At 34.2% G+C, this 72,089-nt stretch overlaps 3 protein-coding genes, 2 non-coding genes and 1 pseudogene across 5 annotated transcripts; 2 read left to right on the top strand and 4 right to left on the bottom strand.

Moving 5' to 3' along the window:
- Positions 1-12,855: 12,855 nt before the first annotated feature.
- Positions 12,856-17,626, bottom strand: LOC149494556 (uncharacterized). The gene is made up of 9 exons (XM_089724028.1): positions 16,876-17,626; positions 16,247-16,833; positions 15,892-16,003; positions 15,569-15,769; positions 15,314-15,412; positions 14,739-15,070; positions 14,266-14,480; positions 13,733-14,004; positions 12,856-12,929 (listed from the first exon to the last, which is right to left on the bottom strand). Exons 1-9 carry the CDS (start codon positions 17,624-17,626, stop codon positions 12,856-12,858), a joined length of 2,643 nt encoding a protein of 880 aa, XP_089580154.1.
- On the top strand, positions 17,538-17,644 carry LOC119369988 (small nucleolar RNA R71). The gene has a single exon (XR_005177531.2). It is a non-coding gene; the product is annotated as a small nucleolar RNA R71 (small nucleolar RNA).
- Positions 17,645-32,386: 14,742 nt separating this feature from the next.
- On the bottom strand, positions 32,387-32,492 carry LOC149494555 (small nucleolar RNA R71). Its single transcript, XR_016321914.1, has one exon. It is a non-coding gene; the product is annotated as a small nucleolar RNA R71 (small nucleolar RNA).
- A 13,035-nt stretch (positions 32,493-45,527) lies between these two features.
- LOC105644331 (DUF538 family protein, putative (Protein of unknown function, DUF538)) lies at positions 45,528-48,591 on the top strand. Its single transcript, XM_020683303.2, has 2 exons — positions 45,528-46,174; positions 48,226-48,591. Exon 1 carries the CDS (start codon positions 45,661-45,663, stop codon positions 46,171-46,173), a length of 513 nt encoding a protein of 170 aa, XP_020538962.1. The 5' UTR covers positions 45,528-45,660; the 3' UTR covers position 46,174; positions 48,226-48,591.
- LOC119370680 (uncharacterized) lies at positions 47,238-51,270 on the bottom strand (annotated as a pseudogene).
- A 4,371-nt stretch (positions 51,271-55,641) lies between these two features.
- LOC149494554 (uncharacterized) lies at positions 55,642-56,502 on the bottom strand. The gene has a single exon (XM_089724021.1). The coding sequence runs from the start codon at positions 56,500-56,502 to the stop codon at positions 55,642-55,644; it is 861 nt and encodes a 286-aa protein (XP_089580147.1).
- Positions 56,503-72,089: the final 15,587 nt, after the last annotated feature.

The raw sequence follows: 72,089 nt of genomic DNA, 5'->3' as shown, positions 1-72,089 counted from the left end.
CTACAGGTGTCCATTGATGACTACAATGAGGTATGCCAGCTGTACGAAGCAGCGCGGCTCAAATTGGCAGTGGCGAGGCTCTCAAATGAGCATGTACCTATAAGTACAAATAACACAAGTAAAGTATGCAATGTTTATGCCATGTATACATGAAATGAATATACTGATATTTATGAATGTTTGTAAAGAGCTAGCATGGTGCCTCCTACTGGCCAAGGTCATGGGACACAGCGTAGCGAGCATGCTGGTGGTGAAGCCGGGCGCAAGCCTGTAGTCATTAAAGAGGCTGAGGAGACCAGCAGTGATGACTCAGAGGAGACAGCTTCCAACATGTCCTGAGTTGGCTGCCCTAGTCTATTTCTCTTGTCTTCCCTTTTCTTATTTGCTTTCTGTACTCTGGAAAAGTTAAGCAACGACATGTGAGTTTATAAGGAATAATAATTATTGCACACACATCCATTCATACGAATGTGAAAATATGTCAATTCAGTCTTCCGACTAGTTATATGGTCATGTAGACAGTCACACAATTGGCATAACAACAACACTCACAAGTATTAACACGTTCACATAATCACATCACGTGGAAATTGGCCTGTGGCGTCACCAAAACTCCCGATGAGCCGTCCGCCCACATGGCCCATCCTCTCATGACGTGTGCACTAGGGAGCCGATCCCCCATACATGGCCGACCCGTCTAATCCTCACTTGACCAGCCCTCTCATTTCTTTTACACCCCCTTTTCTTTTCCACACCAACAGGAGGCCACCCTGTGGTTTTCCAAATCATCGATACCATATCATCAGGTATCACCCATATCATATCATCAGGAGCACATGGGGGTGCCGATCTCCCCATACCTGGCTGGCAGTCAAATTCCATATTTTCATCATTTCCAAGACCGTCCTCACAAACCCATAGTGACCCACTTCATTCTAATTCCACCCAAACAAAGCATAGCAATGCCACAACACAAATAATTAAATATTGTAATTACATGGCAGCATATCAAGTAATTAAATATCATAATGCTAGTGCACAATTAGACATTCATATTGAAATAGAAATAATTATAGGAGTATTAATTAATAATATAATATAGTAATTGATTTTAGGAAAATAAATAAATAAATAAATAATGATAAGAATAAATAAAAATAAAACTTTATTTTAAATATATCAAGTTAAAGAATTAATCTAAATAAATGTATTAACTTAATTTTTAAATATGACTAACCTAGATTCTATCGAAATTTCGGCAGAACCTTCCCTAAAAATTCGATTACTCCGCAATTCAATAGCAAATTCTCAAAGCCCATCCATCGGGCAATTTGCAACAACTAAACCCATCCGCCATAACCATATTCATCAATCATTCATCACACACATATATACGCACTTAATAATTCCAAACCAATTAATTTACAAATTATATTAACCTCCGAGCATGTTCCAATGATATTATTAATTGTTTTATAAGTAATTACCAAATAACTAAGCAATTTATCAATAAAACTGGTTTCGACAAGTTAAATACGGCTACTCTCATTTGATAATTTCTAGACTTCTAATCATTAAGAAACTTCTCATTACGCCTTTACTTCTTCATCCTTACTCTAGGTATAAACCTCATTTACTTATGCATTTATTAAAAATTCTATACTAGCCACGAAGAACCAATCTCGTTAAAGCTTTCACCCCTTAGAAATCCTAAATTCTAACTTAAACTCATAGCCTAGCATATATAATATCTATATCTTACTTAGCTGTCTAAGCCTTAGGTTATAACTCCTAACAATATTTATTAAAATTCCTAAGTTAACTTACATAAATATTAGCTAAGAATTCTCATTTCAATATCAAATCTTCTAGTTATAATTAAAATTCATGTAATAGGTTTGGCAATATTCAAAATTAATTTTCATCTTACCATATGCCACTAACTAATTCCTAGTAAGAATTAGATTTGATTTGATTAATTATTATTTATTCGAATTCAATTTAATCAATTGTTAGTTTTATATTTGGAATTTATGCTAAAATGGGAAAATAGGTCTTACTGCATGCCATTTGAGAATCAGGCAACGATTCCATGATCAACACGGGGAGGTGAGGATTCTACCTCTTGGGACCCGTCGGCCGGTCGCCGGACTGCCGCCGCTTACCGTCGTCCACGGTGGTTGGAAAATTGCACCTCGCCAGTACTTCATGAGGCTTGCACCATTCTATTCGGAATTTCATGGGGAACTCTGATTTAATGTCCGTTCGTCAAGTCAGTGGCCTATTTAGCCGGAACAAGCGCCGTCAGCTGCTTAGTGCCACCATCAATGGTGCTTTCACCATCTGAGTCCTACATTGGAACTGAAGGAGGGAAAACACGCATGAGACCAAGAGGAGTCGATTGGAGGTCTCCTCGCTGGCTGTGTTTGCTAAAAATGGCGAGAATCATCGGAAAATGTCATCACATGGCGTCGTATGGCTCCTGTCGCGATCTCTCTCGTTTCAGGCTCTGTTTCCACAAAACAACGCCACAAATGGCTTCCTCTTATTGTGTTCTCCGATTTAGAGTTATGGCTGGCCGGATTTTGTGGCCAGAGGCTGGAGATTGAAGGAGAGGTGGAGAAGAACGGACTAGAGAAGAAGAAGAAGAAGAAGAAGAAGAAGAAGAAGAGAAAAAGAAAGGAGAAGGGCGATTCTAGAGAATTCTAAGCCATTCCGATTTGATTCGAACCGGTTTGGTCCAAATCAGCTATTCGACTCGGTTCCGCTTGGTTTATGGGTCTTTCACCTGATTTTCAAAAAATTCCAACTTGTTAACAGGTCCAATTGATTTTTTTTAATTGATTTGATATTTAACATTTAGTAATTCTTTAGAAGCTTAGAAAAATCTCGTTTAAGAATTGCAATACTATACTTTGGGCTTGGGCCCAACTCGCGAATTTGGACGCGGACAAGATACACAGTATTTGTAACCCACGCAGTCAAAATTTCTGATTTTTGATTTAATAAAAATTCAAAAGTTTCAAAAATAAAATTACGAGGTGTTTCAAGCTAGCTGTCAATCTGTACTCTCATTTCTTACTATAAAAGCCCATAATACACCTACATGGTTCAAAAGCTCTCTCTTCTCATTCCAGATGAAGTCTTCACTCAAAAACTTCCCAAACTCTTTATTTCTTCTCTATTCCCCATGGATCGGTCCTTGGCATCTGCTTTTGAAGCATTGTTCCATAGTTTTAGCTGTGAGGATTGGGATTTGCTGAAGCCATTCGAGCTCAATGGGCTAAGCTACTATAGGAACATTCGGGTTCAAATCAAATTGCTGCAATGGTTGATCAATCATTTTGATCCTTCGGACAACTTATTTGGCCATAACAACTTCGAGAATCGTTCATTATTCAAGGAATTCAACATCATTTCTGAGAGAATACTCGTGGTGGAGGAAGTTCTTGCGATGCCTTGGCTAGCTATAGACCCTGCCTTTTTTCGGTTTCTCAGCTTAAGAGATTCCATCTTATGACTTTGGAGCTGATGTCGTGCACCTGCGACCGCTTGTAGATCATGCATTAAGTATGGATTGCACTAGCTCGTACTGCGTTCACTTGTCTATTTCTGCTTTCTTAGCCAGTACTTGCAACTCAGTGGCATTGACGACTACGGAAGCCTTAGACTGGTGCCCATTATTGAGCAGATGGCTAGGCGTTGCATGCCTTTTCCACTTATTCTGGTTGAAACATTTACTTAGCTGGGAGAGAATGCTCGGGACCCTAGCTCGGAACTTGGTCCGATGGGGAGTCCACTTCTTTTGTAGATAAATGCATTGTTCTTCTTGCTTTTTATTTTCTTCTTATTTGTTTCATATGCTCTAACTTTTGCTTAAGCCACCCTTGTGGGTTTTCGACTTAACGAGCTTTAATTTTTACTTAAGCCGCCCTTGTGGGTTTTCAACTTAACGAGCTTTATATTCATTTCGTTTTTATTTTTTTAATGCATTTGCAGTTGTGGGCTTTTGAGAAGCTTCAAGTGATGGATCCACCATCAGACTATCTGGGATTTGATTATAGGCCGTGAGTCTATGTCCAACGTCAACACCGTCTAACTGGTGAGACTGTTGAAGACTGGACTGCTATTTTTCAGGACCTCACCTTCAAGGGAGTCAGATGGACTTGCCCCTAGTGGTGCATAGAACGAGTCACAGTTTCTTCTTACGTGGTCTGTGTGCCCCTGTGTGGCCTGACCATGGCAGTGGTTTATGATTTATTAATTTAAATAAATAAATATAATTGATTGAATTGAAAATCCTATCACTATATGTATTATAATTTATTTATTTAAATAAATAAATAGGCACACATATATTTTAGTTATAATTTATTTATTTAAAAGGTTTAAATAAATAATTATAATTTATTTATTTATAACCAAGGGTTTTTATATAAGGTTTAAGATATAGTCTAACCTGGGGTTATTGCTCATAGCCACAAAACTAAAATAGAGCATAAGATAGCTAGCACCACCATACACTCTAACCTCTTAACTCTCTAAAATTGTTTTAGAGTTTTTCGATTGTCCATTCGTGTGGATACTACTAGAGGCCGGACACTTGGACGGCTTGTGGTTTGTGATAACCTAGTCGCGTAGATCAAAGTTTCGAAGAATCTGCAAAAGAAGTATTCTTCTAAACAATTTTATTACTTTAATCGTTTAAACGGATCCCTGTTGGTATAATTATTTTGTTATAATTATCTTATTCCGCTGCATATTAATGATATTGAAATCCAACAAAAACAATATTAAAAATACTACAAAAAAATAATCCTATCACATAACAAAACCACTAACTTGAACTGACGTAATCCCAACAAAATATAAAAAGTCATCCTCCTCATACCTAACTTCAATTACTCTCAGCAATGTCCAAAATACCACAATTAACCCATTATTTTGTCTTGTGCACAATATAATCACTAATACGAACAACATCACCATACACATCAAATAAATACAAACCAATATCTTTAAATGCCCAATCTCAGAAGTTAAACGCTCTTGCTTTCCCCAATTGCTATGCATCTCATTCTGCAACTTCAAGATCTCTTCCTTCAACTCAATGGGTATGCTCCTTTGCCTCAAGCACACTCGATGTTTTCTCTTCTTTGACACGGATCAATCGATTTTGCCTTGCACCAGTCAAGAAAAGATCCACATTCATTGTCATACAATAATAGTATAATCTATTTTTGTTCTTTGTAGTTTTAGAAATCTTAATCCCAGCTTTTTTCCAGCACTTGTAATAAGAATTTATATATCTTCTTCCTGCCATTACATTATTTGTGGCGCTAGGAAACACAGATGAAGAAGACATGATGTAAACCTTGCAACCCACAAAACCCTAGCCCCTTTTATGTTTTTCTTCCTTCTCTAACTTATATGCATTGGAGATTTTTGTTTTATTCAAGATTTTATATTAAGTAGGTATCCCAATATACAATAAAGAATATTATTGTGATTTTGTATTGTGTCTCTCACATCTATCTCTTGCTTTTACAGTGGAGTTAACCGCAAAAATGAAAGAAATTGGATGGAAGGACCAACTAGTCTAACGGGGGTAAATTTCATGGACTAGTAATTAATATTATAAAAATGCAATGATGAATTAGTTAATTTGGTCAAATGTCATGAACTACATAATAATTTTCTCTAGATGTAATAGACAATTAGTTTCATTTATTAAAACAGTTTTGAATATCAAATAAGTACATAATTTATATTAGAAGCTTAAGAAACCTATTATTATTATTTAGAATTTTTTGAGCACCACTAGGTATCATTGCCTAGCGCATTTTTTAATCAAGCGCAAGTAGAGAACAATAGCAGTGTTGCTAGTATGTGGCCAATGATATGTAGCGAGACCAGAGTTACACTTGTTTAGGATAGATATTTTTGTATTTTGGAATTAGATTATTAAGTGATTCGTTACTATGGCATGTAACAATTTTCAAAGAAATTCTTACTCGTTTTTTTCTTTCTTCTTTTTCTTTTTTTTTTTTTTTTTAACTTACTTGGTTCTCAAATTTGACTCTTAATCATGGAAATGACTCCAATAACTAGGCATGGACACGGTTCCGGAACCGGCGGTTCCGGTTCCAAATTTTTTCGAACCGGAACCGAACCGAAAATTTTAGGTTCTGGTTCCGGTTCCTTAACGGTTTCAAAACTGACGGTTCCGATCGGTTTTTCGGCGAATCGCATAATTTTAAATTTTAAATTTTAAAGACCAGTTTTCAAAATTTAAAAAATTTGTGAAAGTTATTTCTTAAAAAAAAGACACCTGAAAAAATTAAAAAATGCTTTAATTAAATTTATTTTTTTTAAAGACTTGAACTTAATTATTTTTTTTTTAAAAAGTCTTCAACTGAATTTATTTTTTGTTTAAAAAAGTTTGAACATAATTTTTTTAAAAAAAAAGGGGCTTGAACTTAATTTTTTTTTTTTTTATACATATCCTCTTGGGGTTTAGAGGAATCAAAGCCCACATAGTTAAGTTGGCAACAAAATTTCAAAAAAAAAAAATTTAAAAGGTTCAAACGGCTAGAATCGCCGGTTCGAACCGACGGTTCTAACCGGCCGGAAAACCGGCGGTTCCAACAATACTGAAACCGGAACCAAACCGAAAATATTCGGTTCTAGTTCTGGTTTGGACCGATTTCGGTTCCCACCAATTTCGGTTCCGGTTCGGACCGGTTCCTATTCCAGGAATAGGAACCGTAATATGGCCAACCCTACCAATAACAAGTTACAGCTTATGCTGTATGACTTTTACTTAATTGATTGTTTCCTTGCTAAATTATTATAAATTATACATGTGAAACATGTTGATTAAATTACAATCATTTAAAGAATTTGAGATTATTGCGACTTTGAATTCTTTGATTTTTTTATACTAAGAAACAAATATTTAATTTAAAATAATTTATACTAAGAAACAATTTACTTTAGTTTACATATATGATTTTTAATACAAAAATTATTAATTTTAATTATCTTATATAATATCTAATGTATATTTAATTAAATTACAGTTCAAGCTTGGTTAACATTTTAACTTTTACGAAACAACCCCAATTTTTTTCAAAAGCACTTAACTAAAATTAAATAAAAAAGCTACACGATTCTAATTTTATCCAATAAAATATTTAGAGGACTCGTTTAAATATTTCTTGATTTTATTTTAATTGTGCTACCTCCAAAACTATATTTTTGCTTTGGCCATATTTGGCTGGAAAAATTTAGCGGCTACTGCTCCTCCACACTGACAGCAGCTCTCTCTCCCTTCCTCATGTGGTTTTGCTCCATCATCTACAAGTTAGAATCCAGTCTCTCTCCCTATGTTCCATGGCGACTATATGCTTGTGGTTTTATTGAGCGATTTTGTGATTGTAGTTTATTTTTTATCTTTCTTTTCACTCATTTTAAGTGATTTCTCATAGTAGATTGAATTATTATTGGACGATTTTTAATAAACCAAAGTAGGCCAAAATTTTGAAATAAAATTGGTAATTCACGAGCTGTTAAGTTTCATATTTAATGTTAAAAAGATGAATTTTAACCACCTATTCAGTCTGGTTTGAACTAGAATATACAAACTTTTAATTGAAAATTTGTTTTTGATCAACTACAGCATAAGCCAACTGACAGCTTATTTCGCAAGTGTACGAATTGCCACAAGTAATATATGATGAGCAAAGTATCGATCCCACGAGGATTATATTCCAAGTACCAAAATTGTGTTATCTCATTATTATTTAGACTATAAATGAGAGATTTGATTCACAATGTATATTGAATAAATAAGCAAAAATCAAGTAAGCAAAATTTGAATTAAAGAAATTAAGGAATTGAAACTACTAGGGGTTTTTATTTCACTTAATCCTATCCAATTTATTTCATTACTTCATTAATCAATTTAATTATTCAAGTAGGGGAAACAACTCTGAGTTCACTAACAAGCTCTTCCGATGTATTGCTAGCTATTTTAATTCCATTTAATTACCTATCTTCCACTAGCACAATCAAATATGAATTAAATCATTAAGTTATGTAGTTGTTTATAAATTCATAATTTAAGGTTGATAAATCATGAAAATCCCCCATGAGTCAAACTATATAGCTTCCGCATCAAGTTATTATTCTCATGTGTTTTATTAACCTTTTCATATCAAAGATCCTTCTTCCGATAGTGATAATTGAAATAAATCAATCCAGGGGAAACCTCTGCCTGGAAGCATTAAGTTTATCAATAAATCATAACTTGAATAAGGAAAAATAAATCTAATTGCATAAATTGGAAAAGAGATTAAGCTACATCAAACCCCTAGTATAAGAGTTTAGTTAGACATGGCACTTAAATAAAACTCAATAATGCTTGATAAGTATTTCATAATCAATAAGAATAATGAAAGAAATAAATAAGATTAAGAGTTTAGAAATAAGAACTAGTAACAATTGGCTTGGATGGCTTCCTTGAACCTTTGCACAACTCTTGAATACTTAACTTCTAAAGAAAATAAAACTATATACAAAGCTATAAGATATGAGAGATGGGAGAAGAGATATGGAGTAGTATCCAGTGGAGTGTTCTCTTCTCTTCTTTATATAGACTTCTTGGGGGAGCAATCCACATGTTTTAATGAATAAAGTTCAACTTTGTTAGGTGGAAAAGCTCTAAATCAAGCCATAAATTTCTCTCAATTATGGCTTTCCATGTGCATATGTTTGAAGCTTGACTGGCATGTGAAGAAAGTATCCAAAGTGAGCTGTAAAAATGGTAGGAATTAGTTGGCAACTTTTGACTCAATTCAGGATCCCTTGCTTGGCACGGGCGTGCTGAATGGCACGGTCTGGGCGTTCCAGGCTCTGGAAGTCTGGCGCTTTCAGCACGGGCCGTGCTGTCTAGCACGCTCGAGGAGGGTCTTTTGGCACGGCCGTGCACCATAGCACGGCCTGGGCGTGCTAGGCTCTGGAAGTCTGAGCGCAATTGTAGCACGGACGTGCTTCCGCAGCACGGGCCAGGATTGTATCTTCAATGCGGGCACGGGCGTGCGCCTTAGCACGGTTTAGGGCGTGCTAGGCTCTGGAAGTCTAAGGCAATTGTGGCACAGGCGTGCGGCTCAGCATGGGCTGGGGTGTGCGCGCCTCTGACTCTTTGCTTGTTTTGCCTTGCTCTTAGCATGCGCGTGCTGATGAGCACGAGCTGACCGTGCTAAATTATATTTTGCCTCATTTTGGTCCTTTTCTTGCAAAACTCTACAAATTTTCTCAAGATCAAGTGAGTTGTGTTTCAAGGAAGCTTTTAAGTAAAAACATAACAATATTACATAAAAACTAATTTAAATAAATTAAAAATACTAGAAATCTTAGTAAAAATTACAATAAAAATACTATAAAAATTAACACTATCAAAATTTCCCAAACTTACACTATTGCTTGTCCTCAAGCAACAAAACTAAAATGCTAGCTAAAAAAATTGTTAGGAATAATTATTCACAAGTTTAATAAATATCCAAATCATTAACATAAGAGTAAATTATGTGTTCCTATGTCAATTATTTCCTAGCCAAAATTTAATTTTCAATAGAACATATTCTCTCAATTAAACATAAGTTAACAAGATTTTTATCATCAATCATTATTAAATTTTATGATAATTAGAATATGAATTTACAAAAATCATTTTAACCTTTAAATAGAATATAAGTGTAGCACTCCCATAGGCAATATTAGTCATCCCTCCTCCACAATTGAAATGCATACAATTTTGAAAGATCAAAAGGTCTTTATTTAGGTTGTAATGGGGTTTAGGGATAAAACTTTGGCTAAAGAGGAAAAGGCAATATGATAAAGAAAAATGCAACAATTGCTTCATATTAGGATTTTGCATTTATATTAAAATCAATTTGTATTTGTAAAGGGAGATTGAGCTAGCTTACATTTTAGAGGTAATATTTTGGCAAGGTCTCTTCATAATATTTTTGATAATTTCTTCCTTGCTAAAGTTCCCCAAACTTGAATTTTTGACCGATTTCTTTTCTTTCGGGGTATTTTTCTTTTCCTCTTTTGCTAGTATTAATAGAGTTTTCTCCCTTTGTTGTTATGTTTTTAATAAAAATCAAATCCGTCAATTACACATTGTTGCATTTAGGTTGCGGAATTAATTTGGTTTAATGGATAGGTTTAGATAAAGGTGAACAATACAATGTTTGATATAGGCTTCAAATTGGTTGCAAGGGTCATACTTTCTTAGGTGGTCTAAGCTAGATATGAGGTTTTAACAAAGAATGCCTAAATAATTTCTGTCTAATTGTAAGCACAAAAATTTTATCTTGAAGAGAATTCTAATTTGTTCTAGGAGTGCCAAGTTTAAATGAGATTTATGAAAAACATATCTATTCATCATAAAATATTAACAAAGTTAATGTTTATAATCTTAGAAACAAATGGTTAAATCAAAGAAGTATGTTAAGTTAAAAATTTGAACCTTAGCTAAAAGCAATTAACTTTAGAAAAACAATTAATTTAATCAAAGGCTAATGAATTGAAGATAATTTTAAATTTGATCACAATTATTCCAACCTTATTTTATAAAAGAAAAATAATACTAACTAAAACTATTATGAAAATAAAACTATTATAGAAAATTTTATAGTTTAGATAAAATGTCCTCCCCCAAATTAATTGAGCACATTGTCCTCAATGAGCTATGTGCAATTCCCCAAACTTATGAAATTATGGATATGTCAATAAAATAAGAAGTGAAGAAAAATACCATCATTGATCTGCGACAATATAAGAAACCCGGGCGGTGAAGTTCATCCAAACTATAAAGTTAGAAACATACTAATAGGAAATCCAAAGTATGTAAACTGAAAGTAACTGAAATCCAAGGCATTTAGACAAAAACCAAAGTGAAAATGTTCAACACACACAAAAATAAGAAGGAGTAACCAAAATAACATGAAGTCCATCAAGCTTCTGGTGGAGGAGGTGGAGGAGGCTGCAGCAACTGAATCACAGTCTAAAGTTGAGCGGAAATCCCTTGGTATTGCCCCTGCAGAGTGTCTAGATGGGAATCGAGGCTGTCGTGCGTGATCTCGATCGACTGGAATCGGTCAGCAATCATCGATTCCATTCTAGTGAGCCAAGTGTCAAACACGTCCATTCGGGATAACATTCGGGCAAGCACCTCGTCATTGGACATGTTTGATGTTCCCTGAAATGAAGGTCCAGCTCCAGAAGTACCTACACTAGAAGAAACACCAAAACCAGGGAAAGGAGGTGGCTGATCCTCCTCTATGTTAGCTGCCTCATGTGCATCATCATTAGGACTGTCCGCTCGAGCACCCACTAAACGGTAAGAATCTCCGATCTTTTCAACTAACTTCATGTGAAGCATGACATCAAGATCTATTCTAGTCCCTCTTCCACCTCCAATAATGTCATAAATAGGTCTAGCAGGATTCCACACCCTCAAATAAGTAGCAATGTGTGTGACAAAACAACCTATCATAATGGCGCCCTTATCTGCCCTTGCTACTCTAACCCATTTTTGGTACAACCAATACCCGACATTCAGCAAGATTCCTCTATTAATGGCCCATAGAAAATAAAGTTCATTGCGTCCGAAAACTCCATCACTCTCAATTCTTCCAAAGATTGTACTGACTAGAAATTTATGTATATATCTCAAAGCAGGATTTTTCAATTTAGATGCCTTAGAGACCCTAGGATTATAATTATCTTCACTTGTCAAATCAGACCATCTACTGTAATCCAAATAATCTGCAGGTACTTGTGTAATCGCGTTTTCAGTGGGAAAACCAAAAATGTGACTAACTTCATTCACCGAAAGTTCAAAATCTCTGCCCATTAATTTAAATGTAATCTTATTCGGAAAACTTTCAGATGGAAATCGAATAAGTGAGGAATATGAACTTAAAAATTCTAAGGTTAAAGGAGCATATACAAGATCTTTCATCTCAATAAAATTTCCCCACCCCACATGCCTAAGAGGTTCTATCACAGCATCGCTAAGCCCAACCTATGATAATGCATTCTCATCTATAAATCTGTTTGGTAAAATAGGACATGATGAGAGTTTATTATACCTTTCTAGTTGCTCAGAAGAACCCGTCTCAAATGGAGGAAGTGGTGGACCTTCAGAGGGTGGAGAGGCAGTGGAAGACCGTGTTGTGGATTGTCTTCCAGCGGCTACAAATGAAGCGGGCCTACTGCGTTTGTACCTTGGAGGCATGATGATGATAAATTTTGAAGAAAATTTGGGGTTTTGATGCTTTTCGTGAGAGAAAATGAGAGAAAATTAAAGAAAATGAGAGAAAAGAGAGGGGCGGCTAGGGCGTGCGACTTGGGAATGAATAGAATTAGGGCGTGCCATTTTAATAGGGGCGCATTTTAATGTGCTGTCTGGTCGTGGCACGGCCGTGCGTATCCGCACGGTCAGGGCGTGCACGCCTCTGGAAGTCCAGGTGATAGCAGGCACGGGCGTACTAGATGGCACGGTCCAGGGCGTGCGCATCTTTCCTGCAGGAAAAATATGACTTACCTGGCACGGGCGTGCGGATTGACACGGTCGGGGCATGCGCGCCTCTGGAAGTTCAGGTGATATTGGGCACGGGTGTGCTGGATGGCATGTCCAGGGCATGCGCATGTCTTTCCTACAGGGTAAAAATATCACTTACCTCGCTCGGGCATGCGGATTGGCACGGCTAGGGCGTGCGCGCGTTTGTCCCTTTGAGGTAGTGATGGCACGGGTGTGCTAATGAGCACGCCTGGGGCGTGCTATCCTCTGGCTCTCAACTTCCAAATTTCTCCTTGAAGCACGGCCGTGCTGTCTTTTGAGCTTCTTGTTATTCCTGAAAAATTAAATAAAACAAACAAACAAACAAACAATAAAATTGAAGTGAAAATGGGTTGTCTCCCATAAGTGCTTTTATTTAACGTCGTTAAGCTCCACGTACTTAACCTGGTTTGGGTTAAATAAGATGGATGGTATTTTTAACTGGATCAAAGTTGTTGTTTTGATAAACTTTTAAGCGTTGAGCATTAACTTTGAAACTCCGGTCACCATCCACTATTTCGACAGCCCCATGTGGAAAGATCTCATTGATCGTAAATGGGCCAGACCATCTAGAGCGTAACTTACCAGGAAAAAGACGGAGTCTGGAGCTATATAGCAACACTTGTTGTCCTACCTTTAGATTCCTCAAAATGATGTGCTTATCATGCCATTGTTTGGTTCGGTCCTTATATATTTTGGCATTTTCATAATCATGGAGGCGCATTTCATCCATCATATTTAGCTGAAGAAGCCGTTTTTGACCACTTTCCTTAGTGTTGAAATTTAAAAATTAGATGGCCCAAAATGCTTTATGTTCTAATTCAACAAGAAGGTGACAAGCCTTACCATAGACCATGCGATATGGAGACATACCAATTGGCGTTTTGAATGCAGTTCTATAAGCCCATAGAGCATCATCAAGTTTCTTGGACTAGTCTTTTCTAGATTGTCCAATGGTAGTCTCCAGAATCTTTTTTATTTCTCTATTGGTAACTTCCACTTGTCCGCTTATTTGAGGATGATATGGGGTTCCTACACGATGAGTAATCCCATATTTTCAAAGGGGGGAATCTAAGTATTTATTGCAAAAATGCTTACCTTCGTCAGTGATTATCGCTCTAGGGGTGCCATGACGTGTGAAAATGTATTTCTTGATAACGTTTATCACACTTTTAGCGTCATTGTTTAGAAGGGTAACAGCTTCAGCCCACTTTGAAACATAATCCACTGCTACCAGAATGTATTGGTTGAAGTAAGATGAGGGAAAAGGTCCCATGAAATCTAAACCCCAAACATCAAAGATCTCCACTTCAAGGATATTGTTCAAGGGCATCTCATGTCGCTTTGAGATGTTGCCTAACCTCTGACATCTGTCACAAAGACGAACAAAGTTAAAAGCATCCTTAAATAAATTAGGCCAATACAAACCACTTTCCAAGATACATGCTGCCGTCTTGTTTGCTCCAAAGTGTCCTCCACACTCCATTGAGTGACAGAAACGAAGAACACTTTCTATTTCTTCTTCTAGTATGCATCATCGGAAGAGCTGGTCACTACAATACTTGAACAAAAACGGTTCCTCCCAATACTAATATTTAAGATCATGAAAGAATTTTTTCTTTTGTTGATACGATAAATTGGGGGGAAGGATTTTGCAAGCCAGGTAATTGACGATGTCAGCATACCAAGGAGCTTGAGCCTCAGTCAAAACAAAAAGATGTTCATGGGGGAATTCTTCATTGATCTGTAGTTCTTCTTGTTCTTCTTCCCCCAACTCAAGCCTAGATAAATGATCTGCTACCAGATTCTCAGTTCCCTTCTTGTCACGAATTTCTAAATCAAATTCCTGCAATAGAAGAATCCAACAGATTAGTCTCGGCTTGGCATCTTTCTTCTCTAACAGATATTTAATAGCAGAGTGATCAGTGTAAACTATTTTTTTAGCTCCAATTAAATAGGCTCTAAATTTATCAAAAGCAAAAACAATAGCCAGGAGTTCTTTCTCAGTAGTGGCATAGTTTAATTGTGTGTCATTTAGTGTGCGGCTGGCATAATAAATAACATGCAATTTCTTTTCTTTTCTTTGCCCGAGAACAGCTCCTACGGCATGATCACTTGCATCACACATAAGTTCAAAGGGATGACTCCAATCTGGTGTAGAAATTATCGGTGCCGATGTCAACTCCTTTTTCAATCTGTTAAATGCAATTAAACACTCTTCGTTAAAATTAAAAGGAACATCCTTAACAAGCAAATTACAAAGACGTTTAGTGATTTTGGAGAAATCCTTGATGAATCTCCTATAAAAAACAGCATGGCCAAGGAAGCTTCTCACTCCCCTTACTGAGTTTGGAGGAGGTAGCTTTTCAATCACTTCCACCTTGGCCTTGTCCACTTCAATCCCCTTTTGTGAGATTTTGTGGCCCAAAACAATTCCTTCACTAACCATAAAATGGCATTTTTCCCAGTTCAAAACAAGGTTAGTGTCTTCACATCTTTGCATTACTAGTGAGAGGTTAAAGAGGCATGATTCAAAAGAAGAACCAAACACAGAAAAATCATCCATAAAAATTTCTATGAATTTTTCAACCATGTCAGAAAAAATGGACATCACGCATCTTTGAAAAGTTGCAGGAGCATTGCATAAACCAAAGGGCATTCTCCTATATGCAAAGGTACCGTAAGGACAAGTGAAAGTGGTTTTCTCTGGGTCCTCCAAAGCAATAGGTATCTGAAAATACCCTGAGTATCCATCTAGAAAGCAATAGTATGGATAACCTGCAAGCCTCTCAAGCATTTGGTCAATAAAGGAGAAGGGGAAATGATCCTTGCGTGTTGCTTTGTTCAATTTTCTATAATCAATGCATACACGCCAACCTGTGATAGTTCTTGTAGGAATTAATTCATTATTTTCGTTAGTCACGACTGTCATACCTCCCTTCTTTGGAACTACTTGGACAGGGCTTACCCAACTACTATTAGAAATTGGGTAGATGATGCCGGCGTCCAAGAGTTTAATGATTTCAGCCTTGACTACTTCCTTCATGTTGGGATTCAATCTTCGTTGATGTTCAATGGAAGGTTTGCAGTCGTCTTCCATCAGGATCTTGTGCATACATATCTTGGACTTATCCCCTGCAAGTCAGAAATTGACCATCCTAAAGCTTTTCTATGTTTCTGCAGAACCTGCAGTAACTTTTCTTCTTGATCACATGTTAGGTGAGAAGAAATAATAACAAGAAAAGAGTTGTTCTCACCTAAAAATGCATGCTTCAAATGAGGAGGGAGCTGCTTCAGCTCTTGTTTTGGTGGTGTGCTTTCTTTTTCTTCTGAGTTATTGTCATTATTATCAATGCTATATAGAGTGTTCTTTACACATTTATCAATTACATCAATCCTAAAACAATCATCACAGTCCATAGGAAATTTACACGATTTTAAAACATCAAAAACAACTTCTTCTTGACCTACTCTTAAAGTTAGTTTTCCATCATGGACATCTATTAGTGCTCTTGCAGTTGCAAGAAAAGGTCTTCCAAGGATCAAAGATCCTTCTCTTCCTTCATCAATGTCAAGGATAACAAAATCAACAGGAAAAATAAATTTTCCTACCTTGACAAGTACGTCTTCTACAATTCCCTTGGGGTATTTGATTGATCGATCGGCCAATTGTAGAGACATTCTAGTTGGCTTAAGTTCTCCCATACCTAGCATTTTAAAAACTTCATAAGACATAAGATTTATGCTAGCTCCTAAATCGGCTAAAGCCTTTTCAAAATTCAAATTGCCAATATTACAAGGAATAGAAAAACTCCCTAGATCCTTAAGTTTAGGAGGCAATTTATTTTGAATAATTGCACTGCATTCCTCTATCAGTTTCGCCATTCCCTGATCATCAATCTTTCTTTTCTTGCTCAAGATTTCCTTCAAGAACTTTGCATAGCTGGGCATCTGAGTAAGAGCTTCAGCAAAAGGAATGTTTATTTGAAGCTTCTTGAAGACGTCAAGAAATTTCATGAAGCTCTTATCATCCTGTGTCTTTTTTAACCTTTGTGGAAATGGGACGGGTGGAACATAAGGTTTCACTTCTTCCTTTTCCACTAGATCAATGATAGGTGCCTTTCTCTCTTCTTCCTTCTCTTTCTCCTTTCTGGGCTTATCCTCCAACTGTCTGCCACTTCCCAAGGTGATGGCTTGTACTTGTTCTTTAGGATTTTTCTCAGTGTTACTAGGTAACGTACCTTGAGGTCGAGCTGCCATCATATTCGCAAACTGTCCCATTTGGATCTCCAGATTTCTTATCGCAGCTTGTTGGATTTTATTGTGTTCTCTTGTCTCATTCATAAAATCCATGTGTGATTTTGAAAGAGCAGTGAGGAGGTCATCATGAGACTTTTTTTCCGGAGGCAAGAAACCTGGTGTTGCATTCAAGGTATTATTAGAATTACCATATGAAAGATTAGGATGATTTCTCAAATTGTTGTCGTAAGGATTCGAGTATGGGTAATTCCTCCTCCCTTGGTTCATCATGTAGTTCACTTGCTCTAAAGTCTGTGGATTTGCAGAATCTAGCATGCATTCTCCAATTCCATGTGGTTCGTTGCATCTATCACAAGTTTGCATGATGGAGTTCACAGATTTAGTGGTTAGTAAGTCTAGTTTTCTTACCATATTGTCTACCTTTGCATTGAGTGCACTGATGGCATCGATTTCATTGATCCCTGCAGTTTTTCTCCTTTCAGAACTGCTTTGATAATGGCTGTTGGTTGCCATTTCTTCTATCAAATCATATGCCTCATCGATTTCCTTTCTTTCGAAAGATCCTCCTGCAGCTGCATCATGAGCAATCTTAATGTTAGGTGAAAAAGCATTATAGAAAGTTTGGACTTGTAACCATTTAGGCAAACTATGATGAGGAAATTTTCTCAATAAATCTTTAAATCTTTCCCATGCTTCATATAAGCTTTCTTGATCATGATGAATGAAGGCCATGATCTCATTTCTCAATTTTGTTGTTTTAGAAGATGGAAAGAATTTAGCTAAAAATTTCTGGGCTAACTCTTCCCAAGTTGTAAAACTTCCAGTGGGACATGATTGCAACCAAGAACATGTTTTATCCCTAAGAGTAAAAGGAAAGAGTCTTAATTTAATGGCATCTTCAGAAACACCATTTTGTTTAAAAGTATCACAAATCTCCAGGAAATTTGTGATGTGAGCTTTGGGATCTTCGCTGGGAGACCTCCATATTGAATCAAAGTGGAAAGCATCTGAATAATTGCTGGTTTAATTTCAAAGTTATTCGCTTCCACTCTTGGTCTAGTGATACTTGAGGTAGCTCCATTAAGAGAAGGTGTGGTATAATCCCGCAATGTGCGGACGTTTGGTTGATGTCTGATCTGAGGATTTACAGCAAGAGGTATGTTCTGAGGTTGGGGATTGATTTCGTCCATGTTTACTTGCTGTTCTTGTCTGATTTCTCGTGCTCTCCTAGCTGCGTTGTTTCTACGATAGGTTTTCTCAACTTTTGGATCCAAGATCAGGGCCTTCAGTTCTTCCTGATCTTCTTTGCATAAAAACCTGAGGTATTCTCCAGAAAAATTAAATGAATAAAAACAAATAAATGTCTAAATTAATAACAAGATAATTTGTATTGATATTGGTATTGCCAATCCCCGGCAACGGCGCCAAAAACTTGACAGCTTATTTCGCAAGTGTACGAATCGCCATAAGTAATATATGATGAGTAAAGTATCGTTCCCACGAGGATTGTATTCCAAGTACCAAAATTGTGTTATCTCATTATTATTTAGACTATAAATGAGAGATTTGATTCACAATGTATATTGAATAAATAAGCAAAAATCAAGTAAGCAAAATTTGAATTAAAGAAATTAAGGAATTGAAACTACTAGGGGTTTTGATTTCAATTAATCCTATACAATTTATTTCATTAGTTCATTAATCAATTTAATTATTCAAGTAGGGGAAACAACTCTGAGTTTACTAACAAGCTCTTCCGATGTATTGCTAGCTATTTTAATTCCATTTAATTACCTATCTTCCAATAGCACAATCAAATATGAATTAAATCATTAAGTTATGTAGTTGTTTATGAATTCATAATTTAACGTTGATAAATCATGAAAACCCCCCATGAGTCAAATCATATAGCTTCCGCATCAAGTTATTATTCTCATGTGTTTTATTAACCTTTTCATATCAAAGATCCTTCTTCCGATAGTGATAATTGAAATAAATCAATGCAGGGGAAACCTCTGCCTGGAAGCATTAAGTTTATCAATAAATCATAACTTGAATAAGGAAAAATAAATCTAATTGCATAAATTGGAAAAGAGATTAAGCTACATCAAACCCTTAGGATAAGAGTTTAGTTAGACATGGCACTTAAATAAAACTCAATAATGCTTGATAAGTATTTCATAATCAATAAGAATAATGAAAGAAATAAACAAGATTAAGAGTTTAGAAATAAGAACTAGTAACAATTGGCTTGGATGGCTTCCTTGAACCTTTGCACAACTCTTGAATATTTAACTTCTAAAGAAAATAAAACTATATACAAAGCTATAAGATATGAGAGATGGGAGAAGAGATATGGAGTAGTATCCAATGGAGTGTTCTCTTTTCTTCTTTATATAGACTTCTTGGGGGAGCAATCCACATGTTTTAATGAATAAAGTTCAACTTTGTTAGGTGGAAAAGCTCTAAATCAAGCCATAAATTTCTCTCAATTATGGCTTTCCATGTGCATATGTTTGAAGCTTGACTGGCATGTGAAGAAAGTATCCAAAGTGAGCTGTGAAAAAGGTAGGAATTAGTTGGCAACTTTTGACTCAATTCAGGATCCCTTGCTTGGCACGGGCGTGCTGAATTGCAAGGTCTAGGCGTGCCAGGCTCTGGAAGTCTGGCGCTTTCAGCACGGGCTGTGCTGTCTAGCACGCTCGAGGAGGGTCTTTTGGCATGGTCGTGCGCCATAGCACGGCCTGGGAGTGCTAGGCTCTGGAAGTCTGAACGCAATTGTAGCACGGGCGTGCTTCCGTGGCACGGGCCAGGATTGTGTCTTCAATGCGGGCACGGGCGTGCGCCTTAGCACGATTTAGGGCGTGCTAGGCTTTGGAAGTCTAAGGCAATTGTGGCACGGGCATGCGGCTCAGCATGGGCTAGGGCATGCGCGCCTCTAACTCTTTGCTTGTTTTGCCTTGCTCTTAGCACGGGCGTGCTGATGAGCACGGGCTGGCTGTGCTAAATTATATTTTGCCTCATTTTTGTCCTTTTCTTGCAAAACTCTATAAATTTTCTCAAGATCAAGTGAGTTGTGTTTCAAGGAAGCTTTTAAGTAAAAACATAACAATATTACATAAAAACTAATTTAAATAAATTAAAAATACTAGAAATCTTAGTAAAAATTACAAAAAAAATACTATAAAAATTAACACTATCACCAACTATCCTAAAGTTTGGTATACAACTAGCCTTGACAAAACACAATTAAAAAAAAAAAGAAAGAGAAAAAAAAAGCAAAAAATGGTACATGACTTGACTTGAGGAGTTACTTAGAGTAGTATAAAAGTTGCCTTTTAATCAGAAGAAATTAACCACAAGTGACATATTGTAAAGAGAAGATTTATTAAAATTTTAATTTATTCATTTTTGAAGATTGATTTATTTATTTTAATTTACTAAATTATCCTAAATTAGTTGTCATTTTTCTTTATAAGAGATAATTTGGAAAATAAATAAATAAATAATATACAGTAGATGAATCTATTTTAAAACCAATAGTATCTTAAGGCTTCTCTTATAAATCCTCTCTGATTTTCAAAATTCATTATTTTTCCCATTGTTTTATTTTCCTCAATTTTGGAACTATTTATTTTTATTTTCAATTTTGTAACATCTAAATTCCTTTCTAATATCAATTTTCTGTTTTAAAATTCACTTCATCTTCTATTTATTCCTATTCTTTTGTAATTCTACTAAAAAAATAGAACACAATTTACAAAGCTTCAACGGAATACGAATTGCTCAAAGTATGGATGAAATTTATTCGAACAATTCATTGATTGATTATTCATTATAATTTAATGATAAATTTCAATATCAAGCTTTAATTGAGGAACGTTTTATTCGCCATCATCCACTACAAGAAGCAACATCTCACAACATTTCAAAAGGTAAATTGCCAAAAATCTGAATATTTTCAAGAAGCGGTTCGCAAAAATTATTTAGGCTAATAGGAAAATCAATGCATTATTATTGTAAAAAAGAACATGCATTTAAGCAAGGAAGAGGCTACGACACTCTCAATAGCATTTAAAAGCAAATCATCCAAGTGAGATAGGAATAAACTTAACACAAACTCAATTATAATCATCAAAGTATGGTGATTCTAATACTGTATTTAAATATAATGATGAAGCCAATAAAATTGAAACAGCTAAAATGGTTTGTATGGAAAAAATTATCTTTTTCATTTGATAAAAAAGTGGAAATTAATAACTATTGTCAAAAAGCATCAAATCCATTAGCTAAAATGGTATCTATGAATACACTTAAAAGAACTATTTTATCTATTTATTTAAAGGAAAAAACTTTGAAAAATTTGGCTGCAAGTTTAAGGGTAAAATTGCTATTTGTGGGCAAAGTTATTCCTATATATGTAGCTTCTCAACATTGATAATGAATGAAAAATTCAAAAAAGAACAATTGCATTTAGAGTTTTTTTATGACTCTCACACAACCAATATTTTTGTCATAGTTGAAGAATATGGTGTAACTAAAATAATTTTTACAATTGGTTTTAACAATGCTACTGTAAATACTCATAAACAAATGAATTAAAAGCTCTTCGCCAACTCAAATTTGGTTGACAATATTTTTACACTAGATGTGCATGTCATATATTTTAAATTTATGTGTTCAAGATATATCCCAATAAAAGATGCTTTAAATTATTTATGGACATATGGGTAAGTTAGAAAAGAGTTTTAAAATTTTATTACTCTTTTGAAAAAAAAATATAAAAAATTTTCAAGTGATCATATCCACCAATGAAATTGAACTTATAAAATGTTAAATGATATATAGATCTTATTTTTATAGTGTTTTTAATATAATTTTTATTAGAATTTTTATAGTTTTTAATCACTTTAATTAATTTTTATTTAGATTTATTTATGTTTTTTATAAAGCTTCCTTGAATTTTACTAAGTTTTTAAAGAGTTTTTAGCAGAAAAATGCTAAAGTTTGCATCAAAGAAAGTTGAAACTAAAAATAGAAAATAAAAGCTCAACATGGCTAAGTCAGTAAAGTACACGGCTTGGTCGTATCACATAACACGGTCGTGTTTCTAAGGAAGCTGAAAATTCAAGTGGGCTGAATTCAACTGTTTAGCCCGTAGAATTAAAGCCTGGGTTGGTTCTTTGCATGGAGCTACATAGGAGTAGTAGAAGACCTGTTTTGTTTGAGTTCCAGCCCTATTTGGTCAAAGAAGACTCCTAATTGGGAAGAAATACTAGACTAAATCAGTTTTCTATTCAAATAACATTTCTTCCTAATTAGGCTAGCTAGTTTCCTACTCGGTCTCAAAGACACATTACGAAGTCTATATGAAGACAGATCACAACAACAATGCGATATTTGAAATCTTAGATGTTTTATTCTACTTCTTTTCATAGTTCTCTTTGTTTTAAGACTTTGAGAATTTAAGTTTATAGAAAGATTCAAGGAAGTCGTCCACGCTATTTGTTACTAGCTCTTATTTCTAAACTCTTAATCTTGTTTTATTTTCAATATTCACATTGACTATGGAATTATTTACAAGTTTTTTTAGTTTAATTTAATTATTATGTTGAACTAAATTCATATACTAGGAATTTGATGTAGCTTAATTTCGATTCCAATTTATAATATTAGATTTATTTTTTCTTGTTCATGTCTATAATTTACTATTGAACTTAATGCTTCCAGACAGAATTTCTCTCCTAGATTGATTTATTTCATTAATCATTATCGGAAAAATAGTTTTTGATATGAAAAAGATAATAAATTACATGGGAATAATAACTTGATACAGAAGCTATATGGTTTGACTTATAGAGGGTTATCATAAGTTAATGATCTTAATTATAAATTCATAAACAAACCATAAAACTTAATGATTTAATTCATGTTTCATTGTGCTATTAGAAAATAGATAATTAGACTATGTTAAAATAAATAATAATACATTGGGAGAGCTTGTTAATAATTTTAGGGTTGTTTCTCCTTGTTGAACAATGAAAATTGATTATCAAACTAATAGGATAAATTAGATAAAATCAAGTGAAGTCAAAATTCCTAGTATCTTTTAATCCTTAATTTCTTTTCATCAAATTATCTTGCTTGGTTTCTTTTTATTTTCTTTTATTTCTTTTATTTAAATTCTTAAAATTATTCTCCTTATTGTCATTTAAATAATAATAGGTTAACAATTTTGGTACTTGGTATACAATCTTCATGGGACGATACTCTACTTATTTTTTATTACTTATTTGCGATTTTGTACACTTGCGAATTTGTCCTGTCATTAAATGAGGCTTATGAATGTAAAGATTTTTTTTTTCTTCATTTATGCAATTATATGCTATGCATTTTCAATTTTATACAACTAATTAGACTATTTGTAAAACAAAGTGTCAGATGTTTTGCAACTTTTTAAAATTTGAATTAGAATTTTTAATGGTGTTCATTACTCTACTACCCATTTATTTTCATTTCATTGTTTCACAGTAAGAAGTGTTATAGTTGAAAATAAAAATAAAAATGATTTAAAGCACCATGATGAAAATTAAATGATAGCATACTAAATTCTGAGTTAAATTTAGTTGCATCACAAAAAAAAAAAAAAAAAATCAACTATATTATGAAACTTCAATATTGAAATAGATAATTTTTCTCTGCTAACATGTTTTTAGGTATGTTCATTAATTGCATAATGAGTATTCTAAGTTAATATCTCTCCTCCTCAAATAACACATTTACAAACTATACAATCAATTAAATTTCATTCTAAACAATTACTTTCATGCAAAATGTTAAAAAAAAAAAAATCAAGGGAGAGTCTACGTGCAGGCATGGCCATTGGTTCAGTTCAAACTGGAACCAACCATATTATATATAAATCGGAATCTAACCAGAACTAGTTTTAAACTAGAATTGACACTTCACAGGCTGGTTAAGGTTCATTCTAAGTTGAAAAAATGAATCTGAATTGGCTTGGAACCAATGGTTCGGTTCTTGTCAAAGGAATTTGTATTTTCATTTTGAAAATTTTGTAATCACCTAGTTATGTCCTATACCCAATTAAAAGTCTAAATAAATTTACTACTATATGATACACTCTACTTAAAAAGCTAGAAGTCTAAAAAAGTGAGTAGCAAACAAAAAAAAATTAAATACTTAGTCCAAAATTTTGATATAGATAAGAGTTCAAATTTTTTTTATTTTAGTCCAAAATTACATCGATTGAAATTTTTTTTATTTTTCAAATTGAATGTAACCCAAATTAAATGTAGCCCATAATATTATATTATTATTCATTAACAAATTATATGTAATTATGTACACTAATTTAAATTTAATCCATGAAAATTTAATTAGTAAATTGAAAACACCTTCATGATTAAAAAAGAAATTAATAGTGTGAAGAGTGTTCGAATATACATTGATGTTGCCATTTAATATTTATATGTGCTTTCAAGAGTAGTCCTTGAGAAAGCAATGAAAGTTTATGTGAAAAATTGGAAGCAAAGTAATATATATAATCGTTTAGGCGCTATATCTAATACTCTCTGATAGGGCAAGCAAAATGACCAATTGAATCGAATCGAAACCATACTGGCACTATTTGACTCGATTCGGTTGGCTTGCTCACAAAGAAGATCAGTTTTTAGTTTAATTTGGTCCAAATCGAAGTTTTTTTTTTTTTTTTTTTTTTTTGGTTAGACTTAAAACTGAAACGACCCAAATAAAACTGCAAAAATCGAACAAATTGAACCAGTTCGGTTTGATTAAATTCAGTTCCAATGGTAATTTCAGTTCAATTCGATTTTCTTCCTATAAGTTTGCTTTGCTTTCTCTACCTTGGGTTTGGTTCAGTTTTGAACCGAACCAACCATTTACTCAGAAAAACAATAGGAAAAAATATACACGCAACAATTTCAAAATACAAGAATCTAAACAATTTTAAAGTTCTTATCTATCTATCTATCTTTATACACAGCGGAAAAAAATATAAATTGATGCCTAAATTATAGTCAAATTAATAAATGAGAACTTTTGTTTTTTAAAATTAATTTTTGTTAAGAAGAGTTTTTTTAAACTAATTAAGTATGAGATTATTAAATTATAATCCCATTAACACTTTGGCCCTTTTGTTTTGGATCGATATACCTTTGTAGGGGCAGCTTAGTTTGAAGTTTGTTAGCCAAAAACTAAAACCAAAAAGTCATAAGTTAGTTGCAAGTCAGTTTTAACTGCAACTAGTTTGTGAGCTTAGCCGGTAGTTTAATAGTAGTTTGTTAGTGGTTAACTAACTAACTTTTCCGAATATATAGAGGAACAATTCTGGTTATCTTCACTAATGAAAATCCATAATTTTCTTCTTCTAATTTCATGATATCATTCTGTTATATTTTCCTATATTTTATCTTCTTTCTTTCGTTTCTCATATTGATACTGGTCGTCCTCATGTTGAAGTGCAAAGCTCATTTGGTGTTTTGGCCTTCAAAAACTTTTCCAGTATTTTTATGGAATGGGCGAAGTAGGAAAGATTTTTCTACCGTAAAATTAATCAGAGAACTCTGTAACCCCATTGGTGCATGCTTTCTAAATTCTTAGTGAACATTTATTTCTCATCTGTGTGTGAGAGTTCAAATCTTTCTCCGTCACAGGGACAGGTTGGAGAAGATGAATTTGGCTACATGGTTGCTGATATTTTAAAGGAGAATATTGTGAAGAATGACGGGATGCATTTTGATCTTAGTGCACAAAACTGCTTTAGCATTTGTAACATTGAGACGCAACGGTGAATGCGAGTTCATGAGTTGCTTCAAGTAGCAGAACTTGATTTTAATTTGATTAGAAATTTACTTTAGGTTGTTATTTCTTTTAGTAATATTTAAGGCTTGGTTTTGTTTCGGAAAAATAACTTGTTTTGAAAAGTATTTTCTAAGGAAAATATTTATCAAATAACTCATTTTCCATTATTTACTTACTAGGTTAAAAACTACTTAAAAGATATTAAAATTTTTAACTAAAAAGACAATAAAATACTTATAATTGTAAAAAAAATAAAAAAATACATAAAAAAAATGATAAATTGTGATAGTCGCTTATGACCCTCCGTTGTGGCTGGTCGTCGATGATGGTGGCTACCAATGATTTATAATGGAAAGTCATTTTCTTTAAAAATGATGTAACTTTTATTTTACTAAGAAAATATCTTCCATGACTGATTTTCTTAGAGCAATACAAACATTAGAAAATCTGAAAAATATTTTCTAAACAAATTATTTTCTAGACCCAAATATGAAGCCCAAAAGAAAAAAGAATTATATACAACAAAAAAAAAAGAAGCTAGAAATAGTTAATTAAGTAAACAATAATTAAGGTTTAGTTTAACTATGTTTTTTAATCGCATACCTTATATGTTGTCATTATTGGCTATTAACCGAAAAAGAATGTTTTTGATGATCATAATTCAATAATCAGAGAACTTAACTTTAGCAAATAAATGTATTGCATTTGTCTGCTTCCTTTTCGTGTGCTTTAACGAATCATTAGCCACTCTTCTCTGCAAAGCAATTTCTTCATCAGTGTACAATGAAAGAAAGTGAATTTGGAAAATTTTCTACATTACTTTTCATTAATGCTCTGTATATACCAATGGCATCTGTAATTACTTCTAATATTTATAATATAATTATAAACCTGTACTAATTAAATAAAATTAAAGTACATTTATTTCTCACAATTCCTCCCAAGTGGAGCATATAAGTCTTTTATGCTCAACTTGTTTAACAATATCTTCGCTGTATGCCAACAGTTGTTCTGTCTTAACATACTCTGCTTTGACAGTTTCATTAAGAATCTTTTCTCTTATAAAATGGTAATCAATCTCAGATGTGTTTTATTCTCCAATGAGACACAGGATCTTTAGAAATATGAAGAGCTGAAATATTATTACAGAATAAAGACACAGGTTCTTTATCAAAATTTTAAAGTCTTGCAACAAACTCAACAACCACACAATTCCACAACAAACAATGGTCATTGCTCTGTATTCAGATTTTGCAGAACTTCTAGAAACGATCTTTTGTTTCTTTGATTTCCAACTACTCAAAGAATTTTTAATAAAAACACAAAAACTAAATTTGTCTTTGAATCCACTAACATAAACGAACCTTGTTCTGGATTCTGTTTCAAATATATGAGCACTTTCATGGTTGCCTGTAAATGCAACTCTGCAGGTTTATCCATGAATATGGCTAACTACATCAGCTTTCAGTTAACTACCTGTACTTTCCTGGTTGTTTCAATTGATAAAATTCCACATGGACAAGTTTATTATTAACTTCCATAGGAGTACTACTAGGTTTAGCACCAAGAAGACCAAATTCTTCAATCAATTCCAAGGTGTATTTTCTTTAACAAACAACAATTCCAAGCTTTTGATCTTGCTATTCCAAGGCCAAGAAAATACTTAACCACATCTAATCTTTCAGTTCGAACTGTGAATGAAGAAACCGTTTCAACCCCTCTATAAACAAAGCATTTTTACTCCCAATTATTATATCATCTTCAAAGACAACCAAAGCAATAAAATCTGACCATTTTTGCTTGGTAAACTGAGAGTAGTCATATTTTAACTAAACAAAACCATTCACTAACAAAGCATCCGTGAATTTAGCATTCCATTGCCTTGATGCGCATTTTAACCCATATAATGATTTATGCAGTTTGCACACCAATTTATGGGATTTTAAATTCTTGTTATATGTATGATATCATATTCATCTAGGCACTCCCTTGAATCTGATATCCAAGTGGAACATCCATATAAACACCCTCAATGAGATCACAATTGACGAATGCATTATTGACATCTAATTGAGAAAGATGTCAACCTTTAATAGCAGCCAAAGCCAATAACAACCTAACTGTTGTATGCTTTACAATAGAACTAAATGTTCTTGGTACTCAATGTTGGTGGTGGTGTGCCCACTCAAGTGGGACCCACACATTTTTTGGTGGTGTTAGGTGACTCACAAAACCTTTATTGGTGGTGGCGGTGCCTACCCACACACGTGATGAAAGAAAAGAAAAAAAAAAAAAAGAAAAGAAAGTTTGACGAAACATAGAGCCGTGCATGAGTAATGCACGGCTCTCTCCAATCCTCTCCTATAAATAGAGGATATGAGCCAAGACTCAAATCACACAACTCGCAGAATAGAAAATAGAGAGTTATAATTTTAGGAACGTTTCCTAAAATTAAGGGAGAGAAAAATAGTGAGGAAATTATTTTTTGGGGTATTTTTGGGAAACACTTGTGAGTGCCACTATTTTGTATTACTCTCTTTGTAAGCCTACTAATTTTAATAGTAGAAGAAATATTCGGAGTTTGTCCCGTGGATGTAGCCCTAAACAGTTAAGGGTGAACCACGTAAATTTCTGTGTGTCCCATTTTTAATTTTTCTGCTGCTTAATTATTCTCGTAATTTTATTGCCGGTATCCTAACACTCAATAACGGTTTGCTAGTTGTAACCCTTGGCTTAGACCCATCAGATTTGAACTTGACTTTATAAATCCATTTACACCCAATAGCAATCTTATCACTAGGAATAGGAAAAATAGACCAAGTCTTGTTTTGTTCTAAAGCATCTAACTCAGAAACCATTGCATCTTCCCAATGAGCAATTCTAAATAGCTTGAGCATATGTAGATGGTTCAAATGTAGAGGAAACGGACAAAGCAAAGAATTTGTGCGGAGAAGAAAATCTTTTATAAGAAAGAACATTATGAAGAGGAAAAATAGCACAAGAATTGATAAGTGTATTTTTATAGTATTTTTAATATAGTTCTTATTAGGACTTTTAGTCGTTTTAATTACTTTTATTAGTTTTTATTTAGTTTTATTTATGTTTTTGTTCAAAACTTACTTGTAACATAATTTGCTTGATCTTAAGAAAATCTATAGGATTTGGGCACAGAAAAGAGTAAAATAAGTCAAAACTCTCAGGCTCTAGCACGCTCTGGCGGTGCAACTCAGCACGCCCGTGCTGGAATCAAGGAAAATCAGCGTGGAGACTCAGGCCCTAGCACGCCCGTGCCGCAAGAGGACATCAATCCAAAGGCGTGCTTACTTGAGCACGGCCCGTGTTGCATTCCATCATGGAGACTCAGAGCCTAGCACGCCCTAGCTGTGCTATGTGGCACGCCCGTGCCACAGATTCCTCTCTGGACGTGCCCCTGAGCACGGCCCGTGCTGAACCATCCTTAGAACTAAGGCTCCAGAACACCCAGACCGTGCCGCACAACACGCCCATGCTGAATATCACGTTTTATTTTGAGCTGAGGATGCCAGCCAGTCCCTACCACTTGCTAGGGCCCACATAAGATGACTTCCTGACATGCAAATCAATTTCTAATCCTATTTAGGCGCATGGAAGAGTCCTAATTAAAAAGAAATTCAAAGCCTAAACAATTAGAAATTCAAAGCCTAAACAATTTCCTATTTTTAAAAGATTTCTTACTTAATGAAGACTCTATTTCCCAAACGAAGTCGGATTTTCTCCCAGGAAGTCTATATAAAGAGAGAACAGATTCATTGTAGAGATATATCTCGTTCTACCATCTTTGTTCTATTGTTTTCTCTCTCTCTCTCCAAGACTTCAAGCATTCAAGATTTGTGTCAAGATTCAAGGAAGTTGTCCATGTTTTTTGTTGACTAGTTTTTATCTCTAAACTCTTGACAGTGATTTTCGCAAGTGTACGAAATCGCAACAAGTAATATAGAATGAGTAGAGCATCGTGTCCACAGGGATTGTATACCAAGTACCAAAATTATGTTAACCTACTATTATTTAAACGGCAATAAGGAGAGTTATTTTAAGAAATTAAATTGAACAAGTAAAAGAGAATAAAAAGAAATCAAGCAAAGCAATTTTGATTAAAAGAAATCAAGGTTTAAAGGCTACTAGGGATTTTGACTTCACTTAATTCTATCCAATTTATTCTATTAGTTTCATAATCAATTTTAATTGTTCAAATAGGGGAAACAACCCTAAAATCACTAACAAGCTCTCCCGATGTATTGTTAGCTATTTTAACCCGGTCTAATTACCTATCTTCCAATAGCGCAATCAAACATGAATTAAATCATTAAGTTTTATGGTTTGCTTATGAATTCATAACCTAAGGTCGTTAACTTATGAACACCTCCCATGAGTCAAACCATATAGCTTCCGCATCAAGTTATTATTCTCATGTAATTTATTACCTTTTTCGTATCAAAAACCCTTCTCTTGATAATGATTAATGAAATAAATTAATCTAAGGGAGAAACTCTGCCTGGAAGTATTAAGTTCAATAATAAATTATACTTTGAACAAAGAAAAGCAAATCTGATATTATAAATTGAAATCAAAATTAATCTACATCAAATCTCTAGTATGAGAGTTTAGTTCGACATAGTAATTAAATAAAACTCAATTAATCTTGTAAATAATCCCATAAAGAATAATAAATAAAAAGAGAGTTTAGAAATAAAAACTAGTCAATGATAAGCTCGAACAGCTTCCTTCAATCTTGATGCCAACTTGAAAGCTTGAAGTCTTGAAGAGAGAAAAATATGTAGAAAATAATAGAACAAGAAATGAAATATATAATGGATAGCTCCCTCTTTATGGCTAGTCTCTCTATTTATATAGACTTTATGGAATATCTTCGTGTTCGTTTAGGAAAGTGAATTTTTATTGAGGAAGATATCTTTTGGAGATAGGAAACTGTTTAGGCTTTATATTTATTTTCAATTAGGACTCTTCCAACGCCTAGATAGGAATTAAGCTGGTTTCCTATAAAAACCTACAAAATTCCTCAAGATCAAGTGAAATATGATTAAAGGAAGCTTTACACAAAAACATAAATAAAACTAAATAAAAACTAATTAAAGTAATTAAAAATACGAAAAATCCTAATAAAAATTTTATTAAAAATACTATAAAAGTAACGCTTATCAACTCTTAATCTTGTTTTTACTTTTCATTACTTCACATTGATTATGGAATTATTTTCAAGTTTAATTGAGTTTTATTTAATTACTATGTCGAACTAAACTCTCATATTAGGGATTTGAAGTAGTTTAATTTCTTTTCCAATTTAAAATATTAGATTTGTTTTTCTTTGTTCAAAGTATACTTTATTATTGAACTTAATGCTTCCAGGCAGAATTTCTCCCCTAGATTGATTTATCTCATTAATCACTATTGGGAGAAGGATTTTTGATATGAAAAAGGTAATAAATTACATGAGAATAATAACTTGATGCGGAAGCTATATGGTTTGACTAATGGGGAGTTTTCATAAGTTAATGACCTTAGGTTATGAATTATCAAAACAAACCATTGAATTTAATGATTTAATTCATGTTTGATTGCGCTATTGGAAGATAGATAATTAGACCGGGTTAAAATAACTAACAATACATCGGGAGAGCTTGTTAGTGATTTTAGGGTTGTTTCCCCTACTTGAACAATTAAAATTGATTAACGAACTAATAAAATAAATTGGATAGACTTAAGTGAAGTCAATATCTCTAGTAGTTTTTAAACCTTTGTTTCTTTTAATCAAAATTGATTTGCTTGATTTCTTTTTATTCTCTTTTATTTATTGAATTTAATTTCTTAAAAAAAAAATCCTCTTATTACCGTTTAAATAATAATAGGTTAACATAATTTTGGTACTTGGTATACAATCCTCGTGGGAACGATACTCTATTCATTTTATATTACTTGTTGCGATTTCAAACACTTGTGAAAATTATGTCAAGTTTTTTGCGCTGTTGCCAAGGATTGGTGTTACCAATATTAATATTAATTATCCTATTATTAATTTAGACATTTATTCTTATTTTTAATTTTTTTTCTAGAAGATTATTTTAAGTGTTTATGCAAAGAAGATCAGGTAGAACTGAGCCCTTAATTTTTTATCCAGAAATCAAAAAGACTTGTCGTATGAACAACGCTGCTAGGAGAGCACGTGAGAACAAACAAGGACAGCAAAGTAAATATGGCTGAGGAAGTCAACCCAGAGGACGGACCTTAACCCGCACCTTGCGAGACTACACAACTCCTTCTCTTAATGGAGCTACCTCAAATATCACTAGGCCTAGGGTGAAGGCTAACAATTTTGAGATTAAACCTGCAATTATCCAAATGCTTTCCACCTTAATTCAATATGGAGGTTTGCCCAGTGAAGATCCTAATGCCCATATCACAAATTTCCTGGAGATTTACGATACATTCAAACAAAATGGAGTTTCTAAGGATGCCATAAAATTAAGACTCTTTCCTTTCACTCTAAGGGATAAAGCACGTTCTTGGTTACAATCATGTCCTACTAGAAGTTTTACAACATGGGAGGAATTAGCGCAGAAATTTTTGGCAAAATTCTTTCCATCTTCAAAGACCACAAAGCCATGCAATGAGATAATGAGTTTGTCCACCATGACCAAGAGAGTTTGTATAAAGCTTGGAAGAGATTCAAGGACCTACTAAGGAAATGCCCACATCATAGCCTGCCCAAGTGGTTACAAGTACAAACTTTTTATAATGCATTTTCTCCTAACATAAAGATTACTCTAGAGATGGCAAGCAATAGCCATATGATTTGATAGAAGAGATGGCAAGCAATAGCCATTATCAAAGCAACTTTGAAAGGTAGAAGATTGCAAGAGTTTATGAGATCGATGCCATTACCGCACTGAATGCCAAGATAGACAATATGGTAAGGCAGTTGGACTTATTGACTACTAACTCGGTTAATTCTATTGTGCAAGCATGTGACAGGTGTAATGGGCAACATGGGATTATAGAATGCATGTTAGATTCTTTAAATCCGCAAACTTTGGAGCACGTAAACAATGAATCAAGGAAGGAAGAATTACCCATATTCTAACTCTTATGATAACAGGTTGAGGAATCATCCTAATCTTTCTTATGGGAATCCAAACAATGCCTTGAATGCACCACCAGGTTTTCTGCCTCAAGAGAAAAAGACTCATGATGATCTCCTTACTGCCCTCCCTAAATCTTACATGGACTTCATGAATGAAACCCAAGAAAACAACAAAATCCAATAAGCTGCGACAAGGAAATTAGAGATTCAATTAGGATAGTTTGCAAACATGATGGCTTCCCGACCTCAAGGTACGTTACCTAGTAATACTGAAAAGAATCCTAAAGAATAGGTACAAGCTATCACCTTGAGGAGTGGCAAACAATTGGAGGATCCACCCAGGATGGAGGAAGAAAAGAAAGAGCAGAAAAAGATCTCCATCATTGACCTATAAGAGAAAGAGGAAGTAAAACCTTATTTTCCACCTGTTCTTTTTCCTCAAAAGTTAAAGAAAACACAAGATGACAAGAGTTTCCTCAAATTTTTTTATGTCTTCAAAAAGCTTCAAATCAACATCCCTTTTGCTGAAGCCCTTGCTCAAATGCCTAGTTATGCCAAGTTCTTGAAGGAGATCCTGAGTAAGAAAAGAAAGATCGATGATTAAGGAACGATAATGTTGACAAAGGAGTGTAGTACAATCATTCAAAATAAATTGCCTCCAAAATTAAAAGATCCAGGAAGTTTTTCTAACCCTTGTAATATTGGAAATCTTGATTTTGAAAAAGCTTTAGCAGATTTAGGTGCTAGCATTAATCTTATGTCTTATGAAGTTTTTAAGATGCTAGGGATGGGAGAGCTGAAACCAACAAGGATGTCTCTACAATTGGCAGATTGATCAATCAAATACCCAAGAGGGATTGTAGAAGATGTGATCGTCAAGGTAGGTAAATTTATCTTTCCTGTTGATTTTGTTATTCTTGACATTGATGAAGATAGAGAAAGATCCTTAATCCTTGGAAGACCTTTCCTTGTAACTGCAAGAGCATTGATTGATGTATATGAAGGTAAATTAACCTTAAGGGTAGGTCAAGAGGAAGTTATTTTTTATGTTCTTAAGTCTTGTAAACTTCCCATGGATTATAATAACTGCTTTAGGATTGATGTTGTTGATGAATGTGTAAAGGACACTTTGAATATTAAATATAAAGGTGACATTAATAGTCAAAGCATTAAAGATGAGAAAGAAAGTGAATCACTAAAGCAAGAATTAAAACAGCTTCCATCTCATTTAAAACATGCATTCTTAGGTGAGAATAATTCTTTTCCTGTTATTATTTCTTCTCAATTAACACTTGATCAAGAGGAAAGGTCGTCGCAGGTTTTACGAAAACATAAGAAAGCACTAGGATGGTCAATTTCAAATTTGCAGGGAATAAGTTCAAGTGTGTGCATGCATAAGATCTTGATGGAGGAAGACTACAAACCTTCAATTGAGCATCAAAGAAGATTGAACCCAAACATGAAAGAAGTCGTCAAGGCTGAGATCATAAAGCTTTTGGATGCTGGCATTATCTATCCAATTTCCGATAGTAGTTGGGTGAGTCCCATTCAAGTTGTCCCAAAGAAAGGAGGTATGACAGTTATTTCTAATAAAAATAATGAGTTAATTCCTACTAGAACTATCACAGGTTGGCGTGTGTGTATTGATTATAGAAAATTGAATAAAGCAACACGTAAATATCACTTTTCTTTACCTTTTATTGATCAAATGCTTGAGAGACTTGCAAGTTACCTCTACTATTGCTTTTTAGATGGTTATTCAGGGTATTTTCAAATACCTATAGCTCCTGAGGATCAAGAGAAGACCACTTTCACTTGCCCTTATGGTACTTTTTCTTATAGGAGAGCACTTTTTGGGTTATGCAATGCTCCTGCGACTTTTCAAAGGTGCATGATGTCCATAATTTCTGACATGGTTGAGAAGTTCATTGAAATATTTATGGATGATTTTTTTATGTTCGGTTCTTCTTTTGATTCTTGTCTTTATAGCCTCTCTTTAGTAATGCAGCAATGTGAGGACACTAACATTGTTTTAAATTAGGAAAAATGTCATTTTATGGTTAGTGAAGGAATTGTTTTAGTGCATAAAATCTCACAAAAGGGGATTAAAGTGGACAAAGCCAAGATAGAGGTAATTGAAAAGCTACCACCTCCAAATTCAATAAAAGGAGTAAGAAGTTTTCTTGCTCATGCAGGATTCTGTAGGAGATTTATCAAGGATTTCTCCAAAATCACAAAACCTCTTTATAATTTATTAGTTAAGGATTTTCCTTTCGATTTTGACAAAGAGTGTTTGAATGCTTTTAACAGGTTGAAGAAAGAATAGATTTCAGCGCCTATCATTGCGACACCAGATTGGAGTCTTCATTTTGAACTTATGTGTGATGCTAGTAATCATGCTATAGGAGCTGTTCTTGGGCAAAGAAAAGAAAAGAAGTTGCATGTCATTTATTATGCCAGTAGCACATTGAATGATGCACAATTAAATTATGCCACCACTGAAAAACAGCTTCTAGCTATTGTTTTTGCTTTTGATAAATTTAGAGCATACTTAATTAGAGCTAAAACAATAGTTTACACTAATCACTCAGCTATTAAATATTTGTTAGAAAAGAAAGATGTAAAGCCTAGACTAATTTGTTGGGTTCTTCTTTTGCAGGAGTTTGATTTGGATATTCGTAATAAAAAGGGAATCGAGAACATTGTAGCTGATCACTTATCCAAGTTTGAGTTGGGGGAAGAAGGGCAAACAGAGTTGCAAATCAATGAAAACTTTCTCCATGAACATCCTCCTCTTCTAGCAAATCCACAAGCTCCATGGTACGCAGACATAGTTAACTACCTTGCTTGTAAAATTACTCCTCCCAATCTTTCTTATCAACAAAAGAAAAAATTCTTTCATGATCTTAAATATTACTATTGAGAGGAGCCTTTCTTGTTCAAGTATTGTAGTAACCAACTTTTTAGACGATGTGTACCGGAAGAGGAAATGGTAAGTGTTCTTTGATTATGTCATTCAATGGAATGTGGAGGACATTTTGGAGCAACCAAGACGGCAGCACGTATTTTAGAAAGCGGTTTGTATTGGCCTAATTATTTAAAGATGCTTTTAACTTTGTTCGTCTTTGTTATCGTTGTCAAAGGTTAGGTAATATTTCCAAGAGAGATGAGATGCCATTAAACAATATCCTTGAAGTGGATACCTTTGATGTTTGGGGCTTGGATTTATGGGACCATTCCCATCCTCTTATTCCAACCAATACATTCTAGTAGCGGTGGATTATGTCTCGAAATGGGCGGAAGCTGTTGCCCTTCTCAGCAATGATGCCAAGAGTGTGATGAACTTCATCAAGCAATATATTTTCACACGTCATGGTACTACTAGAGCAATAATCACAAACGGAGATTGCAACAAGTACTTAGATTCCCTTCTTTCGAAATATGGTGTTACTCATCGTGTAGGTACCCCATATCACCCTCAAACAAGTGGACAAATGGAGGTCACAATAGGGAAATCAAGAAGATGTTGGAGACCATAGTTGGCCAATCAAGGAAGGACTGGTCCAAGAAACTCGATGATGCTCTTTGGACCTATAGAACTACATTTAAAACACCAATTGGTATGTCTTCGTATTAACTGGTCTATGGTAAGGCTTGTCACCTCCCTATTGAGTTAGAACACAAGGCATATTGGGCAATCCAGTTTCTTAACTTTAATGCTAAAGAGGTGGTCAAAAGAGGTTGCTTCAATTGAATATGATGGATGAAATGAGGCTCCATGCTTATGAGAATGCCAAAATCTATAAAGACCGCACCAAACAGTGCCATGATAAGCATATTATTCTGAGGGATCTAAAGGTAGGCCAACAGGTATTACTCAATAACTCTAGACTCCGTCTTTTTCCAGGTAAATTGTGCTCTAGGTGGTCTGGACTATTCACAATCAAGGAAATTTTTCCATATGGAGCAGTTGAAATAGTGGATGGAAACTGGAGTTTCTAAGGTCAATGCTCAACGGTTAAAAGTTTACCAAAGTTGAGATTTCGATCCAGTCAAAACCGTTATAAGACTTGCTTAATCTTGCCTAAATTGGGTCTCGTGCGTCGAGCTTAACGACGTTAAACAAAAGCTCTTATGGGAGACAACCCATATTCTTTTCCTTAACTTTCTTATTTTGGTTTATTTTTGTTATTTCTTTTTATCATTTTCCCCAAAATTTTTAAATCATACCTATTCTTCTATTTTTAGTTAAGTCATTTTAGGTAGAAGATGAGGCACAAGGTCTAGCAAGCCCAGCCCGTGCTAATCAGCATACCCGTGTTTCAAAGGGTGTAAATTGGTCTTACAGGTCAGACCCCAGCACGCCCTTGCTGTGTTCATCAGCACGCCCATGCCAGAATAAGATAAACTTTTCTTCTTGTAAATCAGAGGCTAGCACGCCCGTGCTGCAAAAAGGTGAAAATTTTCTTTTGAGGTCAGGCTCTCGCACGCCCTTGCTGTGCTCATCAGCATGCCCATGCCAGGTAAGACAAATTTTACTCTTGCAGGTCAGAGTCTAGCATGCCCAGACCATGCTAATCAGCACCCCCGTGCTTCCTGGAGATGTCGCTCTTAGCCCGTGCTACGAAGCACGATCGTGCCACGTTCCAGATCTGTGTTTTTAAACGGCACGCCTTTTTGGTTACCACGTAACCCTTCATTCTTCCTATTTAAAGCCATGCCCAAGCCTCCTATTCCATTACCTCTCTTCTCTTCAAAGCACACCTAGCCTCCCCTCTCGTTCTTCTTCATCTTTCTCTTTTTCTCTCAACCAAAAAGCTTAGCAAAACCCATTTTCTTCTCTTTTCTCCTTCTTTCACCATGCCTCCAAGATATAAATGAAGCAGATTTGCCACTTCAGTGGCCGCAAGAATTCGACCAATCGCTCATCCTCCTACGACTCCTGCTCCTCCTACGGCTCCTGCCCCTCCTCCGTTTGAGTTCGGCTCACCAGAACAATAAGAAAGGTACACTAAACTCTCTCTTTGCCCTATTTTACCCAACTGTTTTATTGATGAATCTGCTTCAGCACAAGTAGGGCTTAGAGATGCAGTGCTAGAACCCCTTAAACGCATTGGGTGGGAACAGTTTATTGCCATGAAAGACCTTATTTATGCTCCCATGACCTTAGAATTTTTGAGTTCATATTCTGCTCTTATTCGTCTATTGCCTGTTGATTTCCCTAGTATAATTAAATTCAGGCTTTTTGGGAGAAATTATGAACTTTCAGTAAATGAAGTGAGTCATATCTTTGGGTTCTCCACTGAAAATGCCCTTAACCAAATACCTAAGGATTTTAGAGCTCGAAGCACATGGAAAACACTGACTGGGGAGAATAATTGTAATCCTAGATTGTCAAAGCGTCAGAATTGAGAAATCTAGCTTATAGATAAATTCATAAATTTTTGGCCAACACTATTTTTGGGCGAAGCGAGAGTGATGGAGTGTTGAGTCTAAATGAATTATATTTTATCTAAGCAATAGATCAGGGTATATTTCTTAATGTTAGCTATTGGTTATGCCAACGATGGGCTAGAGTTGCGAGGGTAGACAAGGGAGCTGTTGTGATGGGATGTTTTGTGAATCGAATTGCTTTTTATTTCAGAGTTTGGAATCCTACTTGGCTAGTTTATAATAGTGTGGGAGGAGGAAAGGGCACTAGACTTGACATAGATGTCATGGTGCATATGAAGTTGGTAGAGAAGATAGGGGATCCATTTCGTATTACGGGATCCTGGGAAGAGAGTTCTGATGATGAGGAGGCCGAGGATGCTGGTGATACTTATTTGGAGGAGGGTAATCCGAATCCCTTCCTTGGTTTTGGTACTTCTTCCGGTGCAGGTACCTCTGGAGCTGGTCCTTCTTTTTAGAGAGCATCTGACTTGTCCAACGATGAAGTTCTTGCACGTATGATGTCCCGAATGGACATGTTGGATGCTTGCCTTAATGGAATGGAGTCCATGATTGCTGACCGATTCCAGTCAATAGAGATTATGCATGGGAGCCTCGACTCTCGTATAGACACCATGCAAGGGCAATATCAGGGAATTGCTAGCCAACTCTAAACAGTGATTCGATTGCTGCAGCCACATCCACCTCCACCACCTGAAGATTGGTTATTTTTTATTCTTTTTCATTTGCTTTTTATTTTTATTTTTTGTTCCTTCTTATTTATTTGTACTCAGTATTTTGGATATTATGTTTTCTTGTTTTTAGTGTTTTCATTTTCATAGCTTTGGTAATTTCCAGCACCCGGCTCTTATCGTATTTTTCCTTCAATCTTATTGTATTTTTCAATACAATGATTGTACTGGTTTCTATACTCTCACTCTTTTATTACATAATTGATAACATGATAAGTTTGGGGAATTGATTTTAAGCTCATTGGGGACAATGTGTTAAATTAAGTTGGGGGAAGGGAAATTTTAGTTAAAATTTTAATTTTCTTTTGTTTCATTAGTTTAATATGGTTGGAATAATTGTGAGCAGGCTTGAAAATTATCATAATTCATTAAACTGTGATGAATTTAGTTGTTCTTCGAAGCTAGTTGCTATTTAGCTTAAATTTTAATTTTTGACATAACATAATTCTTTGATTTAACCATTTGTTTTTAAGATTATGAACACTAATTTTTATAAATTTTATGATATATAGATATGTTTTAATCAAAATTTATTTAACCTTGGCATTCATAGAACAAATTAGAATTTTCTTTGCGGCAAAAATTTTAAATGCTTACATTTAGAAAGAGATGATTTAGGCATTCCTTGTTGAATTTCATGTTTAGCATAAGCCACCTAAGTTAAAGTATGACTTTTGCATCCAATTTGAAACCTATATCCAAATTTTATTGTTCACCTTTATTAAACCTAGCCATTAAACCAACTTAATTTCCTACCCTAAGTGCAATAATGTATAATTAAAGGATTTGATTTTTATCAAAACATAGCAACAAAAGGGAGAAAATTTCATTAATACTAGCAAGTGAAGCAAGTAGAAAAACTCAAAGAGAAACACCCCCTAAAAGAAGCAATCAATCAAGAATTCAAGTTTGGGGAATTAAAGCAAGGAAGAAATTATGAAAGTATTATGAAAAAGACCTTGCCAAAGTATCTCTAATTTTTGTGCTAGTGAAGAAACTTCAAGATTAATCTCCCTTTACAAATAAAAATTTGTTTTGATATAAATAAAAATTTTGATATAATGCATTCTCTGTGCTTTTTGTATATATTTTTATCCTTTTCCTTTGTTTAGCTAAAATTATACCTCTAAAATCCCATTACAACCAAAATAAAGACCTTTTTATCTTTCTAAATTATATGCATCTCAATTGTGGAGAAAGGAAAATTCATATTCTATTTTTCATAGGTTGAATAATTATTAGCGGTAAAAATCTCATTAACTTATGTTTAAATTAAGGAATGTGTTTTATTGAAAATTGAATTTTTGCTCGAGTATAATTAGCGTAGGAAACACTTGATTTATTCTCATGTTAATGATTTTTTATACTTTTGAAATTGTGAATAATTATCCCCAACCATGTTAAATTAGCTTTGTTAGTTTGTGTTTATCTTTTTAGTTTTTTAGTTTTGTTGCTTGAGGACAAGCAATGGTTTAAGTTAAGGGAATTTTGATAAGTGTATTTTTATAGTATTTTTAATATAGTTTTTATTGGGATTTTTGGTAGTTTTAATTACTTTTATAAATTTTTATTTAGTTTTTTTATGTTTTTGTTCAAAGCTTTCTTGAAACATAATTTGCTTGATCTTAAGGAAATCTGTAGGATTTTGGCACAGAAAAGAGCAAAATAAGGCAAAACTCTCATGCTCTAGCATGCTCTGGCCGTGTAACTCAGCACGCCCATGCTGGAATCAAGGAAAATCAGCATGGAGACTCAGGCCCTAGCATGCCCTAGCCGTGCTATCTGGCACACCTGTGCCGCAAGAGGACATCAATCCAAACGCATGCTTACCTGAGCACGGCCCGTGTTGCATTCCATCATGGAGACTCAGAGCCTAGCACGCCCTAGCCGTTCTATGTGGCACGCCTATGCCACAGATTCCTCTCTTGATGTGCTTCTAAGCACGGCCCGTGCTGAACCATCCTTAGAACTCAGGCTCCGGCACGCCCAGACCGTGCTGAATATCACGTTTTATTTTGAGCTGAGGACGCCAGCTAGTCCCTACCACTTGCAAGGGCCCACATAAGATGATTTCCTGACATGCAAATCAATTTCTAATCCTATTTAGGTGCTTTGGAGAGTCCTAATTGAAAAGAAATTCAAAGCCTATATAGTTTCCTATTTCCAAAAGATTTCTTACTTAATGAAGACTCTATTTCCCAAATGAAGTCGGATTTTCTCCCAGGAAGTCTATATAAAGAGAGAACAGATTCATTGTAGAGATATATCTGGTTCTACCATCTTTGTTCTATTATTTTCTCTCTCTCTCCAAGACTTTAAGCATTCAAGATTTGTGTCAAGATTCAGGGATGTCGTCCACGTTATTTGTTGACTAGTTTTTATCCCTAAACTCTTAATCTTGTTTTTACTTTTCATTACTTCACATTGATTATGGAATTATTTTCAAGTTTAATTGAGTTTTATTTAATTACTATGTCGAACTAAACTCTCATAGTAGAGATTTGATGTAGCTTAATTTCTTTTCCAATTTATAATATTAGATTTGTTTTTCTTTGTTCAAAGTATAATTTATTATTGAACTTAATGCTTCCAGGCAGAGTTTCTCTCCTGGATTGATTTATCTCATTAATCACTATTGGGAGAAGGATTTTTGATATGAAAAAGGTAATAAATTACATCAGAATAATAACTTGATGTGGAAGCTATATGGTTTGACTCATGGGGGGTTTTCATAAGTTAACGACCTTAGGTTATGAATTCATAAGCAAACCATAAAACTTAATGATTTAATTCATGTTTGATTACGCTATTGGAAGATAGGAAATTAGACCGGGTTAAAATAGCTAACAATACATCGGGAGAGCTTGTTAGTGATTTTAGGGTTGTTTCCCCTACTTGAACAATTAAAATTGATTAATGAACTAATAAAATAAATTGGATAGAATTAAGTGAAGTCAAAATCCCTAGTAGTTTTTAAACCTTGGTTTCTTTTAATCAAAATTGCTTTGCTTGATTTCTTTTTATTCTCTTTTATTTATTGAATTTAATTTCTTAAAATAAATCCTCTTATTGCTGTTTAAATAATAATAGGTTAATATAATTTTAGTACTTGGTATACAATCCTCGAGGGAACGATACTCTATTCATTCTATATTACTTGTTGCGATTTCGTACACTTGCAAAAATCACTATCAAGAATTAACAAAATTTGAATTATTGTGATGGTAATTGTGAAGATAAGATGGAATTTTGATAGTTCTAAAACTTTTCCTAGAAGGAACAGCGAAAGAAGAAGATGGTTGAGAAATTATAAAATCCGTTGTATCCATAGTAGCAGCAAGTTCATCTTGAACAATATGATTATAACAATTTAAATCAGGAACATCAATTGTATTATTAGGATACAATTTAAATCACTAGAAAATGCAGCACTAAAAGGAATAGAATCACTAGAACTAGTAGACACAGGAGTAAAAGAAACAAAAGAATCAAAAGGAAAAAGAGGAAGAATATAGGATGGATTTGAAGTAGATTTTTGAAAGGAAAAAAAAATAATAGGGTCCTTAAATTTTGGCCTAATTTCGATTCTATCAACATATGATCCTTCCGTCCAAAAGGTCTCCTTTTTACCATCAAATGAAAGTGAAAATATGAAATTGCTCTTATGTAAAAAGAGGGTTTTTATCGTTGGAGAGAAAAGTCAATTGTAAAGGAAGTTTGATGGTCATCTTTGAGAGGAGAGGGTTTTTGCATCTCCAATCTCAGATAAAGTGAATATTCTAATCTTTGAGCTTTGTAGTAAGGAAACTAATGGAATATACAGTGGAGATATTATTATTTCGAGAACCAACTATAATATTATTGAATTCTTCATGAGTGAACTAAACTAAGTAGCCTGATATATGTTACTATAAGAAAACACCGGAATAACAACAGATTTTTAGCAACGGATTCATTAGAAACGGATTAGAAATGGAATAGGATCCAGAATCTTTTACTAAATATAGTAACGAATTGGAAACGGATGAGAAACAAAAATGTTAGGAACGAAAATATCTGTTTCTAAGTTTGGCGGGAATAGAGCCCGCGGGTCATAGAAACGGATTAGAAAAGGAGATAGAAACGGAAGTGGGAAAAACGGATTATATATCCATTACTAAATTATGGTCAAAGTATTATGACTTATGAACAATAGATTAAGAACGGATGGGCAACGGATTATATTAATGACTAGCTTGATAACTGTGTCCATTTTATATGCGTATTTTTTCTGTGCTTTATGGCTTAAGAAACAGTTTGTGTGGGATGAGGAGATTGATGCATCCGTAAAAAGGGAAAACCTGGAGTAAGAAGGCTACAAATCGCTATAGGGGCATGCTTGGTAAATGGCAAAAGAAAAAACCCAAATATATCCCTAATGATATTTGGAATAACTTGAAGCCTCATTAGGATATTCCTGAACAAATAAACTCTGAAAAGTGTTCCAAGGGTTGCCTTACTAAGACTAGTGGTCCAGGGTCTAGTCCTTCACAACATACAGGAGGCTCTATTCCTCATATAGTGCATGCAAAATGTTTGCTATATTCTTTTTTTTTTCTTAATTCAAATTAAATTTAATGATAAATTATCTATTTTGCTAAGTGGATAATGTAATAACTATTGTCTAAATTTTAGGAGGTTCAATTACAATGACCCTCGCTTCCACATGAGGTTTTAGAGGCAACACACTATAGAAAGAAGGATTAGCAATTCGTAGTCCAGAGGTCCAAGAAAACATTTATAAGTTGACACAACCAAAATTGTTATTATTCTGCTTATATTTCAACAATAAAAGTGCAAGTATTGATCATTATATGTTTTCATTACTTTCAAGAGGCTACTGTATCTAGAGTTGAAACTAAATCTCAAACTAAAGAGGGGTCTAGTGAAGCATGCCCAATTGATGCTACTCAAATATATCTACATGAAGTTGGTGGTATCAAAAAGCAGTGAGTTTATGGCCTCGATTTGCAGGCATCATTTTTCTTTGGTCATTCTAGCACCTCTAGCTCTTCTGCTACATCTCACCTTCAAGAATAAGATGGTGAAAATATTGATGTTCGAATTCAGGAGATATTAGAGCAATGAATGAAAGAGTTGGAGATGCGATATCAACAAGAGTAGCAATAGCAACAACAATGATGTAGGAAAAGAGACAACAACAGTTACAACAACAAGTTGCAGAGCTTGTTTGCACTCATTTGACAACTATAGCTCCATCAGTTCACACTTCAGAGTATCTTGGACCGCAGTCTTCTTCAGATACTCACACTAGTACTTAGGGTGATGATACCATCTAAGTTTATCACTTTACTTGTTTTGTATTAATAGATATAAGTTTATTAGTACGTATGAGACATACTATTGTTTCTATTTGTGAGAGTTTTTGTTATCTTGATATTTTAAATATTTTAAATATTACGTTAACTTTATTTGATTTTAAATTTATTTTTATTAAAAATATACAAATTATAAAATTAAAAATATGACAGGACTAGAATATTCATAAATGTGGAAATATGGAATTGTTTGGAGTTGGATAGATAAATAGGTAAATAGCAACGATTTAGAAATGAATTACATACAGATTTTATGTGCCAATGGTAAGCTTAGAAACGGATCTTAGCAACGGATGATAGTTTAGCAACGGAATCATAAACGGATTTAGCAACGGAAAAATTCAAATTTTGTATTTTCGTCCGATGTAACAAACGGAAATCAGAAACGAAAATAAATCAATAGAAATGGAAAATAGAAACGGATTAGAAACAGAATAGGCTCAAGAATGAAATTTGTTCCCAAAGAGGTCAAAACTTGGAAACGGGTTTACTAGATACTATCAAAGTAATTATTATTGCCACTTATATTGTCAAATTTCATAACTTTGAAACATGGATTATTAATGTTTAATATGAGGATATATTAAAAAAATTAAGAAAATGATGGTTTAATCAATTATCTATATATATATATTTTTTCTTTTTTCGAACGCCCCTTACCCTATTTGGTGTAGGATTGATCTCATATCAAGATCACCACTTGAACCGCTGCTAAATAATTATTATCTTAGACTTTTTTTTTTAAATATACTTTGTAAAAAATCTTGTCATATTTTTAATTTTTATTTTGATCCCTTAAATACGTTAACTTATAAAATTGCACTCATTAAAAAATTTTAACTTTACTGATTGAATAATTCAACTCTTAAAATTAAATCGAATAAATATATGTTAAACAGTTGAAAATATAAAAATTATTGTTTTAAAAGTTAATACCGATGAAAGTTAAAAAACTTAACTTACGGTGTTATTAAAATGTTTAATTTTAGCGCTTAGGTGCAACCTTTTTTTTTTTTTTTTTTTTTTCTGAAGTAGATATTGAATTTGTGTATTTAGGCATGTGAAAATGAAACTATAAGACTGAGGAAGAGACGAGACAAAGTATGCAAAGGAGGTGAAATAAAAATGAAGACAACTAAAATACCTCACCTAGAATAAAATGCCCTTTGAAGCCACGCAAATCAAATTTACTTCTTCGTTTTCCTCCTTGGACAATCAGTTTCGTCAACGATGGCTTACCGTAAGATCACGATCTCTCTCTACCTTCTTTCTCTTTTCTTCTTGTCGAAAACCCATCTCTCTCTCTCTCTCACCGACCCATCTCTCAATCGTGACCGTCTACCTCTTCCTCAATCAATCTTAGACGTCCACGATCTTCTCCCTTTGTTCGGCTTGCCTCGTGGCCTACTACCAGACAATGTAAAATCTTACACACTATCTCCATCTGGGTCATTCACAGTTCAATTAAAAAGCACATGTTATGTTCACTTTGATCAGCTTGTATATTATGCTGAAGAAATTAAAGGGAAATTGAGTTATGGTGCTGTGCACGATGTGTCAGGCATTCAAGCAAAGAAGCTGTTTATTTGGTTACCAGTTAGTGGGATTGAGGTTAGCAGAGATGATGATATGATTGAGTTCTTTGTTGGGTCTTTATCTCAGAAGTTGCCGGCTAAGCAGTTCGAGGATATCCCTGCTTGTAAAAGCAAGGTTGGTCTAAGGAATAATCTGGACTCTATGTGAGGTAATATATACATATATATACCTTTTTTGTTCCATACCTTATATGATTGCTTTTTTATGTTTATATTATCACTTTTTACTGTTATTACCTTTGTAGAGGTTTTAGAGAGCTTGAAAGATTCCTTTTAGGCTGCCTAATCACTGAAAATTATAGATAGAGGAATCTAATTGAGTGCTAGTTTGTTACTGTTTCTAACATCTGCTTTTGGAGTTGGAATCAATGAAACCAGTTGTGTAAAAAGTATTGTGAAATATGTTTTCGCCATTGTGTTGATGCATTAGACCAACAATTTAGAGGATTGAAATTTATTTATTTATTTTGCTAGTTGTAAGATATATCTAAAAGAAGAATGTATGTGAACCAATTTTTAGTCAATTTGGTTCAATAGGATTATTAGACAAGTTGATGAATGTTTGGATGTGAGACAATTTTACAAAGGGGGTTATAGAACACATATGTGAAGCAATTCGTTTGCAATGCTTAAACTGATATCGATTCGGAGCTGAAAGAATAGGATTATCTTTGCCCCCTTTTCCCTCTGGGTTCTCAATTAGTAGTAACTGTGTCAAAGACTTTGGCAATTATAATGAATCCAGAAGTTTGATCATGAGCAAAGGAGCAATGTTATAATTTTCAAGAAAAGTTAGTAATGGGATTTTTTTTCACTTGCTAATATGTCACCTGGACCGCTATTGATTTGTTTGCTTTGTGTTTTGAGCTGTTATATGCCAGATTTTCCAAATCTTTTTTTTTTTGGTTAGCTATTGTGCAATCGTTTGAACTTCCAATCTCACAGCTTTTGAAACTGACTTTAGTACTGAATCTTATAATTCGAAATCTTGCATTTCAATTTCATAAATCTCGTGTCATTCTGTCATCTTAGAGGTCTACTGTCATAGATGGCTGTTAATTCCTGAAGCTGTTATTCTTTAAAGTGCCTCAAGCTATGGTTTTCATGTAGCTGAACTCTTACTGTAAGAACAGTAAGCATATTGGAAACCAACATTCATTAGATTCTCCGTGAAAACAAAGTTAGGATGACAATTCCAAGTGTGTTGCCTTGTTAAATGTTCACTTTAAATAATTCCTCGTCTTTGCCTATGTTATAAGCACCCCACTCTCCTTTCTCCCACACTTTATACTGCCCTGCAGGACCAAAAGAAGCTTTTCAGTGACTCTCCATTATCCTTGTTAGAAAAGTTCTCATTTACAGCTTGATGCTACAATCATGGGGACATTTCCTGTGAGGTTCTTCTTTTTTTTTTCGTGGAGAATTTTCTTTTGTCTTAACAGAGGAAAATGGAAATTTTCCGTGATGAAATTGTTGCAGAGCTGCTGTTATGTGTGAAGATTTGTTTTCTTATTGCTTTCTGAAATTGTCCCTAGATGTGATGTTGATATCCTGTTGTGGCTATCGGGCAGATTTCTAATGGCACTTTTACCTGTTAATAAATGTATTCGTTCTCATTGAACAATGTTCAGTTGCAACTTGAAGAGCAATACCATGAAAAACCTTTGATTTTTCAGTCTTTTCTGATTATTTATTTATTTTTCGTGGCTAAACTTTAACAATGACTTACACTTAAAACATAGAATTAGTGGGTTGTAGATATTTCTTTTAAGAAGCATTTGAAGTTAATGGCTACAGTCCTACAGTTGCAGAATCAAATTTACAGTTGTCAAGCAATACAGCTTTCGAAAATTACCAAGGAGTGAAGGTTGAAGCACTGGCACTCTCTTTTAGTTTTTCCCCCTACTATTTTAGCTTTAGACTTGTATATGGAAAATGGCATGCTCTTATGAGAAATACGGTTGAATCGGATACTAAACTGCTGTTTTACTGAATTTTATCAAGTACAAATTACTTTTACTGCCCGAAAAAGAGTTCATCATTATCTATTACAATATTCTGACTCTCTTTTTCCCCCAAACTTATTACCTGTTTCTTCAAATGTGCAATAAGATGTCTTAGTATCAATCGGACAAGATGATTTCAAGTATGTGCTGCTTTTGAAAAACTAATGAAACTTCATTTCTTGATATCATGGCAGGCGGTAAAAAAAATGTTATGTTCTTGTCCATTCACCTTGAAAGCAGTGCAGATGTGGGCATGGGAGCGCGCTAAGTGGCTCCTCTCTAGCTTATGTGAGTCAAAGTTTCTCTTGCTTGATTCATAACTTGATTTGACTGAAGCAGATTAATGCTGTGTATTTCATTTTACCATTCAGTGGCTTGTTTGATGAATGTAAACTACCAAGTGACTCGTCTATAAATCTATCTTCTCAATATGTTAATATCTTGCAATTTTACAGATCTTCTGCATCTGTATGTTAATCACAGAAAAGACAGGATAATTGTAAAAGTATTTTAAATTTTCTATTTATTATTATTATTATTATTATTATTATTATTTTAAATTTTTATTTTTCAGCTTTAGTTATTTTGTTTCAATCAAGTGTTTAACTAGTAAACTTTTTACAATTAAGTGTAGTTGATTTTTGGGAATTGTTTGCCTGAATATCAAATATTTTGCTCATTCACTTTATATATTTCTCTAGAATAATACTTTTTCCTCTCGATTTTCTTTTATCATTTTATTTTATTTTATTTTATTTGGAATAGAAAGAAAATTATAAGAAATCAAGATGCAAGACACTAAAAACTTAAAAAAAAAAAAAAAAGAAAGAAAGATAATTGAAATGAATACTTACACGTGATATTTTTTTATTGAGATTATTATACTTTTTGTATGAAAATTTGGACTCGTATGTATTTAATTTGAAGATATTTATTTGTTCGTACTCTTAATTAAATCAATAAAACTAGAATTTAAATAGTAAAATAGAAAATTTAGACACTAATTATATTATTAATCCCATAAAATTGGTTACCCTAACGGAATTAAGGTCATGTACCAGTACTAGGAATGTAATGGGCTATCTAACGTATTTTCTGTCAACTCTTCTGTTGGCGCAGGAAAGGAAGGTCCAGCTGGGCCTTGAGAGTATGATTTGGGCCCACAAATGGGGGCTTTCAATTCTTTTTTAAAATTATGTAAATAATGAATATTTTAGAATTTACATTGGACGCAACAACTTATTATATTATATATATATAAATAGAAAACAACTACAGTTGTAAAGAAACGTTTTACGAACTGAACAAAAAGCGATTTTGGTTGTATCTTCACCTTGGCCAATGCCTTAAAAACTCATGGTCGCATTCCACTAGAAGAAATTGTTTTTATTTCATGAATGTATTACAGATAGCTCTGGAAAAGGGACCCTTGGTCACTGCTAACCCTATTAGATAAAAGGTGCCCTAGTAGACCAAAGGCCAAAGTTTATGGTTGGTTAGGGGAAATCTCAATTTACCCTTTAAATTTTGAGCAATTATTTATCCATTTTTTATTTGGATCAATTGAACTATTGAGTCTTGAGTTAAATATTGCTAAATATAATAATATTTTCTGAAAGTTTCTGATTGTCTTTTGAGAATGCTATCAAATTAGTATACAAAGAAGAGAGATAACTCATTAGGTAGTTGGCCTTTTGAGTTGTAGGATAGAGGTGAGCTTGAATTTAGACCAAGTATTGTTAAAAAGATAGACTACCTATTATATATTTGGCATTCCACCTTTCTATACCTAGTATTTTATTCAACATGTGATTCTAATTAACATAATCGATTAATAATAAGAATTTATATATATATATATATATTTTTTTATTTTTTTTGATATTGCAATGCCTTTTATATTATTAAGATCAAACAGCAGTATATTAGAAATCAAAGATGGAGGGTGAGAAGTCCACTCCACAAAACCAGACAAAGAACTAGATGCTTTAGCTAAAGAATGTGCAATTTAGTTCGCTGATTTTTTAACAAAGCTAAAAGATAAAGCTGAAAACTCATTTGCAAGAGTTTGACAATTAGAAATTAAAGTGCCAAAATAAAAACAATCCACTACTGTCCTTTGCAAAGCTTGAATAGCAGGTAAAGAATCACTCTCAATGTGCATAGCACCTTCAAAGTTCTTCTCCTTCAACCAGCTCAAAACTTCTCGGATGCTCAAAACTTCAGCCATCAAAGCATTAGAAACAAAGCCCAAAGACATAATTTTACCACCTTTACACCATCCTACAGAGTCCTCAACAATCCAACCTGCCCCTGCTACTTTAGAATTAATATCAAAGGATGCATCAACATTAATCTTCAAATGCTGCAGAGGTGGCGATTCCCATTTTGTTACAAAATGCTGCTGAGTAGCTACACCATTTGTTCCAGCCATAATCTGAGCAGCCTGCCATGCTCGAATAAAGGTCATAGCCTGATGAATCACCAGTGAAGCAGTAGTAGTAAGCTTATGATTCCACACCATATTATTTCTAGCATTCCAAATCTCCCAAGCAACCACCATCGCTTCACAACACAACTCCCTACTACATCGTGTCATTATAAGTTGAAACCAATCAACTATAGTAGTTACTAAACCCCACCAACCCACATCAGATAATAGCCAGTAGTCCTTGGCGTAAGTACAACTAATTAAACAACGAATATCTGATTCCTTTACATTATTACACAAAGGACATACACTAGAAACTTTCACTCGTCGTGATCGCAGTACCATTCTTGTAAGCAAAATCTTCAGTACAGCTCGCCACATAAAATTAAGAACTTTGGCTTGACATTTTCAATTCCACAGAAACTTCCATAGGGAAACCTGTATACCTGGTATAGCATCCATATGGCTGTGCAGTGACTCATATCCACTTCAAACCTTTATACATACCCTTCCAGTTTCATGAGTCGTTAGAATCATGAACACTCAATGAAATGTGTTTTATCAAAAACCTTTCCTCTGCTGTTAATAGTGCCAATATAACCTCTTCATCCTAGCTTCTGCCATCTGCTTGTAAAAGATCCGAAACTCGAACCTCCTCCATGCCAGAAATATTTAAGGATCGCAATTTTCTATGTCAGGCAGCCACGGATTTGAAAAAACCAAAGTGGATTGACCATTGCCTATCCTCCTTACACACCCCTTCTTCAACAGCTCCTGCCCATCAATTATGGACCGCCAGATATCACTCGGTCCTTCTCCCAACTGAGCTTACAAAAAATTAGAATCGAAATAATATTGTGCATTATATAACCTGCTAATAAGTGCACTGGGATGCGTTAATAAATGCCAACCAGTTTTAGCTAACATGGCAAGGTTAAAATAATGTAAAGAGCGAAACTCAATCCCTCCTTTCTTATGTTGACATAATGCCTTCCAGGTAGACCAATGAATTCCAGATTCACCATTACACCACCAAAATCGATTCATTGTAGTTTCCAGAGAAGCACAGATATTAGCCGGCAGAAGAAAAATTGCCATTAAAAAATTCGGAATAGCTTAGATAACTGTCTTCAATAATGCCTTCCAGGTAGACCAATGAATTCCAGATTCACCATTACACCACCAAAATCGATTCATTGTAGTTTCCAGAGAAGCACAGATATTAGCTGGCAGAAGAATAATTGCCATTAAAAAATTCGAAATAGCTTAGATAACTGTCTTCAATAAAATTTCTTTTCTAGCACAAGAAAGAATCTTTCGGTTCCAACCATTCAACCTTGCCCATACCTTATCAAGCACACTCCTAAAGACCTCCTTCTTACTGCGACCTACAACCGTTGGCAAGCCCTGATACTTGCTTGGTAATTGAACACTATGCACCTCCAGTAATCCACAAATAGTATCACATAAATTAGAATTTGCATTTTTACTAAAAAATATTTCTGATTTCTTATAATTAACTTGTGTGTAGATCCTGCCTGGTAGAGAGAGAGGCAATGCTTAACGACAAAAGCTTCCGAAACTACAACTTTAAAAAAATAAAATGCATAGTCAGCAAAAAATAAATGGGATATAGACAGCGCGCTTCGAACAATCCGGATTCCATGAAGCTGACCATGCCTTTCAAAACTCCTTAAAAGTGCATATAGACCCTTTGCCTCCCCTTGTCGAAGTCCTCTGGAAGGAATAGTAGGACCAAACTATTGACCCCTATGAGAAATATGCTAGGACACAGTAGTAACCATATGCATTATTTTTTAGATCCACCCTTCTGCAAAACCCAATCTTCGCAGTATAGCCTACAAGAAAGCCAACTCTACCCTATCGTATGCTTTGCTCATATCAGTCTTAAGAGCTGCATACCTTCTTCCCTTGAGTCTTTCTTTTAAGGTAGTGATTGATCTTAAAAGCCACCATAATATTGTCTGTGATGAGACATCCTCGAATAAAAACACTTTGATGTTCTGAAATAATAGTCTAGGCAAAATTTCATGTGATTAGCCAGGACTTTACAAACATTTCGATCAATAACATTACATAGGGAAATGGGTCTCAAATCTGTAACAACCTCTGGATTTTTCTCTTTCGAGATCAATAAAATCTTGGTATGATTTTCACCAGGTGCAGGCAAATCATTGTTCAAACAGGCTAAACAAGCTCGACAAATATCAATACAAATTATGGACCGAAAAGAGCGATAAAAACTTGGATTAAGGCCATTCGGTCTAGGAGCTTTATCCGGGTGCATACTAAAAGCTGCTACTTTCTCCTCGTCACATGTAAAAGGCCGGTTTAATTCCTCATTTTGCTCGACAGTCACCTTCTGTTCAACACAATCTAGAATAACCGACATGTTAGCCGCCTTTGTTGAAAACAAATAAAAAAAAAAAATTTTGCTCAATCCCACGTCGGGGAGAAGAGCTTATGGAGGATAGTAGATTGGCTATAAAAGGAAGTAAGGTTTAGATTTCTAAACACACCAAAAATACTTGAATGTGTTTTATATTAAGGATTTAGAGCAAATCTCTTGGAGTTCCTTAGAGTATAAAATATTTAGGGTGTTTTGAGGGTGTCGGGTAGAAAAATATTTTGTAATTGTGGTTGTAACAATTTGCCGCATAGTAAATATTTTTCTTGATTGTCGTTTGGCAACGGCCGTGGTTTTTCTCCACTTGGGGAGTTTTCCACGTTAAATTATCGTGTTCTCTTTAATTTCTCAGTCATTATTTTATTTTCTCATTTGTTCTTGCTTGAAGCCGATCCGAAGGGCGGGAAAATAGCGATTTTCCCAACATGTGGTATCAGAGCCTAGTTGTTAGGCGAAGCTTTTAGTGTTAAAATAATTTCTTGTAATTTAAATTATAAGTATGCACTGTGGTTGCGGCTTAGTCTGATCTTCCACATCAGAAATACTGTTGTTAGAAATTATTTTATTTTAAAAGCAGGTGGATTTTTGGAAGTCTTGAAGCGGGTGGAGCTTTGCTTTGGTGTGCTTGAGTACCGGTGGTGAAGGTCCTGACGATAATTATTGAAGTTATTCTGGTATGAAAGTTTTGATAATATGCCGTGCACGTAACTTCTGTCTAGAAGGCTGGATTTTAAGTGGGACCACTTGTAACCCCTCCGTCCAACTGAGATTTTACGTGGAATGGTAATATTGTCTAGGAGATCATTGTGATCTTTCCTGGGTATTGTCGAATCGGTTTACTTCATTAATTATTGGGTTCACTGTTATAAGCACAAGTAAGCATGTCGGCTATGAGATGTGAGATTGAGAAATTTGACGGGAGAATGAATTTTGCACTGTGGCAAGTGCAAGTCAAAGACGTGTTGATTCAGTCTGGACTGCATAAGGTTTTGAAGGGTAAACCAGTCAGCGGAAAGAATTCAGGAAAAGACAGTAGCAGTGGAGACTCAGAAAAATCCAAGATTAGCGATGAAGAATCGGAGGAGCTGGATATCAAAGCGGCAAGTCAAATTCGCATGTGTCTAGCAAAAAATGTTCTTGCTAATGTGTTTGGATTGTCCACGACAAAGGAGTTGTGGGAGAAACTGGAAGAATTGTACCAGGGAAAAAATATATCCAACAGGTTATATTTGAAGGAGCAATTTCATACGTTGAAAATGGCGGAAGGTACAAACCTGTCAGATCACTTGAGTGTTCTTAACGACATCGTCTCTGAATTAGAAACTCTTGGAGTGCAAACCGAAGATGAAGATAAAGCTCTCCGACTCATCCTGTCACTTCCTTCGACATATGAGCACATGAAACCTGTTCTGAAATATGGTAGTAAGAAAGTGGTGTATGCGGATGTGGTTAGTAAGCTCCTTACTGAGGAGAGAAGACTGAATGAAATGAAAAATAAATCATATGAGGATTCAGCTTTATTTGTCGGTACCAAGAAAAAGAATAAAAGCTCTGGAAAGAGGAAGGTTGTCTGCTGGGTTTGTGGTCAAATTGGACACGTGAGGAAAGATTGCCCGAACGGTGGAGCTGATTCGGCTAGAAGCTCTAACGTTGTCGCTGCCAATGTGATCTCCTGTGGCGAAGGAGATGATGTGATCTTTCTGTAATTGAGAGATGTGTGTCCTCATGGCATGATTGCTACCCGTTGAGATGCCATGGAAGAGGACAGATTATTGGTAGCTGGTCCACAGAAATGCGCACGGCATTGGTTGACAGTTGATGCAAAGTGTGTGGTGGAAAAAATATGTAGATGGCTAATGAACTCTCGGAAAAAGTCAACAGGAGGGTTGCACCATAAACTATTAGTGGGATCCGACATGACCGATGGAAATTCTTGGAGTCGGTAAAGTGGTTCCAAGTGGTGATACTCTTTTATGGTGGAGTATGATAATTCTTGACGATAAAAATTATGATTGTCGGTAGCAGACAATGTTGTTTTTTTTTTAATTTTATTTTCAAGGTGGAGATTGTTAGCCGCCTTTGTTGAAAATAAATAAAAAAAAAACATTTTGCTCAATCCCACATCGGGGAGAAGAGCTTATGGAGGATAGTAGATTGGCTATAAAAGGAAGTAAGGTTTAGGTTTCTAAACACACCAAAACACACCAAAAATACTTGAATGTGTTTTATATTAGGGATTTAGAGCAAGTCTCTTGGAGTCCCTTAGAGTATAAAATATTAGGGGTGTTTTGAGGGTGTCGGGTGGAAAAATATTTTGTAATTGTGGTTGTAACAATTTGCCGCATAGTGAATATTTTTCTTGATTGTCGTTTGGCAACGGCCATGGTTTTTCTCCACTTGGGGAGTTTTCCACGTTAAATTATCGTGTTCTCTTTAATTTCCCAGTCATTATTTTATTTTCTCATTTGTTCTTGCTTGAAGCAGATCCGAAGGGCGGGAAAATAGCGATTTTCCCAACACGACATCTCTCCTAGGTTCGAAGTAAAGAGAGTTGTGAAATAATTACTAATGAAAGACTCTAAACCTGAATCTCAAGCTTTCCATTCACCCCTATCAATCTTCAAACGCGAAATTAGATTCTTCTTGCTTCTAGATGACGCCATGGTATGAAAATATTTTGTGTTGGCGTCCCACTAGCTAGCCAAAATTGTTTGGCAAATTGCTGCCGATACATTTCCTGTTGTCGCAATATCACCATATATGCTTCCTTAGCCGTTCGGTACAACTGGACAAGTCAGCATCAAATTTAAATCGATAGCGAGCTAACTGCTCTTTACACTGGCGCAACTGATAACGAAATCCTGCCTTGTGTTTTTTACCCCATTGCTCCAAAAAATCCCCACACCTTCTAATCTGAGTCATAATATCCATCCCATGCCTTTGCCGCCATCCCTCCTCCATTACTTGCATAGTATCAGTGTCATGAAGCCACACATTTTCAAATCGAAAGGACTTAGGAAGATACCGAATCACAGTGATACCATGCGATAAAAAGATGGCGGAGTGATCACTGCACATCCAAATTATGAAGCACCGTGTTTGGAATATTGTATGCCAACGATCACTCACTAGAGCTCTGTCAAGTCTCTCACAAAACCAATCTAGCGAATTTTGAGCCCTTTCCCATGTATATCTATTACCAATATACCCCAAGTCATGCAATCCACACTCTTCTACGGTTCTTCTAAACCCTTCCACTAACCATGTTGGTTGAACAATGCAACCTATTTTATCGCCAAAAGATAAAATATTGTTAAAGTCACCTGCAATACACCAAGGTAAATCATAGATTTGCTTTAGAGAGGAAAGAAGCAACCAAGACTCTGTATGCCAAGATCGCTCAAGCATACCATAGAATCCAGTAAAGAAAAAAGGAGGCACACCTGACATTGTAAACTTCACATCAATATGGTTCTTACTATAACGCAATAAAGAACACATATTTCTTTCTCTCCATAAAAGAGCTAAGTCTCCACTCAAACCAACATGCCCAATAGTAAAAGTGTCAGCAAGAAAGGAAATAAGAGGAAAATGTGGGATCGGATTTCCCATCTTTTCCCAATCAGTATACAAAATTAGGGAATAATTATAGGAGGAAAATAATCATCTTTTATTTCTTTCCTTATATAGACCTGTACCTTAGCTATATTAAACAGTGTAAAGCAACAGAATAATCAATCAATACGATTCATTCAAATTATGTCTCAAATTATACTATTTGACATGGTATCAAAGCAGGTTCAATGATCCTAGGATCAAATAGTTTCAATTGCTCATCATTTACCAACTTACCGACAGAAATCCAGTCACCATGTCTGACGACAGCAACCCCTCGTCAGCCACTAGTGTACCAACCCAGAAGACTCCGGCCACCATATCCGAAGACGCCAACTTCGAGAAACAGTCTGGCATCAGCAACAATGACCTGACAATTCAATTAGCAAATCTTATCAGAAATGGCCTCAGTAACCAAAACCAAAAACAAACCCTTTCAGATAATTTAATCATCAGTGTTAAATTGAATAGCCAGAATTATGCGTTATGGGCATGCATGATTAAGGTTGCAATTGGAGGAAAGTCCAAGGCTTGTTAAGCCACCTCATTGGAATTCCAGCACCACCATAGATCGGCAACGAGAAATACGAAAAATGGGAACAAGATGACCTCATTGTGTTCTCACGGCTAATTCAGAATATTGAACCCCAATTAGCGAGCAATCTGACCGAGTTTCCCACAGTAAGAACATTATGGAATGCTCTTGTTACAATATACAATAGTGGCAAGGACAAGTTACAAACCTTTGATCTTCATTCAAAGGCAAATGGTATAAAGCAAAATGGAGCCCCTTTAGAAGATTTCTGGATTACCATCCAAGGAGTATGGGGAGAGATCGATCGGCGGGAACCAAATCCAATGACGTCAGAGGCAGATATCGCCATATATAACATAATACGTCAAGAACAAAAATTGTTCCAGTTGTTGAATGCAATCGATCATTAATATAATCAAATAAAAAGAAAAATTTTAAGACAGGATCCGTTACCCTCACCGGAAGCCGCCTACGCCACTGTTCGGAAAGAGGCAGCCCGTCTCAACATTTTAGGACCGGCCTCTGGCATCTCGTCACAACAGGGCATAGGCAGCGGCTTATTCGCAACAAGGACTGAAGCCATGGGAATGGCAGCACAGGGACAGCGATGGTCAGGCTCCACTGGCAAGCCAGGCGGTTCATCATTCCGCTCAGACAATGAGGCGTCGGAGAAGGAGGCAGTGTGGGAAAGGCTATGGCGGCTAGGGTTAAAGAAAGTGGTAATATGGGTTATACAGATAAAGGATTTCGAAATTTTCTCCTAAGTCCTTCCAATTTGGCCAAATTACTTTCTGCCCTAGATTTATTAAAAATTGACCCAAAAAAATCTGTGTCTATTGCAAATATGGTTCGAAATTTTAATAACAGTAAGAATACATCACGGATTTTTGATTGTGCTGCCACTGACACCATGACATTCGATGCCAATGATATTAAAAAATAGTCCAAACCCATAAAGACACATGTCGAAGCAGCCAATGGGGAAATAGTTCCTGTAGAGGGAGCTGGGTCTATTGACATATCACCTACACTAAAACTGTCAAATTGTCTTTATGTCCCTTCACTCTCACATAAATTGCTGTCTATTAGTCATGTAACAAAAGAACTTAATTGTACCATGCTAATGACACCCACTTTCTGTATACTGTAGGACATCAGGACAGGAATGATTATTGGACGTGGCACTGAGCACCAAGGGTTGTACTACGTGGATGAAGTTGCCCAACATGGTACTGTGATGCTAACACATGGAACTGTGGATCGGGAAGCTTGGCTTTGGCACCGGAGATTAGGACATCCATCCATGGGTTATTTACATCTTTTATTTCCTAAACTCTTTAAATCCAATAAAATATTGCATTGTGAGACTTGTGTTTTGGCGAAAAGCCATAGACAAACTTTTAGGCCAAATAATACTAGGGTTGATTTACCTTTTCATTAGTCCATTCTGATGTGTGGGGTCCAACACCTGTCATGGGAGGAAACGGTTTTCGTTATTTTTGATATTTGTGGATAATTGTACTCGCATGACGTGGGTATATTTTCTGAAAAATAAGTCAGAGGTTGTTGATAAATTTATCTTATTTTATACCATGATCCAAACCCAATTTACTAAGACAATTCAAATTTTAATATCCGACAACATGGGGGGGGGGAATTTGTCAACACAGCCATGAAACAATTTTCCAACAAAAAGGGTTAGTACATCAAACTACTTGTCCTCATGCTCCTGAACAAAATGGTGTTGCCGAACGGAAAAACAAGATTCTCCTTGAAATGACCTGAGCCCATCTTATTGAGTCTCGAGTCCCTAAAATTTTTTGGCCTGAAGCTGTAGCTACTGCCACCTATCTTCTAAATAGACTCCCAACCAAAATCCTTGACCTTCAAACTCCACTTCAAACCTTGGCCCAATTTACCAAAATTTCCCCGACCTTAACTCTTCAACCACGAATTTTTGGTTGTTCTGTCTTTGTTCACATTCCAAAAAATGAAAGATCTAAATTTGACCCATGTGCCGAAAAATGTGTATTTGTTGGGTACGGGGTTAATCAAAAAGGGTACCAATGCTATAATCCTAAAACCAGTCGTATGTTCACCACAATGAATTGTGATTTCCTTAAAACCGAATACTTTTATACTACCCAACTCAGTGGTCAGGGGGAGAAGGAATATATGGACACACTGAGCTGGCTTCCAGAACCAGTGGTCTCACAGGTGGATTTGGGTCTTCAAGAAAAGAACCCACAAGTTACAGAACAGGAAGGAAACAGAGAACGTGAAGGAAACAGTATTGTTGGGCCAACTTCAGATACTTCCATATAGTCTATGGAGCCTAGTGTCTCAAAAAATACTGTTCCTAACCTGGTGTCCGAGGTAAGAGAACCTGAAACCCCCAAGTCTCCTGTTCTTTCTACTAATTCCAGTGATTGTGAGACTGTAGCATAACAGGAAGAACGATATGAATTACCACCCAGAAGCAATAGGGGAGTTCCATCTAACATATACTCTCCATAAAAAGAATCTCGGAGGTCCAGATACCCAGTAGCAAACATAGCCAGGGGGAGTTTATCCAGAGAAGCCAAGGCATTTATCTTAGCCCTGTGTGAAGAAAAGGTCTCGACCACAGTAGAACATGCCTTGACATCAGAAAAATGGACCAATGCAATGAAAGAGGAAATGAATGCTTTGATCCAGAACCACACATGGGAGAAATTTGCTTTACCGACAGGAAAGAAACCAGTTGGGTGTCGCAGGGTCTTCACAATAAAGTATAAGCCAGATGGTTCCATTGAAAGGTACAAGGCGCGGTTAGTGGCAAAAGGATATATCCAAACTTATGGCATTAATTAATCAGAGACTTTTTCACCAGTAGTAAAAATTGACACTATCAGGGTCTTGTTCTCAATAGCAGCAAACAAGGGATGGCCACTTCATCAGTTTGATGTGAAGAATGCTTTTCTGCATGGGGATCTGAAAGAAGAAGTTTATATGGAAGCTCCACCAGGTTTCACAGAGGAATTCCAGAAAGGGGAGGTGTGCCGGTTGAAAAAATCACTTTATGGACTTAAGCAGTCACCTAGAGCCTGGTTTGGTAAATTTACACAAGCAATGAAGGGATATGGGTTCAAATAGAGCAATTCCGATCACACTTTGTTCCTAAAGCGGAGAGGTAAACTTGTAACCTAATAGTGTTAATTTTTATAGAAATTTTTATTGTAATTTTTACTAAGATTTCTAGTAATTTTCATTCATCTAAATTAGTTTTTATATAATATTGTTATGTTTTTACTTAAAAGCTTCCTTGAAACACAACTCACTTGATTTTTGAGGAAATTTGTAGGATTTTGCAAGAAAATGACAAAAATAAGGCAAAATATAGTTTAGCAAGCCCCAGACCGTGCTCATTAGCATGCCTGTGCTAAATACAGGGTAAAACAAGTAAAGAGTCAGAGGCGCGCACGCTCGTGCCCGCATCTACACTGGAATTCTAGAGGCGTGCACGCCCCAGCCCATGTTAAGGCGCACGCCTGTGCCCGCATTGGAGATAAAGACTTGGCCCGTGCAGCTGAAGCATGCTCGTGCTACATATATTCCAGACTTCCAGAGGCGCGCACGCCCCTGTTCATGCCAGGACGCACGCCGGTGCTCTGGAACCTCTCCAGACCGTGCTAGATAGCGCGGCCCGTGCTGAGGCATCCAGACTTCCATAGGCTGGCACGCCCCAGACCGTGCCATTCAGCACGCCCGTGCCAAGCAAGAAATCCTGAATTTGAGTCAAAAATTGCCAACTGATTCCTACCATTTTCGCAGCTCACTTTGGATACTTTCTTCACATGCCAGTCAAGCTTCAACCATGTGCACATGGAAAGCCATAATTGAGAGAAATTTATGGCTTGCTTTAAAGCATGTGGATTGCTTCCCCAAGAAGTCTATATAAAGAAGGGAAGAAGCCATTCCAAAGACATCCCACACATTACACTACACTCCACTCCATAGTCTTCTTTCTCTCATTTTATAGCTTTGTATATAGTTTTATTCCTAGAAGTTAAGTATTCAAGAGTTGTGCAAAGTTTCAAGGAAGCCATCCAAGCAAATTATCACTAGTTCTTATTTCTAAACTCTTAATCTTGTTTATTTCTTTCATTATTCTTATTGATTATGAAATATTTATCAAGTATTATTGAGTTTTATTTAAGTGCCATGTGTAACTAAATTCTTATATTAGGGGTTTGATGTAGCTTAATCTCTTTTCCAATTTATGCAATTAGATTTATTTTTCCTTATTCAAGTTATGATTTATTGATGAACTTAATGCTTCCAGGCAGAGTTTTCCCCTGGATTGATTTATTTCAATTATCACTATCGGAAGAAGGATCTTTGATATGAAAAGGTTAATAAAACACATGAGAATAATAACTTGATGCGGAAGCTATATGGTTTAACTCATGGAGGGTTTTTATGATTTATCAATCTTAAATTATAAATTCATAAACAACTACATAACTTAATTATTTAATTCATATTTGATTGCGCTATTGGAAGATAGGTAATTAAATGGAATTAAAATAGCTAGCAATACATCGGAAGAGCTTGTTAGTAAATTTAGAGTTGTTTCCCCTGCTTGGATAATTAAATTGATTAATGAACTCATGAAATAAATTGGATAGAATTAAGTGAAATCAAAACCCCTAGTAGTTTCAATTCCTTGATTTCTTTTAATCAATTTTTGTTTACTTGATTCTTGTTCATTTTACATTTATAAAACAATTCTCTCAATTATCGTTTAAATAATAACGAGATAACATAATTTTGGTACTTGGATTACAATCCTCATGGGAACGATATCTTACTCATCATATATTACTTGTAGCGATTTGTACACTTGCAAAATAAGCTGTCATAACCTGTTTGATCATTTATGTTGATGACATGATCATTACAGGAGATGATATGGAAGAAATGACCAAGCTAAGGGAAAACCTATTCACAGAGTTTGAAATGAAAGACCTGGGAAGACTGAAGTATTTTCTCGGAATTGAGGTTCTGAGATCAAAAAGGGGGATTTTTATATGTCAGAAGAAATACATTCTGGATCTGTTGGCAGAGACGGGAATGATCGATTGTAAACCGGCTGACTCACCAATGGTGGTTAATCATGGACTGAAGATAGTAGAAGGAGCAGAACTAGCAGATAAGGAGAAGTATCAAAGGTTGGTTGGGAAATTGATATATCTCTCACATACTTGGCCAGATATAGCTTATGCAATCGGAGTGGTAAGCCATTTTATGCGTCAACCTCAGACAGACCATATGGAAGCTGTATGGAGGATTGTAAGGTATCTAAAAGGGACATCTGGACATGGTGTTCTGTTCAAAGCGCATGGACACCTAGAAATACAAGGGTATACTGACGCTGATTGGGCAGGCAATCTAGTGGACCGAAGGTCCACATCAGGATATTTTACTCTTGTGGGGGTAACTTAGTCACATGGAGGAGAAAAAAGCAAAAAGTTGTAGCTCTGTCCAGTGCAGAGGCTGAATTTCGAGGAGTGGCACGAGGTTTGACCGAAATTTTGTGGTTGCAAAAATTGTTAACTGAAATTGGGTTCCCATTGTCTAAGGCACGCAAGATAATGTGCGATAACCAAGCAGCGATTAGTATTTCAGAAAATCCGGTACAGCATGATCGGACAAAACACGTGGAAGTTGACAGACACTTCATAAAAGAGAAGTTAGATGCAGGTAGTGTAGAACTAACCTTCGTACGCTCTGAACATCAACTAGCAGATATATTAACAAAGGCAGTGAACGGAAGAATCTTCAGTGAAGTTTTGGGCAAGTTGAGCATTGGTAATCCCACTACTCAACTTAAGGGGGAGTGTCAGCAAGAAAGGAAATAAGAGGAAAATGTGGGATCAGATTTCCCATCTTTTCCCAATCAGTATACATAATTAGGGAATAATTATAGGAAGAAAATAATCATCTTTTATTTCTTTCCTTGTATAGACCTATACCTTAGCTATATTAAATAGTGTAAAGCAACAAAATAATCAATCAATACGATTCATTCAAATTATGTCTCAAATTATACTATTTGACAAAAAGTACCTGCAAACCCAATAACACGACGAACTCGATCCACTTGCCTCCAATCAACTTTTGTTTCCATTAAAAAAACTAGTTTGGGCTATTTTGCTGACACAAGGTCTTTTAATTCCAAAATTTTTAATGGGTTCCCAAGCCCACGACAATTCCATAATAAGGAATTCGTAATTCTAGGTAGGTTTGGACCCCAAGACTTGCCCTAACACTGTTTTTTGGATCGATTACATCCATATTATCAACAACAACCAAAGATGTCTCAAGGTCTTAATGATGTCGCTTTGTTTCCGAGACCAGTAAGTGATCGCCTCAGTAGTAATAATTGGAGATGACTCAACTTGCATACTTTCCTTCTCATGCACGCTATCCCCCCTTTCCTCTATCTCTTCATTTGGTTCTGTGATTTGCTCCATGATATTAGGAATTTGAATATTTTGAAATCCCATAATATCTGAGACATTTACTATGTCTAGGATTATTCCATCACTAGCATCGCGCACTGCTGCCAACTCCTCCTCCATCTTCAAACACCTAGTGCTGATATTCATGGCTTTTCTACTATCAGCTCATAAAAAAGGGCCAAATGCAAACGTGTCAAAAGTAATATGAGGAAAATCAAATAACTTTGCACATTGTCTGTCATTATGTCCAAATAATCCATAAAAAAGCAAAAAGTAGCCAATCGTTCATACTTAAAATTTATCCATGACCGTGTGCCCATTGGTTTAGAAATCTACATTCGTCGTTTTAGAGGTTTTCAAATATCTATTCAAATTCTGATGCGCATATACTAGTGCCACACTCCTCTAAAGTTCCGAGCATCAGCCTCAAGAAAAGTCCCTATATAGTTTCCCACATCCATTGCCACCTTCTCGAACATGAAACCGACGAGAAGATCATGAACTTGCACCTAGATATCCATACTTGTCAACTCAACATGTGGTGGATTCTCCTCGAGCTATAAGGAGTGCATGAGAATAACGTTTTGAGTATAACTCCAGGGCCCCCCACTTATCAACCTATCATGATCAATTTGATGAAAAAACTGGAAACATAAAGCATTATTTCCTAATTCTTTAATAAACAATCCCTTTACCGGCCGCCAAATCGATGCCACGGTTTGCTTGAAAGACACATTATGCACTGGTTTATCAGTAAAAACTCTACCCACAATAGACCACTTCCAATCCGTTGCTGGATCCACCACATCAGGTGGCGTCAACACTACCACACGATTCTATTGTTCCTCCAAATTCAAAGAAGCATAAACATCCTCAATAGCTTGATCTTCCAGGTTATAGGAATTACTAGCTAGTAGCTATGTTGTCACAGATATTGAGTGAAAAGTAAAAGAAAAGAGTTCAGCAAGAGACAAGAGACGAAAGGATAAAAGGAAATAAAAATAAAAAGCTTGTCAATAGGATAAGAGAATTTCAGAGCTTTCCATAAGAGACAAGAGTTCTAGGGAGTAGGCTATTGAAATGCTTTAGAATTTAATTTATTTAAATTAACATAAAATGACTCAATTGATTACAGTACCAAAATGTATAAGAGAAGTAGGAATTTCTACCATACATTCATAAAGAAACTTTATACTTTATTTGGATGAAGGGAGGGAGGGATCAGTAAAGTAATGTATAGTAAAGTATGGTAGGGAAAAGTACGGTAAATGTCCTCTTCTTTTTTTTTTTTTTTTTTTTTTTTTTTTTTTTTTTTTTTTTGCAATTGTGGAGAAGGTACGGTAAATAAAGGATTAATAACATTATTTTGTTTGGTTTGATGGTAGAGGAAGGTAATGTTAAATATAAAGATTACGAAAATATCATTATCATGTAAGATTTACAAATATAATTGTGAATAATTTTGTAAAATCAAAATTTTTAACCATGCTGTTGAATATTTGGGCGTTTAGATGAATTTTCAATACCTCAAATAACTTTTAAAAATCATCTTCTCCCTCAAACTCTCTTCCTAAGGACTAAATAATCTCCTTTTATCTTACTTTATTCTCCAAACTCACCAAATAGCCTCTCTATCCAAAGAATCTGTTAGGACCTAGTAAGACAGAAGGCCCCCAACCTCAACCATTATTTATATATTCCTTTTAAATAATGAATCAATTTATTTTTCCTTAAAATGAAAGATGTTAGGATTTCTATTTTGAATTCTAAATACAGGCAATTTCGTGAAACATAATTCAATTGTTTTTATAACATGCAGCCAAAATATTTCAATTTTATTCTACAAATGGCAGTACACCCGTGTTAAAATATTTGATTTTTTATTAAATTATTAAATATAATATTATTAGTGATTTCTTATTGTTGTAATATACTGTGTAATTATTGTTCTGTTGGTCTAGCACAAATTTTCTTTTTCTTTTCTAGTTAAAATTATATTTAAAACAAAAATGACATGCATTCTTAGTATAAAACTTCAATTGCAGAAAGTTTCTTCCGACTATATATTTATTTATTTATTAAATAAAGTAAGCAATGTGATTTGGAAAATAAATGGTAAATTTCTATAATCCTGTACCAATTAAATTAAAACTACATTATTAAATCTTTTTCGTAGTGAATAGTGATTATTGACATTAGCCATTTGGTCAACAGCCCACATTTAAAACAAACAAATAAACTGACATTGGATTCTCCATCTTCACCGATCAGTCAAACAATTACAATTGATCAAAAGCATCCATTCATAGACTTTCAACCACAGGCAAAATACATAAAAACCTTATGGTTTTAATTTTTAACTTAATGACATTTTAAACTTTGACCAGAGTCTATTGCCTCATTATAATTATAAATTTAGTAATATTTCATATTTTTGTGTACTATAAGCAAAATCTATGGTTTTTAATTTTTATATATAAAATATTGATTGGACATGTAGTATTTAGATAGAACAATAAGTTTCTTATTTTTTTGATTATTTATTAAGAGTTTAATCAATTTAATTTTTATTAGTTGCAGCAGTATTTAATATAGAATGATTTTGCAAATTAAAGTGTTTAATATGTGTAATTTTATAAATTGAAGCATTGAATGAGTCAAATAAAAATAAATGGTGCTATTAATTTTTGGCTTGCTGCATAAATTTGACTTTGTATTTTCACTAATTATCTTTATTGCCCCTTGAACTTTACAGGGACTCATCATGATCCTGCGATTTCACACTTTATTAATAATTATATCACTCGCTAAAATGAAACGTGAAAATGCAAGGTCATGCTTAAACTATCGTAAAAGTTATTTCACGTTAGCTATGATATAATTATTATTTAAATGTGAAAGTGCAGGAATGATTGAATCCTGTAAAATTTAGAGAGCTACAAGGAGAATCAATCAAAATTTAAGATAAAATTTATATATTAGGCATTTATTTATTTATTTATAAAGTTGAGACGTCAATTTATATACATTTAACGGTAAGCCGAATACATAAATTCACCCTTGAAGTTTGTTACTTTAACCCTGTGGCATCCTCCACTTTTACTTTAACCTATCAAACATTTCAACTTATAACATTCAACCCATTAAACACTTTAATTTTTAAATTTATTTTATTGAATACTTCAACTTACAAAAATAGATCAAGTAAAAATTTATCAAAAAATTGAAATTTATAACAATTATTGTCCTAAAAGTCATATTAGCTATATATCAAGTCGATATTTTATAGATAAAAGCTAAACATCCTAAAAATTATTGATATTAGCGTTCAAAAACGTGTAATAGTACCAAAATTTATAAGTTCAAGTACATGATAGATCATTCGCAAAGTTTTAAGTGTCACAAAATTAAAACTACAAAGTTCAAGGGTGAATTTTTGTATTCGGCCTTTAACGGTACAAGGGTTCTCACATCTCTATTCTAAATCTGAAGCAACTTCCTATGCAACATTTCTTTAATTAGCACATGTAAATAAAATATTAAAATAACATTATATTATTATTTTAATAATAATATATTAAAACACTATGATGTGTCGATTCCATGAATTGTCTAAGCACAAACAATTTAAAATGTGTAATAACAATACATTAATTAATTAAAGATATGTAGAAAGGCATCTACTTTTGTTTTTTTATTTAACTCTTAATATCCAATTTCGTTGTTCTTTCCCTTTGCTAAAATAGCCATGTGAACCTTATGCCTTTATTTAGCATAAGATTATTCCTATAAATATAAAGGTCTTCTTCTATCTAACCATCAAAATCCATTCATCTCTTTCACACACCTTCTCCCTGTTAGTCAAGTTATCAGTAATAGCTATCAGTTATCAGCTATTACTTATTAGTTATCTTTACCAACTAGCACCAAGCATAAAAAGATGGAGAATCAAAAATATGGTAGCAGAAAACAGAATGAGCACGAAAAGGAAAGTGGAAGGAAGAGAGAAACAAGAACAGGAAATCGATGGATTGTTGAGGATGACAAGGGAGACATAAATGAACTGGCCGATGCTTTCATTAAGAATTTCCGAGATCAGCTAAAGATTCAACGGGCAGAATCGCTAAAACGTTTTCAAGAAATGATTAGCCGCGGTGTTTGAAATGTTAGATTGTGTCTTGGATGTTCCTTTTCTTCTTTATTGCAAAATAAAATTGTAGAATTAAGTTCTGGTTTATGATTAAAATTGACTATTCCATTTATAGCCAATGAGAGTAAAATTTCATAGTAGAACACATGCAAATGAGAGATTAAAATTAAAGTCAGAGCCAACTTGCGAAGTGTTAAGTTTATGATTTTCATTTGTAGCCTCTTCAACTTTATATTGAGACAAGCAGTATGCCTGTACTGTGCACATTAAATATCTTTTTCTATAATTTTAAAGATATTTTAAAGTATAAAATTTAATTAAGAAAAAATTTATAATTTAAATTATTTATAATTTTATATTTGTTAATTTTGTTGAAAATCATTTAAATTAAAGAATATCTATTTCAATTTCAAAACATTAGACTAATTATATAAAAATTAATGTCTATAATAAAATTGAAAGAAAAGGAAATATATATTAAAAATAATTTATTTTAATTTATTTTTGAATTAATAAACTTTCTTAGATGATACTAAAAATAAAAAATAAATAAACTAAAATGGACAATAGAAATTCAATCATAGACATATATATATCATTCTGAATGATAGTTTCATATAAACCGCTTTCTCTTATGATTTATTAAATTTTTCTTAATTTGATAGAGTAATAGAAATTAGAAGAGAAAAAAAATATATCAATGTCAAAAATCTGAAATTACAAAAAAAAAATTGATCTTACCAAAATTGTATAACTAATTAAATTATTGAATGACAATTGAGAACAATATTATGTAATTTTAATTGAAAAAGATAGGTTACAACATAACAATAATCATAATTATTTACTAATATGAATTAATTATGATAATTGAATGATAATTAATATTATGTGACACTATCAAAATTTAAGAGTCTTATGTGACATTATACTCTCATGTGTCATCACCAAGAATCTTATGTAGCAAGAGTAATGGAAGAACGTTCATATAAAAAGTACCACGTGTCAGCTTCTTTGGAAAAAAAAATGCTTCCTTTAGATATATATCTATATATATATATTGATTTGAGATTAAAATCCTTCATCGACATTGGGCTTATAGTAATTAGCATTAATATTATGGGAAAAGATTTTTTGATTATGGTGATCCAGAATTATGACACTTTTATCTAAATTTAGTATGTTAAATGTCACTTTCATCCTCATTTAAAATTGATAGGTTTGACATGGAGGGAGAGATTTAAAATTTGAATTTTAAATATTTATCTTTCATCATTTAATAACTCTAGACAAAGTATTAAATAGATGAGATTATCATTGCACATGCAGGACATTTATTTTGTTTTTACCTCACTAATTAACAAATCATATTTTTTCAAGTGTCTTAGTGATTTATGAGACATAGATAATCATATGTCGCTTATTTTTCCTTTAATTTTATTTTTTTTAAACTACACTTTGTTATATTTGGAATCAAATGAAATTAAGACATTCAAATTAAAATTAAATTAAGTACCAATTAAATAAGTCATATTTTTTATACTTGAAAATTAGTTCTACATATAAATTTCACTGTGTTAATAAGCGCATTAAAGAATAATTAAGTAGTGAAATGCATAAAAAAATTGTGAATATTTTCTAGAAATTTATATGTATAAAGATTGTTAAATTAGATGAAGTAAATTTAATCATGAATTAGAAAAAAAAAAAAAGAATTATTGTGATGGAAAGTATATGTTAAAAATATATTGGAAATTTAACTACCAAACACGAAAATAAGTATTTGTTTGTTGTGAAGTGGCAAAATGGTGAATAAATAGTAAAAGAATGAGCAAACAACGAATTAAACTCATGACCTAAATCATAGTGATTGACCCACAAGTACTCTTTGTCACTATGCTGCCCTCATTTGAGTTTACTATATACTTTATTAAGTAACATTTAACAATTACGTTAAATTACATTCAAATTGAAATTTAATAAAGTAACAATTAAATAAATCACATTTGGTCACACTTGAATCAAATTAAATTTAGATAATCTAATTCAAATTAAATTAAGTTCCACCCGAAATTAAATTAAACTAAGTAACTATTGATTATGTCACACTTGAGAGTTATGACTTAAATGGCATATAAACACATATTTTGGCATGAGTATAAATAAAATCTCAGGATCAATTATTGTACAAATTATTTTGATACTTAATATGCATTTTCTTAGGATAAGTCTATAGAACGTTCTCTACATATAAATTTTAATGTATATAAATAAAAACAAAGACTTGAATGATTAATTTACACTACATTAAATCATTTTTAAAAATCAAATTAAATTAAGATATCTAAACTACAGTTAAATCAAGTAACAATTGAGTAGTCACACTTGAACCAAATTAATTAGACAATCTAAATTTAATTAAATTAGGTCACACCTAAAATTAAATTAAAGTAAAATACCCTAATTGAAATTAAATCAACCAGTGATTGATGAAGTCATACTTAGAACCAAATTAAATTAAGACAACCAAATTGGAATGAGATTAAGTAACAATTAGTTAAAGTTGCACTTGGTCACACAACAATTATCTTAAATTTAGTCAAGTTAAAAAATTTTCGATTAGGCATGAACAATGGTAGGATCCATACTTTGATTAAAATTTTTATATAAAGTTTAAACTTAAAAATTTTTATTAAAAGGATTCATATGCCAGGATTTTGTATCCTCTCAAATAAATTAAAAAGATATTCATATACAATATTGTTGGAATTGGATTGGACTGATTGGTCAACCAATTAAACCAAAACCAATTACTTATTCGATTCAATTATCAAGTTGGGCCGACTTAAAAAAAATTAATTTTTTTAGAAAATCAGGTTGAACCGGTGATAAAAACTGGGTTTTCTTGATAAAACAGAACAAAACTGAATTTTCTTAATAAAAATCAAATTTTTTTGGAAAAATTGGATTTTTTTAGAAAAATGGGTTGAAAATTATTTTGTTGCAAAAAAAAAGTAGAGACACATACACACTTATGTAAAAATATTAAAATTAAGAATCTGGTTGAACAGTCCAACCCGATCCAACCTTGATCTGGTTATGATAACGCTTCGGTTGCTAGTCCAGTTTATAATTACTTGAGTGTTGTTCAATCCTTATAGAATTTTATTTTAGATTTAAAATTTTCATTATGTATATAAATTAGTTTGATTAGCTTGAATCAAATTAACTATTGATCAATAAACATGATGATGTCAAAATTAATGATTGTTATCATTTTCAATAACATATATAATTAATTATGTGATAAAGTGAAGTAAAATAATTAATTGTGAGAATATTAATCCATGCTTGTCCTCAAGCATAACTCAACTTATCAACATGGTCCAAAAGAAAATTCATCCAACTCTTCACAATCCTCAAAAGAACATTTTAAGAAAAACTATCTTAATTACAAAGTAAAGTTAAATTGCATAAGCATATCTGAAGTCCATAGAGAATCAAGAATTGAATTAAAATTCTTTCTAACATAAAAGACAAGGCTCGAATATTGTGATTTAAAGCATGCAATTTAAGTTTCATATCAATTAAACCATTGCTTGAAGAATTATTTGATAATCTGCCAGGTCACTAAAATTCATCGCAACCACACAAAATTCAATAAGCTAAATTTTGTTTTTTTTTTATTAGTTGCTTGAGCATTTATTGAATGCCTGAGTTTGCCATTATCCGTTCGACGCGAGGACGCATATTGGTGATACCCGTACCCGGCTACTTAGAAAGGAACAAACTCAAGTGGCTAGACAAACACTACTCTTTATCCATTACCAGACAGCGGAGTAACTCAACTGCTCAAGTCTTTATTTAATTGCTGTTTCTTTTTTTTTTTTTTTCATTTAAACACACACACAATGCTCATCTCCATGCCTAAGCAGTTTATACAAGAATTCTAAAAGTAATGGCTATGAGTTATGTTCATGCAATTCATTAGTTTCTCCATCATTAGGTCAAGTGTCAAACCTTATGCCAAAAAGAATCAATAAATTCAATAAGTTATTCTAGATGCACAAGAGAAACCAGCTACTCAATTTAACTTTTCTAAACAAATCAAGAAAGTCTTTCAATTTCTCAAAGGATTGCTCTAAGTCAAGATAAAAATTCTTTAAATTTTACCCATCCAGCCACTTAATCTGTCATTAAAATGAATTTTAGCACCAAATCTCAGCTTTCAAACTCTAATTCCCTTCCCCACACTTAGTTCATTTATTGTCTCCCATAAATAAACGAACAATAAATAAATAAAAATTTGACAGCAAACAAAATAAAATCAGAGGAAGAATAAAACAAATCTTATTGTGGCAGCTAGCCACCAAGGGTTGCCTCCCAAGCAGCG

Source organism: Jatropha curcas, chromosome 7 (genome assembly GCF_041381405.1).
Source record: "Jatropha curcas cultivar XTBG-Jc1 chromosome 7, XTBG_Jcur_1.0, whole genome shotgun sequence".
NCBI classification, from domain to species: domain Eukaryota; kingdom Viridiplantae; phylum Streptophyta; class Magnoliopsida; order Malpighiales; family Euphorbiaceae; genus Jatropha; species Jatropha curcas.
Note: the sequence above shows the minus strand (reverse complement) of the source record. Positions and strands in the feature narration are given on the sequence as shown.

Bases quoted from the DNA above. Each gene is read 5' to 3' on its own strand.
- LOC149494556 (XM_089724028.1), bottom strand. From the start codon at position 17,626: ATGGCCTTCATTCATCATGATCAAGAAAGCTTATATGAAGCATGGGAA. The intron at 16,834-16,875 runs GTACGTTACCTA...CTAAAGAACAAG, and splicing joins GATGGCAGCTCGACCTCAAG to TACAAGCCATCACCTTGGGA. The intron at 12,930-13,732 runs GTAAGCATTTTT...TTAATTTTTCAG, and splicing joins AGCGATAATCACTGACGAAG to GAATAACAAGAAGCTCAAAA.
- LOC105644331 (XM_020683303.2), top strand. From the start codon at position 45,661: ATGGCTTACCGTAAGATCACGATCTCTCTCTACCTTCTTTCTCTTTTC.
- LOC149494554 (XM_089724021.1), bottom strand. From the start codon at position 56,502: ATGGGAAATCCGATCCCACATTTTCCTCTTATTTCCTTTCTTGCTGAC.